The following is a 72,089-nucleotide window of genomic DNA, read 5'->3' on the forward strand; positions in this document are numbered from 1 at the left end:
CTTTGTACGAATTTTTCATTTTTTAACGTGAAGTTTTCTCCTGTTGGGTTGATTGAAGAGATTATCGGCTGGAGAAACCAGTTGGAGGCAGTAAGATGCATGTTTGCCGTGTACACAATGAAGTGATGTGTTCCTAGAATTTTTCAGATAATGGTTATGTTGCTACAGAGTGTTTACTAGTGGTATAGACCTAGTGACAACTTTAATTCTCAGTTACTCTCAGTTACTATTCGTGAGCCATCTTGGTTATTCTGCAAAGTTCACACAAACGTTTGTACAATTTCTGTTGCACTACACGAACGTATTATGGACGCCTTTTCTGACATTTCCAAGTGACCTCTATATGAAGTTTAGAAGGATACGTCACAACCTGCGTAAGAATAACTGCGTAAAAAAAAATAAAAGAAAAATTTAAAAAAATAAAGCGAAACGCATCTGGTGTAATTCTCTTTAATTAAACTGCAGTAAGCTCAAGACGGATAACGAATAGTAACTGATTTTAACCGCTGCTGCGGAAGATGGCCTTACAAACAAACGTACCATGGGCAAACAAATGTAATTTTAATTTTGCCGCTGGGGTCAACGTGCTGGGGGCGTGTGTTATAATTTTGTAGAAGGCCAGAACATTGATTCAAGTCCAACAACAAATGTTTCCGAGTAAATCGGTGGAGCGAAACGGAGTGTAATTTCTGTGTCGATCCATAGCACTACGTGTGCATGCATTCTGGACGAGGCTGCGAATGCTAACAGGAAAGAAGGAGAACAAAGAGACGGAAGCTACAAGAATGAGTTCGAACGTCAGCTAGGATTGAAATCACTGCACGCAACTTCATCTTCGCCTGACTGAGTCATCGACACACGGCTCATCCCATCGGAGCTTTGAACAACTGTTGAACTTGAGTGCTCGCTTTTGTGTCGGTTGATTGCTCTTTACTGCTGCGTGGTGCTGGAAGAAAGGAGAAACAGATATGGGAGTGGAAGAAGGAAAAGGAAAGAGGCGAGCAAGAGGAGGAAAGTAGTCATTAGACAGATAAACGGAACATTAACAGAAAGTAGGTATACTGACGGAACGTGGTGTAGGTACGACAGTCATAATAACAAAGACTTTAATGAGTGGAATAAAAGAAAATAGAAGAAAGTCGGCATCAGAGGGAAGATAGGGATAAGGAAGAGAAGAGATGCAGAATGGTTCAAAATGGTTCAAATGGCCCTCAGCACTATGGGACTTAACATCCATGGTCATCAGTCCCCTAGAACTTAGAACTACTTAAACCTAACTAACCTAAGGACAGCACACAACACCCAGTCATCACGAGGCAGAGAAAATCCCTAACCCGATGCAGAATGAAAAGGCTTAAAAAGGAGTTAACGCAGAGAGGTGAAAGAGAAACGCCAGGAGGCAGAAAACGAAGTGAAATAAGCTGAGGAGACGCAGAAGGAGATCGAAAAGGAAAGAGAGAGAGAGAGAGAGAGAGGGAGAGAGAGAGAGATAGAGAGAGATGAGGGACTGAGACACAACGTTAACGGATAACAGTTGGTAAAATTTTGTCGACCAAGAACAAGAGGAGGAAAAAAAAAGAAATATTGGCCAAGAAGATACATCCTAGCAGTTAAACTTGCTATAGTAAGAACGTAAAAAGGAACAGAGGATTAGTATGATGCGATGTGATACAATTAAAAGAATGAAGTGTAATATCACGAAATTGAAATTTCGAGACTCAATTAAATGTGAAATGAAATTTCAGTTGTATTGTCAGTGTATTGTATCTTCTTCCCTCTGCAGAATTTTTGATCGAGCCTTCGACATTTGATACCTGATTAATTTTGCCCTAATCTTCAATTATCGGAGACTATTGTTCGCGCGCTCCACACACGGAGCCGTATCGTACAAAAATTTTCAATGAAAATACATGTAGATTATGATATAGTGTGGCTTTCTCTGATGATATACTAATGCCTGTCTGTTCGTGATAAATAGGTCCTTGGTTGGTGGAAACTGTGGAACTCAGAAAGCGGAAGTGTACTTTTATGCTAGGGTGATGTGGTGTACTTGCTAAGAGATGTCCGTTGTGACTTACTGCGTGGTTGACTGACTGTATATTTTAATGTTGTCTTCTCAACAAAACTCTGTGTGAATAAAGCAGTACTTCTTATTATCTATGACATGGACTGAAGATAGCGTATCGAAAATATGTCCGCTACAATTCCACAAAAAGTCATGATACGAGGGCGTTTAATAAGCAATGTAACGCCTATATGAAGTCTTCACGGGTTGTCAGCCGAGTACCGTCGTCGTCTCGCAGCAACATTTCGATGGAATGCATCATCTTCAGGCAAAGTGTCAGGAGCCGGCCGGAGTGGCCGAGTGGTTCTAGGCGCTGCAGTCTGGAACAGCGTGACCACTACGGTCGCATGTTAGAATCCTGGATCGGGCATGGATGAGTGTGATGTCCTTAGGTTAGTTAGGTTTAAGTAGTTCTAAGTTCTAGGGGACTGATGAGCTCAGAAGTTAATTTCCGTAGTGCTCAGAGCCATTTGAACCATTTTTTTGTTTTTTTGGTAGTGTCAGTACATGACGCTTACGCTGAAAAGACGAACCTATCCTTGGCTCAAGATGGTGCAGTTTGTACAAAATTTGTCAATACTGCGATTCCTGTGGGAGAGAGAACAAATCTTACCATTCATGTTGATTTGTCCTTGACGGTGGAGCCTGAAAAAGAGAAAGACATACTGTGATGGGGGATTAGTAATACTTAATCCCTCAGCAGGCCAGGCAAACGCGTGGTTGGCCTGTGATAAGGTTGTTGGCCCAGTCCTCAGATGAGCCGGTTACGGGAGTCTCTCGCTTTCTCGTAGAACTTCTTGGCGATGGTGCGAAACCTGTCTCGGAGAGGCAGGATCCCGGTGTCCTCGTATAGTTGGCGCGTCGAGAAGCGCCTCGGAAGATGCATAGCAGTCTTCAGGGCGCGTTTCTGTATCTGCAGCTGAGTCACAATGTGAGCATCTGCGGCTTTCCCCCAGACCACGGCCGCGTACTCTAATAGTGGTCGGACCAATGTTAGGTATGGCGTGATGCCGTGTTGTGGTGGCAATGACGAGTGCGGGTTTAGCAGCGGATACAGGGCGCGAAGGCGTCCTATTGATCTGCCTTTCACATCAGGGATGTGATGCTTCCAGGTGATCCTGCGGTCTAGGGTGACTCCTGGGTATTTCACCGTCCCACTCCATGGGATAGGTTCTCCCAGGATTTTGACTGGCGTAAGCCGTGGCGGCAGAAGTCTTCGGGTGGAGACAAGTGCCTGGCTCTTAGTGGCGTTGAATTTCAGCCGCCATTTTGTTTCCCATAAGCCCAAGGCGTCGCACCCGCGTTGGAGGCGCTTCCTCAGCACTTGGGGGTTCATGCTGCGAGTGAACAGGGCCGTATCATCCGCGTACAGCGCCAGTTTAACTCCTGCCACTTTCGGGATGTCGGCAGTGTACAGGGAGTTCAGCGAGGTGCCGAGTACCGACCCCTGCTGCACTCCTGTACGTATATGCCGGTCTCTGGACGTACCGTCGTCGGCCCTCACGTGAATGGTTCGTTCAGAAAGATACGACTGCAATATCGTCATGTGGGACGTCGGTATCCCTAGTTAAAAAAGTTTGAACTCCAGACCGTCGTGCCACACCGAGCCAAACGCTCGGGAGACATCGAGTAACACTGCCCCAAGGTATTCTCTTGTTTTCAGTGCCCTCATCGCCGGTTCTACCACCCGCAGGAGCTGGTGGGAAGTGGAATGTTCTTCTCGAAACCCGAACTGCTCGTCCGGGAAGGTGCCCTCTTGGGTGACGTGTCGCATCAGTCTTCTCAGGCACAGCCTATCGAAAACCTTCGAGAGGGACGGAAGCAGGCTGATGGATCATGAGCTGGATGCCTGGCGTGGGACTTAGCTGGATTTCAGAATGGCCACAACTTGCGCGTGTTTCCACGCAGAGGGGTAGACATGTGATCGGAGGATCTCGTTGAAAACATCGGCAAGTTGCCGGCGTAGTCCCGGCGGAAGATTCTTCAGCAGGAGGTTTGTGACGCAATCGCTGCCTACAGCCTTCTTGGCGTTCAGCGAGTGAAGCTGCACAGTAACGTCTTCCTCCGCTATCTGTACGATAACGTCGCCTTTCCCCCTTGCGGCGCGGAAGGCTTGTAGTTGCTGGACGCGCCGTATGTGATCAACGTCGATGACTTCGGCCAACGGCGTGAAGTTCGCTGCGAATGCGTCAGCCAGATCGCTGGATTTCGCGTCCGCAGCGCTGGCGAAGGCGTTCCCGCCCTGTGAGGGCGGTATTCGCGGTCGCCGGCGTAGGAAGGATTTTAACGCCCTCCATACACTACCATTCTCAGGATTGAGAGTAGACACAAGGTCTGCCCATTCGTGGTTCCGGTGTTGCTCGACTGCTGCCTTAATTTCCCGTCTCATGCTGTTAAAGCGGCGCCTCGTGCCTGGTTGGCGAGTGAGCTGCCATTCACGAAACAGTCGGTTCTTCTCGGTGATCGCATCTCGTGGACCTTTGGTGATATCTCGGCGTAGCTTCATCTGCTGCTCGGAGTATTCTTCGGGTGAAGATTGCTAGGGCGGCGTTTGCCCCTACCTCAGAGGGGTTTAGCGCGTCCTCGAGCAGTTCGAGGGCTTTCGTCAAAAATCACTGAGCGTCGAGCCTGCTATATCTCTCTGAAAGAAAAGATCCGACCACATCGAGGCCAAAAGTGACCGGTACGTGATCGGAGGAAAGGACGTTACGCGTCTCGGCGGTTGCGAATTGCCCGATGCCCTACAGAAGAGCTATGTGGAGCACGTGATCGCGCCGTTGCGGGGGACAAGCGAGAGAGGCGGCGCCCGCTGCGGCTGACAGTTCGCGAGTTCCATTCCGTGGGTTTCGCGTTGAAATCCCCGGCAATGAAAGCTCGCCCCTGTAGCGACAGCAGGGCGTCGAAGTCGGCTTCGTCTAGCGGTGTGCCAGGCTGCCGGTACACCGCCACGAAAAGAATCTTTCTGGTGGTGGTGTTGACGGCCACTCCTGTGGCCTCCAGAGGTAGTTGAACCCGGTGGTGGCGCAGTGACTTCATCACGTAGATGGCAGTGGGTGTCTCTGTCATCATATCGGTAGCAGTAAAAATTTGTTGCTCGCACGTCGACCGCGGGTTTGAGGAAGGTCTCCTGCACAATACAGATGTCTACTGCCTTTTCCCGTAGGAAGTGGTGAAATTCACTCTGCTGGGGTTGGAGGCCCCTAGCGTTGAATGTGCAAATGGTTAACCCATAAATATAGACGTTATCCATTTTAAGGCTGGCTTCTCCCGGCGGTGGCCTGGAGGGCCGCCGTCACTGCTCCCACGAGCACCGGTAGCTGAGTCATCAGCTGGTTGAGCGACCGCAGAAGCGCGGCCAGCTCGGTGGTGTCTTCCTTCGCTATTTCGGGAAGGTTTGAATCCATCGTGACGTTTCTCGTAGTCGGCAGCGGAGCGGCGTGCTGGAAACGCCCTGCACGTGCGGCAACCCTCCTTACAGCCTAGGGCACCGGCAAGCCGGCATCCCCGACTGCAGGCGATGCCGCCGGCGAAGTCTGCTGTGACAGCTGCGGTGCCGGTGCGGCCTCCCCCGCGAACGGCTCTGGCCTCTGGGAGGGCCGGCCGACTTCCCCTTAGCGACGTCTGCGAAGCTGCGACTCGGGTTTACGCGGCTGGTGCGCTTCCCGTGCTCGAATGCGGCGCATCCTCTGTAACAGGCGACATGGTCCCCGTTGCAGTTGCAGCATTTCGGCCGGTCTTCTTTCTTCTTCGGGCAGTCCCGCGACTGGTGCTCCTCAGTGCACTTGCCGCAGCTCTCTGGCATCCTGCAATATTTTGCCAAATAGTTCATGCGCTGGCAGTTGAAGCACTGGGCTCGTCTGCCTTTTGCATGGAATGGCTCGACTTTTACGTCGATGTTGGCAGTGTTTTCAACCTGACAGATTTTCCGGTTGTCAACGTTGTCAACAAATACCAATAGGAACAAGGGCATGTCCCTGTGGGTCCTGGGCGACCTCATGACGCTGACGTGGCGGGTCTGGAATCCGATTTATCTCCAGCTGCCGCGGCATCTTCAGCGCCAGGTGGCGAAAAACGACCTGCAGCTACTTCAACTGTTCCGTGCTCTGCGTAAAGCAGTTCCACTTCTCTGTTTCGCAGAGCTGCATGAGGTTCACGTGGTCCTCTATGCATTCTGCTCTAACCACTGGATGGTGGTTTCGTCGCCGTAGTCCCCGTCCCCGTCTGTCTCGGCTACTTCCGGCTGATCTGCATACCGATTTGCAGCCTGGACCTGTTCCGGCGTCACCAGTTCGAAGGACCTCACTCTCGCCGTGTGGCGCCAGGAGGGCGCGATGAAGCTTTCTTCATCGGGCTTTCTTGGGGAAGCGGTCATCCTGCGACGTACCCTCCTCTTCTTCCGCCTGGTGCGACCGGAACTCTCCTGGGAGGAGGGAGTGTCCTCTACGGCCGCGGCTGGGCGCTTCCGCGAGGTTTGCTCGACGTCTGCAGGCTCGTCCGGTGTTGCCAGACTGGGCGTTGGTGAGGGCGTGGTGACTTCTGTAGCCGGCGCGGCTGGTGTGACTGCTGGCGCGGCGGCTGTCGTGGCGACTGCGACATGCGCTTGGCTGTCGCGAGCCACGGATACCAAAGACCGGAGTCTCGAAAGCACCTCCTCCCTGTCCACTTCGGTGCCCATAGCAAAACGTTGCATGTAGATGCAGCTCTCCTCGGGGGTCAGCCTGGCAATCCTTTGTCAGGGGGGGGGGGGGGGGGGCGACGGCTCGATGCGTCGTCTCCGTCCTGAGAGTGCCGTACGTACGGAAATTCCCACGTCCATCCAGCGGCCGCGAGCATCTCTCTCGCTCGCCGTCTTCGTCTGTGGGGGGGTCAGACGCTGACTTCGTCCGGGAAACCTCCCTTGGACCGACATCTGCCACAACCTGGGTCACGACGGAGCGATTATCTCGTTTCGGCTCCTCCTCCATGTCGTGGCCCCCAACACGACAACTTTGCTTTTTTAGAAAGCGACGACACTTTTTGCTTTCTTTGATAGGGGGTTCACGCCACGTGGGTTTTTCCATCCGAGTCCCTAAAGGCCCTTGCAGGCTGACGTCGAATCTGAAAGAAAGAACTCTGGGGAGCGAGGACACGCAAGGCAAGTAGCCAACTGCGTGAACCCGCGCAACCGTTCGCTACAAGATCACGAGCAAAGGGTTAGCCTCCGCAGAGTCAGCACAGAGCGTCCTCATATTTAGGCAGCCACAGTGCAAGTGTGAAGTGTCGGGATATCGTCGGTCGCGCTGATATCTCTGCTGGAGCGCTCTCCGCTTTCCGCCCGCGAAATCGCCCGATGCGCCTGGAGTGGCCGGTGGTGGTGGTAGGGGGGAGGGATGCGTGTACGGGGTTTGTGTCCCGGCGTCCGTCTCTGTCTCCTCCGTCCTTGGCTCTTGGTGGAACGGTACGCCCTTCTCTGATTTTCCTGATTGCAGACTCTCTGGTTCTGCTGAGATGGTAGCCACTGTCGCGGTTCTCGCGGTTGTCGTGCAACCGTATTTCTATGGACTCTTTGATAACTGAGTCGCAAAATCCGTTTTTACTGCATATTTACTTTGTGTCCTCGAAATCGAAGGTACGCTTCTCGTCAATACTATGTTCCGCCACAGCAGATTTGTTGGTCTGACCCAAGCGTACAGGCCTAATGTGTTCACTGCGGCGCTGTGAGATGCAACGCTGCGTCTGTCCTACATATTGCATCCCACATTCGCATCCGATCTTGTACACACCAGGTGCCTTCAGACCTAGTGGATCCTTGGATGAACCGAGGAGGTCTTTGATTTTTCCCGCTGCGCGGAAAACGGTTATGTTTCTTGAGAATTGGCCGTTGGAGGACCAGTGTATGGCAAGAATGCAGAGCCCACTGTTTCTTCATCCAGTCTCTCTTGTCTCTTGCTGTGGTCTGTCTTCAGAGCTCTCTCTATTTGTGTGTTACTGTATACATTTTTCTTGAAGGTGTCCTTGAGGTGTTGCAATTCTCCTAGCAAACTTGCCTTATCGCAGATGGACCTGGCACTATGCACTAAGGTGCTGAGCACAGAATTGCGTTACGCAGGGTAGTGGCAGCTGTTGGCATTTAGATACAGGTCGGTGTGTGTTTCCTTTCTGTACACTACGTGTCCCAGCATGCCGTCCATGTTTCTTGTCATCAGGATATCCATAAAGGGTAACTTCTGTTCTCTTCTAACTCCATGGTAAATTTGATATTTCCATGTATTCCATTGAAGTGTTGATGGAACTTAGAAGTTTGTCCCTGCCATGTGACCAAACGACAAAGTATCGTCAACGTAGCTGTAGAAGGCTTTTGGCTTGTGTTTCGTAGTGTCCAGTGCTAGCTTTCTGAACTTCTCCATGTATAGGTCGGCTATGCCTCGTACTAGGGGGGAGCCCATAGCTGCACCATCTATCTGTTCATAGAACTTCCCATCACATTTGAAATAGGTGGTGGTTAGCACATGGCGAAAGAGCTTGATGATACCCTCCTCAAAGTGTTCTCCCTAGTCAAGTCATGCTTACACTGGAGAGTACAGCCCTGTGGCACAGGGGCATCAGATGCTTCTAAATGTGTACGTCAATGCGTCTGCCTTGAAGAAAGGAAGATATAGGAGCTTAAAACAAAGTGCATCCCACATGATGAGGGCAGTAAGATCCACATGGGCATTCAGTCCCCCACGTTCACTACTCCTTTCGCTTCAGCCCTTAAAAAGCCAATTTCAAGAACTGATGCCGCCACACAAGGTACTACCTTCGTTTTTCAATGACCTGCAAAGCTGCAGTTATTTCATATCCCACAGCCCAGCCAACGGTGGCAGAAAAAGCCGCGGTTGCCAACTTTGCCTGGCTTCCAGCGCCTCCAGTGGCAGAGTTTAGTAAAAGGCACTCTTGCTGATGCTGCTGCGGTAGTTACAACAAAGTATTCCTAACCAAACAGTGCAAACAGTAACTTTCAACCACAGGCGAAATCAATTAGCAAACGGTTAGACCGTGTTATGGCTCTAATGAGTCGGTTTTTTAGCTAATGGAATATGAAGTCCGCCAAGGACAACTATCTCGGCCCAACAGTGAACTTCCACGCAGTACAGGCTCCCCATCCCAGTGCAGAGACAGGGGATCAATGCTTTATAGTACAGTGTAAGTTGAATGTGTTCAGGCATCATGCAGAGGAATTGAGGTTCCTAGCAGCATGCAAAACCGCTGTCTTTGTGTTTACAAGATACACATTTTAAAGCAACTGACGCCCCTGTGCTATGGGGCTACACTCTCCACTGTAAGCATGACATGACTCGGGACAGACCTAGGGGAAGTGTTGTGGATTTATCACTAACACACACCAATTCTCTACTCTCTCCTTGGATACTAACTTAAAAGTTGTATTTTAAATATTTTGTGGCTGCGAGCTCAGTAATCGTGTATGCAATTATGTAAAATGTAATAGTCTGCCAATCTGTTGCACAGGATAATTTTTTTTAATTGTGTCCAACGGTTGGCTGAGTATTACATTTTACATAATTACATGTAGTAAAAGTTGTGGGTCAGAAGAACACTACCTGCTCAGTGTGTTTACCTCCCCATGATGTGCTAGTCTGAAGCTGTCACAGATCTTGCAGAACGACTTCTTCGAATATTTCACTTACTAGGTGACTTTAATGCCCGTGATGTATATGGGGCACGAACTTACTTGTCCCACTGGTCGAGTTTTGACGTGACACATTATGACTCATTGTTGCGTATCCTCAACTCAGGCGATCCCACTAATTTGTCTGCTGAACTGTGTCGTCCTAAGCCATCGACCTCTATTTCTACTCTCCAGCTCCAGAAAACACTGCTCAGTGGGTAGCAAATGAAGACCTTCATTCCAGTGACCATCTCCCCTCGTGAATCCACCCACTGGATAGAGCATTACTTGAAAAGAAGCCACCGAAATGGATGATCAGCAGGACTAAATGAATACTCTTTAGTATAGTGGCTGTATTTAAAAACTGTGGAACGCCCAGGACTGGGTGGACCTCATCACATGAGTGAACCACCAAAATACTAACTTGTCGATCCCAAAGTTCTCGTGTCATCTTTGGAGGGAACCTTTACCTAGGAGTAGCAAAGAATGTCGCTAAGGAATCAGGGTCAGGCGTGCGATTCTCCAATGATTTAACTGCCACTCAACAGACAGCATAGTATGCTTTCGAGCTGCGAGTGCCAAGGATCGACGCAAGGAAAAGCCGTTGCAATAATTTCTGGACTCTCTCAACAGTTTCATGTGTTCTACAAAGTGTGGGAAGCCATCAGGGGCATTTCAAGTAATTACAGAAGTTCAACAGTAGCAGTGCTGTTATAGGGGTGTCTTCCAGCAGTGCTTAGAGACATCGCTCAGATGATAGCAGAGCATTTTGCAACGATTACTGCCAGTGCTGTCGGAGTGTTTTGACAAGAATAGAGGTGTTTCTCGGAGCAGGGTTTAAAGTTTTAAGCTCTTTGGCATACCCACAAACAGTGTCACATCTACGGTAAGGACGTATTTGTAGACGCGTTTTCTGTTTTCTGTTTCTTCTCCAGTACTGCAAGAACGACTCTTTAGTTATGTATTAGAATGCGGATGTTAGAGGAGTGGGTTTAAAAGACTGGTTTCTAGGTTTATGTATCTACTTACTTTAAATAGCGCCAGTCCTGATAGCGACCCCCCGCCCCCTTTTTATTTCACCTGACATATGATCATAATACTGTTTCACATATGATTTGTCGGTTCCTCTTACCCCTCTTTCACCTTTTGACAACCAAGCGTCTGCCACGTATAATCATATGTTTTGAAGACAATAGATATGCTGGACTGATGGTTACGTTACTACAACACTACTGTTTTATTAATTTGTCTTTGACGATACTGAAGATTTTACAATATTTATGAAGAACTAAACATATCTAGTAGTTTATATTAGGTGTATTATGGAGTTTTATTAAGACTAGATTCTTTCAATTAAGTAAATTTGCATGTAACACTTGCAGCTTTTAAGCAATACGCTCTGTATTTTAAGGTGATTTATTGCTCTGATATAAGATTCACTGTATTACTCTCATTACTTAAAGTAATGTGCAATGCATGATTCTTTTAGTCAATATGCTCTGTATTTCAATATGTATTTATTACTGTGTTATATCCTCCACAGTTTAGGCCTGAAGACGACGAAACTGGTTGCTTAGAAATAAACCTATATGACGGCGATTGGTATTGTTTATATTGAACATTGAGCAATCATAGTCCCATACTCCACCAGAAGATGGAGTTACACTCAAGACTACGTCTCTGTCTTACAGCCTTTTTAATCCGAGCGCCTCGTACATCGTCTGTCACTCTTAATGTTTCCTCTCTGCTGTTGAACATATTGTACATTGCCCATCCTCACCTATACCGTAACCTTATTTTCCTCAGAAATTCGAACACCTTTCACCATTTCACATTGTCGAAAGCTTTCCAGGACGACACATCCCATGAATGCCTCTTGAATTTTCCTTAGCCTTGCTTCAACTCTCAACCAACAAAACAGCGCATCTGGTGGCTTTGCCTTTCCTTAACTGACCACCAACCAATACTCCTTCAGTTCTCCTTTCCATACTTTAGTCTGTAACTCTTTCAGCAACTTGGATGCGTCAGCTATTAAGCTGACTGTTCGATAATTCTCGCACATGTCAGATCGTCAGATCTTGCAATCTTTGGAATCGTGTGATTGATATGTTTCCGGAAATCAGACGATGTACCGCCGGACTCATATATTCTACACACCAAATTGAATAGTCGCTTTGATGCCACTGCTTCCCCCCCCCCCCCCCCCCCCCCCCCCCATTCTCGCCAGTCCCAATGATGCAATATTACCTGCCTTATACGATTTTAAGACTTCCAAAGCTCTCTTAAATTCTGATTTAACATTGGATTCACTGTGTCTGCCCTAACAACCCTCGTTTTCTCTCCTGTCACATCAGACAATTCTTCCCCATCATAGAGGCCTTCAAGGCCTTCACATACTCTTTCCACCTACCTGTTCTCTCCTCTGCATTTACCAATTGAATTCCCATTGCACTCTTAGTGTCACCACCCTTGCTTTTAAGTTCACAGAAGCTTGTACTGACTTTTCCGTATGTTGGGTCATTCCTTCCGACGATAATTTCTTTTTTGATTCGTTCACATTTTTCCTGCAGGTAGATACTACCGAAATGGAAAAAAAATCTTCTTTATTGCACATACGCTGAGCACATATCATCATGTTATTGATATGGATATGAAGTACCCCGTTACACACTTCTTATGGTTAAATCCAGACTACTCACGAGGTATTAACAAAAACTTACTCATAAACCAGCCAAAGTTATCTTTTCAGCAAAGTTAAAAATCCCGAAATATAAAGACAATCAGAGCGATAGAGAAATACCTGATGGACAGGAAGAAAACCAACCGGTTACAATCAGACAATTAAGACTTCTCAAATTGGAGAAACGGAAGTAAAATTTAAAAAATTCGGCAACGTAAATGTGTGCTTTGGTAGAAATGTAGTCAGTTGCTGCTAGAAATGCCAGAGAATTATAAGATTCTCTGGCATTTCTTGCACCAACTGACTACATTTCTACTAAATAATAGCTCTGAATTTTACATCAACCTATTCTAGGACATGATCAAGTACTGCTTCTTGCCCCACCATGAGGACCCTAGGGTAACGAGGAGGTAACGTCTCCGCCGAAAAGGATATGAGAAATGTAGGACGAAAGGGGATTAGCGTTCCACCAATTAAAAAGTAATGTGAAATGGATGAAAACCTTGGGCTATGATCTTTGCAAAGAAATCATTCCGTCATTTATATTAAATGATTTAGAGGCAACACCTAAAAACTGAATGGATTGACAGGTATTTGAACTGAGCTCGATGCCTCACCACTGAGCAATCTCGTTCGGTCTCTCTGTCGAGAAGACAAAGCTGATGCAAAATGTAGACGTGATGATTACTGTCGTCACACTCGAGGCTGAACGTTGCTCCCCCGTCTGTACAAGTCTCACAGCATTGCGGTGAAGACAGCCAATTCCTTTAGTAGATTGTACGATAGCACGAAATAAGCTAATCTGATCATTCATCGGCAAGAACGACTTCGATTTTGACTGTTAATGTGCTACTCCAGTCTGAAGTTAGATCATTGTTTTGTACATGTACAGCGATTATATTTCAAAGATAACTTGTGATTGAAGGAGTTGGTTTCGATTTTGTTCGTTGCACTCAATTTCGAGTACAGTATGCTGTGATATTATGAGCTTGGGAAGGAGTGACCGAGCGTGGTGGTTAGCACACTGTATTTGTATTCGGGACGACAACTGTTCAATCCCCGTCCGGCCATCCTGATTAATATTTTCCGTGATTTTCTTAAATCGCCTCAGGCAAATTCCAGGATGGTTTCTTTGAAAGGTCAGAGGCCGATTTCTTTTCCCATCGTTCCATAATCCTATGGGACCAATGACCTCGCTGTTTCGTCCCCTCCCCCAAATCAACCAGTCAACCAAACAAAGGAATGAGGAGAAAAATTATAATGGCAACAATCATGGAACTCTTCGTTTTCGTTGGCAAAAATGGCTCTGAGCACTATGGGACTTACCTTCTAAGGTCATCAGTCCCCTAGAACATAGAAATACTTAAACCTAACTAACCTAAGGACATCACATACATCCATGCTCGAGGCAGGATTCGAACCTGTGACCGTAGCGGTCGCGCGGTTCCAGATTGCAGCGCCTAGAACCGCTCGGCCACCCCAGCCGGCTTCGTTTTGGTACAAACGTGTCTTTCAGAAAGTATAAGTAATCACAACGTAATGACCCCGCGAAGAGGATATACGTTCGTTTGTGGGAATGTACATCAGTGAAGTGTTCCAGAATGTGCTCTGACGAAAGTACGAGCAATTACACTGCGATCAGCACCTGACTCCAGCTTTTCGCTTCATAATTCTCTAGCGTGACTGATGGATGCTGCCATAATTGTCATTTTTATGTGAAATCTGGCAAAGTTTACTGGAAAATGTTTCTTGTTCCTCTTGATTTTGGGTATAAATTCATGAATGAACATGTTCACCGCCGTTGTAAATTTCTCTTATAGTGGAAGTTAATGAGAATGAATGAGGTAATAATATAAAGAAAAATATTTTATTTAATCATAAACAGAGGTAGGGAGTGCGATATTAGTTCTTGTTGCACACTTGGCTTACACGACGACCTACAAATGTGGCAGAAAGTAATGCTATGAACCCACTACAGAACGGAGATACATCGTAACTCACAGCGAATTCGTGGTTGTTATAGCGATGTAGCATTGCTGCAGGGGAATGAGACTTAGATACAAATATGAATAACTTATCAGTAATAGTAAACTGCCGTAGTTGTGTTGGAAAAGAATCAAAACTCTAAGCGCCAATGGAAAGTACTGAATCTCAAATAGTTATAGTGTATGGAAAGGTGACTAAAGCTGGAAAAAAATCAGCTGAAAATTTTACAACGGACAGAAGGGATTGATGAAACACCGTTGGTGGTGAAGTGTTTATTGTTCTCATAAGTAACTGACTTGTAGTGAAATAGAAGAAGATAGTTCCTCTTAGTAAGTATGGATAGATATTATAATAGGGGTTATACTAGACAATCGGGATAAATTTATAATTGGTTCTCTTTTTCCGACCCCTCCGACTCAGATGACGGTTCAAAGAAAACTTAAGTTGCATTTCTGATTGATAGCCCGCTCATACAATTGTAGCTGGTGGTGAACTCATTTCAACCTCGATAAGTTGGTGAATATGCGTGTGTACGTCTGTGGTAGACATCAAACGTCGTCGGAAATAGTACAGAATGCCTTCTCAGAAACTTATTGCTAACAAGTAGTTTAGGAGCCTACTCGAAGTGTAAATGGGTGCGAAACGAACTTGGTCTCATAGCAACAAATAATGCTGACAAAATAGGGATTATCGTGAGACTTAAAGGGATTACCGCCGGTTGGGTGGCCGAGCGGTTCTAGGCGCCTCAGACCGGAACCACGCGACTGCTTCGGTCGCAGGTTCGAATCCTGCCTCGGGCATGGATGTGTATGATGTCCTTAGGTTAGTTAGGTTTAAGTAGTTCTAAGTTGTAGGGGACTGATGACCTCAGAAGTTAAGTCCCATAGTGCTCAGAGCCATTTGAACCATTTGAAAGGGATTACCACAAGGCTGTTGAACCTACTGAATACCGTAACATCCAGACCATTCAAAAATAAACCCCAGATACGTGTATGTAAAATTGCAGCTAAAACTTCGCTGGACACCTTCCTAACGGACAGTCTTCTTCCAGTCTGATTATATAAGCGTAGACCAGATATGGTTTGAATTCAAAGAAATCGCATCGACGGCTATTGAGAGGTGTAAAAGTTAATAAGAGATCTTACTGATTCCACATGGTAGACACAATAGAACACCATCTCAGAAGCAACGAAAAGAGCATGCCAAATTAAATGAACGTGAAGTCCGCAAGCTTGGAGGAGTTTTGTAAAACTCAATGCGAGACGATTTTAATAGTTTCTACAATGAAACTCTGGAAATCCACCAGAAAACCGAAAGATACTGTGGCAATATGTAAAATACACCAATTACAATACGCAATCAGTACCTTCACTGCACGATAACAGTCGTGATGTTATTGATGACAATGCCGATAAAGCAGAGTTAGTAAACACGATTTACCGAAGTTCCCTCACAAACGAAGACGAAAAAAAATTTCCAGAATGCGAATAAAGATCATCTGCCAACATTACTAACTAAGAAGTAGATATCTTGTTGTAGTGAAACAGCTTCAGACATTTACGAAAGACAAGGGTTCCTGTCCATATTGTATACCAGTCAGATTCATTCCAAAGTATACTGTCACGATAGGTCTACACTCAGCAATCATATACAACCGCTCGCTCATAGAAAGATCTGTACACAAAGTCACACCAATAGCCAAGAAAGGAAGTAGGAGTAATCCGCTGAATTACAGACCCATATCACTAATGTTTATTTGCAGAATAGGACATATAGTATGCTTGAACATTATGAATCACCTCGACGAAAACGATTTATAGAAAAATAGCCAACAGGGATTCAGGAAATATCGTTCTTGTTCAACACAATTAGCTCTTTATTCCTATGAAGTAATGACTGCTGCCGACAGGGACTTCAAATTGATCCCATAATTTGATTTTAACACTCACGAAGTATTGAGTGCTATCGACGGGGGAAGTCAAATTGATTCCATGCTTTTAGATTTCCAGAAAACTTTTACACCGTGCCTCAGAAGCGACTTCTAATTATGTTTTGGGGCGTACAGAGTATTGCCTCGGTAATGTGAGTGGATTCGTGATTTCCTACCACAAAGGTCACATTTCATAATAACTGACAAAACTTTTCGAGTAAAACAAAGATAATACCTGGCTTTTCCCAAGGAACATAAACGATTTGGGGGACAATCATAGCAGACCACTTACATTTTTCCCAGATAAAACTTCCATTTACCGTAATGTAAAGTCATCAGGTGATCAAAACGAGTTGCAAAATAATTTAGGCAAAATACCTGTGAGGTGTAAAAAGCACCAATGTACTCTAAATCATCCAAAAGATGAAGTCATCCATATGAGGACTAGGAAGGATCCTCCAAGTTTTAGCTACAGGATAAATCACACAAATCTAAAGGATGTAAACTCAACTAAATACTTGCGTATTACAACTACCAGTGACTTAAATTCGAATAATCACATAGATAATGTGGTGGGGAAAGCCTACCAAAGACTGCGATGTATTGACAGAACACCTACAAAATGTAACAGGTCTACTCAGTTGACTGCTAACACTACGCTTTCTGCGCTCTTGCGAAGTACTGCTGTGCAGTGTGCGATCCGCATCAAGTAGGACTGACGGTGGTCATCTAAAAGTTAAAAGAAGGGCAGCTCGATTTGTATATTGCGAAATAAGGGTAAGAGTGCAACAGATATGAAGCACAAATTGGGGTAACAGTCACTAAAACAATGGCCTTTTTCTACAACGGTAGGAGTTTCTCATGAAAACTGAATCACAAAATTTCTCCTCAGAATGTGAAAATACTTTGTTGGCGCTCACATGCATAGGAAGAAGTTTACATCATCTACATCTACATATATATTCCACTATCCACCAAGCGGTGTGTGGCGGAGGGCACAATTCACGCCAAAGCCACATTTCGCCCCCCCCTCCCCCCAATCCCTCTGTTCCACTCGTGGATCGCATGAGGGAAAGTCGACTGTCTGAACGCCTCAGTACGAGCTCTAATTTCCGTTATCTTTGAATGGTGATCATTGCACGATTTGAAAGTGGGTGGTAATAATATATGATCTACATCCTCGGCGAAGATCGGATTTCGGAATTTAGTGAGCAGCCCCTTCCGTTTAGACCGTCGTCTATCTGCAGGTATATCCCACTTCAAACTTTCTATGAGATTTGTAACGCTCTCGCGATAGCTAAATGTACCAGTCACTAATCTTGCTGCTCTTCTTTGGACCTTTCTAGTCTCTTGAATGAGACCCAACTGGTAAGGGTCCCATACAGAAGAACAGTACCCTAAGACTGGACGAACTAACGTATTGTAAGCAATTTCCTTTGTTGAAGGACTGCATCGCATGACCGCTGTTTCCTAAAACCTTGCTGGTTTCTGCAGATGAGCTTCTTAGAGTCTAGACAGGTCATTATGTCTGAACACAAAATATGTTCAACGATTTTACAACAAATCGACATCAATGAAATTAGCCGGTAATTATGTGCATCCGATTTTCTACCCTTTTTATAGACTGCTGTGACCTGGTCCTTTTACCAGTTCCGTAGAACTTTCGTTTGTTCCAATGATCTCTGATAGATGATTGATAAGAATGGTTCTATATTTGTAGCATAGCCAACATATAATCTTACGGGGATACCGTCTGCGCCAGAGTCTTAACTCTGGATCTTAACTGTTTTATAATCCCAGATACACTAAACACTATGGTAGCCATCCTTGCGTTTGTTCGAAGGTTGAAAGATGGAATGGTGCTGCAATCGTCTACCGTAAACCAGTTTTTGAAAGCTAGGTAAAAATTTCGGTCTTTTGTTTAACATCATCCGTTAGATTACCCGTAATGTCAGCAAGAGAAGGTATTAAATTATTTGTAGCATTCATAGATTTTACGTACGACCAAAATTTTTTGTGTTATTTTTAGAATCTGGAGATAACATATTGCTTTCAAATGTGTGAAAAGAATCTCTCATTGACCTTTTGACAGCTGCTTTCATTTCGCATACTTTCTGTTTGTCAGCGGGACAGTGAGTACGTTTAAAACGACTGTGCAAAATTCTCTGCTTTCTCAGCAACTTCCTAATTTGTTTGCTGTACCAAGGCGGATCCTTCCCCCCCCCCCTCCCCTCTATATTTTTCCTAGGCACATACTTCTCTAGCACGTGGTGGGCAACACGTATAACTTCCAACCAAAGATGCTGAATGTCTTTGTGTCCCGCGGTGAATTCTTGAAGGTATGAAGATATTAATTAATGACACTTTTATTAGCTTTCCCAAACAAGAAAACTCTACTCTCTTTCTTTGGTTGTTTTGCAACTTCCCATGACATAGAAGCCACAACGACATTATGGTTGCTAATACCTTCTTCTAGATTAACTTCCTCAAAAAGATCAGGTCTGTTTGTCGCCAAGATATTTAATATATTCGAATCTCCAGTTGTTTTTCCAACCACTTGCTCCAGGTTGCACGTTGAGAGCGCTCCGCGAATAACGTCACGCGAGTCGTTGCTTCTGCCCCCTGTGATATACGTGTAATTTTCTTAGTCAATGTATCCCATATTAAAGTCTCCACCTATAACCAATGGATAATTTCGATATTTATTTTCTATGTACTCAAGACTTTTCCTGAAACGTTCTACGACATTTGTTGCGGACGCTGGTGGTCTATAAAAACATCCTAATACAATGGTCAATCCTTTTCTGATTGACTGCTTTATCCAGATTATTTCACAGTCAGACCCAGTATCAATCGCGGCTGCGTTTGAGCAGCTTTTAACTGCAATGAACACACCACATCCCATAGTATCAGTCCTATCTTTCCTAAACATTGTCCAATCCGAGTTCAAAATTTCACTGCTGTTTGTGCGTGGTTTCAACCAGCTTTCGGTACATGTAGAATATTAGCAATCATAATAAAATAGAGAAATCAGAGCTCGCACGTGGATATTCCAGTGTTCGTTTTTCCGCGCGCTGCTCAGGAGAGGAACGGTAGAGAAGCAGCTTAAAGCTGGTTCGATGAACCCTCGGCCGGGAACGTAACTGTGAATTGCAGAGTAATCACGCAGATGAAAATGTAGTTCGGAACAGGAGAAATAAGCCTCACAGGTGCAGCAAGAAGTGTTATAACTGAGAATGCACAAAAAATTCCCTATAACAAAAATTATGTACTTATAAAAACCAAAGGAGCAAAAAGTTAAGAAAAAGATAAAAACATTATACTGAAAAATAAGCCAAATGTTAAGTATTTTCAAGAAGAAACATCGGTGGGGATTCCAAATAGAAGGTGGTTTCTGTAACAAGAATATACCAAACTCCGTAATTCATAAATGAAATTATAAATACTGGCGTTCTTACCTCTAGAACCGAGATAGGCACGAAGTTAATACGAATAGAACCTACTTTATTCTCAGGTTTACTTTCAAAATATTGTTAAGTATATCGAAACTGGTTCGAAGATTACTTGTAAATTTTCAATCCATATAAACGTCTCAAATTCAGCCCAAAATCGACCCTTGAATTAAAGTGTAATGCTTGCGAGATGAATGGTTGTTCAACGCTAAATCGAAAGTGTATAGATTACATTGTTTAAACGGGATTCGGGGATGAGACAGAACGGTAAGCCTTTTGTGTGAATTATTCATAAACCAGATCTCTAAATTCAAACATAACACGCTCGAATCATACTTGAAGGGAAAGTGAGATGAGTAAATCTGCATGAAACATAAAGTTTCACAAACCACCTAACAATATAAGGAAGATGGTACACTACTGGCCATTAAAATTGCTACACCACGACGATGACGTGCTACAGATGCGAAATTTAACCGACAGGAACAATATGCTGTGATATGCAAATGATTAGCTTTTCAGAGCATTCATACAAGGTTGGCGCCGGTGGCGAAACGTACAACGTGCTGACATGAGGAAATTTTCCAACCGATTTCTCATACACAAACAGCAGTTGACCGGTTTTGCCTAGTGAAACGTTGTTGTGATGCCTCGTTTAAGGAGAAGTAGTGCGTACCATCACGTTTTTGACTTTGATAAAGGTCGGATTATAGCCTATCGCGATTGCGGTTTATCGTATTGCGACATTGCTGCTCGCGTTGGTCAAGATCCAATGACTGTTAGCAGAATATAGAATCGGTGGGTTCAGAAGGGTAATACGGAAAGCCATGCTCGATCCCAACGCCCTTGTATCACCAGCACTTGAGATTACAGGCATCTTATCCGCATGGCTGTAACGGATCGTGCAGCCACGTCTCGATCCCTGAGTCAGCAGATGGGGACGTTTGCAAGACAACAACCATCTGCACGAACAGTTCGACGACGTTTGCAGCAACATGGACTATCAGTTTGGAGACCATAGCTGCGGTTACCCTTGATGCTGCATCACAGACAGGAGCGCCTGCGATGGTGTACTCAACGACGAACCTGGGTACGCGAATGGCAAAACGTCATTTTTTCGGATGAATCCAGGTTCTGTTTACAGCAGCATCATGGTCGCATCCGTGTTTGGCGACATCGCAGTGAAAGCACATTGGAAGTATGTATTCGTCATCGCCATAATGGCATATCACCCGGCGTGTTGGTAAGGGGTGCCATTGGTTACACGTCTGGGTCACCTCTTGTTCGCATTGACCGCACTTTGAACAGTGGACGTTACATTTCAGATGTGTTACGACCCGTGCCTCTACCCTTCATTCGATCCCTGCGAAGCCCTACATTTCAGCAGGATAAAGCACGACCGCATGCTGCAGGTCCTGTACAGGCCTCTCTGGATACAGAAAATGTTCGACTGCTGCCCTGGCCAGCACAATCTCCAGATCTCTTACCAATTGAAAACGTCTGGTCAATGGTGACCGAGCAACTGGCTCGTCACAATACGCCAGTCACTACTCTTGATGAATTGTTGTATCGCGTTGAAGCTGCGTGGGCAGCTGTACCTGTACACGCCATCCAAACTCTGTTTGACTCAATGCCCAGGCGTATGAAGGCCGTTATTACGGCCAGAGGTGGTTGTTCTTGATACTGATTTCTCAGGATCTAAGAACCCAAATTGCGTGAAAATGTAACCACATGTCAGTTCTAGTATAATATATTTGTTCAGTGAATACCCGTTTATCATCTGAATTACTAGGTGCAGCAGTTTTAATGGCCAGTTGTGTATATAATGTTCTCGGTCTCAACTTCCTTTATTACCATTTACTGATGTGGACGGACTCCACCATATGTTTTTTCGAAACATGGCATATTAGAAAATGAAAGTTAATTCCATATACAACCCACCATGTACTTTATATATACGTTAACGCTTATGGTATTTCATTTATTATTTGAATATTATATAAGGCGCAGTGAGAATAAGGGAGCAAGATTGAGTTTTAACGTCTCATCGGCATTGAGGTTATTAGAGTTGGTGGCGCAATGCTGTATATCTGAGAACGACCACAGAAGTTAAATATTAGTTTCATTCTTTCTAACTGAAAGATCACCACATGTTGTTTCTTCCCGGGCATCGATTGTTTTAAGAAGCTGTGGATCGCATTAGCTTAAGACTTTACTGTTTCATGCACACCTCCTGTGTTTGTGTACATGCTAACGTTTTCTAATTAAGAGAAGGCATTAAGAATATATATGATTAGAGCCTTTAGAACTGGGTCATACATTTAATATAAAGCTACGGATTCGTCGAAAAGTCAGCTTCGAAGGGCAAATACTAAGTGACCAGCAGCCAATTGAAATATATCGTATTATAACGCAGTTATCTAAGTCACTGTTGATTACTTCTTAATTTGAATGTCTCTTCTATTTGTCAGTCAATTATACAACGGAGATGACAAGAAAATTAAGTAATTTCAGAAAAATTTGAAACGAAGTTCGGGATCAAAATTACTGTCCATGCGTTACTGGCAGAAGATAACATTTTAGTATGAGACGACGGATTTTAGTATTAGACTATAGTACACCGTCTCTTTCATACGGTACTTTTCATGTACGATTTTCTCCATTTTCCGAGTGGCAAAGCTTTTCTAGAGAGGCAGTAACAAGCAAAAGATCTTCGCACGCAAACCAACAGCAACAGCAGAACTATAAACCTACGGTATTCATCGGGAAAATTTGTCTCGTTTTTATGCTATCAACGACGAGAATGGTTACTACAGACACAAACTTCTATAGAGAGCGTTTGTGCGTACATTTTTCGTATGTAAAAGGAGCATATCATTTTTGAGAATGCGGAAGGTTAAAAAGTTCCAAGATAATTAACTTCCTTCAGTCCAGGAGGGAAAGCCAACCTCTTTCTCTTCGGTTTTTGACTAATTACCTTTCATCCAAGAACAAATACGGAACTTCAAGGAAAAGAGGGAAAGATTAGCAAATACTACTCGATGAAAGTCTGTAACAACGCTGGGCGATGAAGCTGCCAAGCGTCCTCCGCTGGGCAGTACTAAGAATTTTGAAGTCGAAGGATTTAAGAGCAACTGGTTGGTTAAGGAAGGAAAAAGTAATCCAAGCAGACAACGGCACGCAGACGTCGAACACTTGAAGTTGTTGGTTTGAGTGAAGAGATAAAATCAGAAAGTGGGTATGTTTACGCTCTGTCCATTATCAAATGACACTGAAAGGTTACTACTGTCCACAGGGACTTTTTCTTGTACAAGCTCGTAAAAATTACGTACATTATAAAGTAAACGTATATTATGCATCTTGATGTGTGGCAGTCATTTCTTAAATTAAGAAGAACAATAATTTTTTTTGGGAGCAGGTATCGACACTTGTTACGAGCATATGGTGACGATTAAACTTAAATGAAACAATGTTTTATACAAATCTGTGTAGATCTGTAGTTAATCTGGCTAGGTCTCGTAATGAGTCGTACAGTGGGTGAAGAATGACTTTATTGAACACATTGAATGCATGACACGTTTCGGAATTACATCTTCAGAAATCCAATTACAAATGTGGCACAAGGACAAGAGCGTCACCAGTTGTAATCTAGAGGCAGTTTGTCATCTTTCCTACCAGAAAGTAGCACTGTAGAATATGATATATGTAACTTTGGTTCCTCTTTACAAATATTAGTAGGTGTCAAAACAAATGTTGAGAGAATGGAAGGAAACTTGACCAACCACAATATATGTTGAGTGTTCTGCCTGGCCCTGCATATGCCATCTTCTATAACTTTAATCTGAGCGGGAACCTTCATCAAACTGATGATACGACGGTGGAAGTAGAGCTGTTCATGAAATGGTCTATAAAAGTCTAGGACTGGTCGAGACCATATTTGGCAAATTTTAAAGTGGTTGGTGGAATGATAGTATTGCAGCAAAGGTAAAGCAGAAAAACGAGGCCTCTAACAGACTTTAGAGCAATAATACTGATGACACAAGCAGATATCTAAGACTGGTGGGAGGAGTATCGGAGGTTTTAAGTCTGCACGTTGGGCTGTTGTCTGTACTGCTAGCAGATGACCCATGATTCCACAACTGGTTCGACAAAGTACATTTATTGCAACCTCACCTCGGAAAAGCAAAGTTCCACAGAAAACAGATGTAACAGAAGTTACCGTCCTATACCTAGTATGAATGTAATCTTCCGTGAGTTAGGTTGTGACGCAGAAATGACCTAGGTCGAGATGTAATCGTAGTTACACAGCTACACTGGGTTACAGGAACAGTACTGGTGGCTTCTGGGCGGCATAATGGGGCGATGCAACTTGGTGCAGAGCCGGCTATAGCTCCAGCAAATGGGACGAGGTACGAGACAGGCGCGAGTGGCCTGAGGAGAAGCTGCGAGGGTGCAGCTGGACGCTGGTGGCTGCGCTGCGGCTTAAGTGCACAGTGGCTGTGGACAATGGTGCTGCTTGCTAGCGTTGAACCTGTAAACAGAATATCTGTAATCAATACCTAATGGATGCACGCGAAATATTGGCAAGATGTGTGCCTGTTTCTGAAAGAGGAGCGCCTACAGCTCACAGTGAGGCAACCCACATGTCGCAGACGTTCTGCCAGAAGAAGGACTTGCCGAGAATGCAGGAGCCCATCTCGGCGTATATTCCAGAAACCAACTCTAAGCTCCGTCCGAACGGGTCTCTAAAGGCCCAATGGGACCGACGAACCGTCGTGTCATTTTCAGGGCACCTAGGGAAATATTAGCTGTGTTATGCTATCTGATCGTGATACTTTTTGTGTCCATTATGTTTTCTGGTTTTTCTTAATTTTATATACACTCCTGAAAATGGAAAAAAGAACACATTGACACCGGTGTGTCAGACCCACCATACTTGCTCCGGACACTGCGAGAGGGCTGTACAAGCAATGATCACACGCACAGCACAGCGGACACACCAGGAACCGCGGTGTTCGCCGTCGAATGGCGCCAGCTGCGCAGCATTTGTGCACCGCCGCCGTCAGTGTCAGCCAGTTTGCCGTGGCATACGGAGCTCCATCGCAGTCTTTAACACTGGTAGCATGCCGCGACAGCGTGGACGTGAACTGTATGTGCAGTTGACGGACATTGAGCGAGGGCGTATAGTGGGCAAGCGGGAGGCCGGGTGGACGTACCGCCGAATTGCTCAACACGTGGGGCGTGAGGTCTCCACAGTACATCGATGTTGTCGCCAGTGGTCGGCGGAAGGTGCACGTGCCCGTCGACCTGGGACCGGACCGCAGCGACGCACGGATGCACGCCAAGACCGTAGAATCCTACGCAGTGCCGTAGGGGACCGCACCGCCACTTCCCGGCAAATTAGGGACACTGTTGCTCCTGGGGTATCGGCGAGGACCATTCGCAACCGTCTCCATGAAGCTGGGCTACGGTCCCGCACACCGTTAGGCCGTCTTCCGCTCACGCCCCAACATTGTGCAGCCCGCCTCCAGTGGTGTCGCGACAGGCGTGAATGGAGGGACGAATGGAGACGTGTCGTCTTCAGCGGTGAGAGTCGCTTCTGCCTTGGTGCCAATGATGGTCGTATGCGTGTTTGGCGCCGTGCAGGTGAGCGCCACAATCAGGACTGCATACGACCGAGGCACACAGGGCCAACACCCGGCATCATGGTGTGGGGAGCGATCTCCTACACTGGCCGTACACCACAGGTGATCGTCGAGGGGACACCGAATAGTGCACGGTACATCCAAACCGTCATCGAACCCATAGTTCTACCATTCCTAGACCGGCAAGGGAACTTGCTGTTCCAACAGGACAATGCACGTCCGCATGTATCCCGTGCCACCCAACGTGCTCTAGAAGGTGTAAGTCAACTACCCTGGCCAGCAAGATCTCCGGATCTGTCCCCCATTGAGCATGTTTGGGACTGGATGAAGCGTCGTCTCACGCGGTCTGCACGTCCAGCACGAACGCTGGTCCAACTGAGGCGCCAGGTGGAAATGGCATGGCAAGCCGTTCCACAGGACTACATCCAGCATCTCTACGATCGTCTCCATGGGAGAATAGCAGCCTGCATTGCTGCGAAAGGTGGATATACACTGTACTAGTGCCGACATTGTGCATGCTCTGTTGCCTGTGTCTATGTGCCTGTGGTTCTGTCAGTGTGATCATGTGATGTATCTGACCCCAGGAATGTGTCAATAAAGTTTCCCCTTCCTGGGACAATGAATTCACGGTGTTCTTATTTCAATTTCCAGGAGTGTATTTCCTGTGACCAGAATTTCATTTACTGTATTTGCAGTTTGCTTCTGTGGCACTACATAACGGAATACTCAGCAATACGTGAAGTCAGAATGTTTTAAAGTTTTCTGATTTAAATTTTATGACAATGCTTATATGACGATTTGTATTCTGACTATGCTTTTCTTTTTTTTAATGTCCAGAGACAGTGGTGATGTGCCTTGAAGTCTCAGCTAGTCACTTATACAGTTTTCTGTTGAAGAGCAAAAGAGTTCCGCTTTCACAGCCTCTTCCTCTTTCGATAGCCGATGGGTTCACCCCAACATTGTAACTCATGCTTCAAGAGTACTGCCAGGATGGTTCCTTGCTAGTCGCATCTGGGGCACTAAAGTGGCTTTGGGCGTCTAAGCGGATGGCACGTCCAGCTGTTGATGCACCTTTAGAAAAGAGACAGAAAAGGGAAAAGAAAATTTAAAATAGAAGATCTATGTCAACCCTGAACATCCTTAGTATCAAACACCTAGGCCTTCACTCATCCTTTCTGCACTCTCTGCATGTTTCCGTGATAGCAGAGCGCGGCTGTGGTTGTGGGAGACTGGGAATCCTAGGCTGATGGATTGTGTAGTAGTTAATTTTAGAGTCGTTCTTGAAGTTTCAGCTGGTGTTCCCGACCTGTAAATTTCATGTGCTGAAACGAATGCTGTGACTGGTGTTTGAGTTGCTTATCTTCGGCACCAGTAGGCATGGTATCATATCATAGCATAATGTAAGCTCATTTCTTCCTGGGAAGATCTGTTGTAAGTAAGCCTCACTTTAATCTTAAAATTGGACTACCAGTGGTATGGAGGGGATGAGGGAGATTGTGACATGCGGCCCCGCCGTGTGCAAATTTGAAAAATCCCAGCGCAGGGCGCTGTCTGTCAATCTGACACACGCTGGTGGCTGTTTTCGCCACCTCACGCATGCAGCGATTTGGGGGGAGGATATTGTATTATGAAAAGAGCTTCAGTGCGGAACCAACTGGTAGTCTTTGCCGCATCATACGGTCGCGATCAAGTTTACCTCTTTGTGCTGCCAAGACAGTAGTGATGTATTTTGGTGTTCAGATGACAAGCTTGATGGGTGTTATGTCTTCCTTCGTAAACACTAAGGAGAGGGGCTACAGAATGGTGCAGCAGCTGTCCCCGTAGAGAAGCTGGAATGGAGCAGAAATGATTGGTGAACACGTAAACACACTAAACATAAATTTTACTTCACTTCAAACTTTATCCAAGTGTTGCAATAAATCTTTACAAAAGATCAAAGTGCAATAAATTCCAGGAGGCAAAAGAGTGCAGTGTGTCTCCTACTATTAATGTAAGCTGAAGAGGCAAAGAAACTGGTACATATGTGTAACATCTTGTAGGGTCTCCGCTACCACGCAGAACTGCCATAACACGCCGTGGCATGGACTAGACCAATGTCTGAAGTAGTGCTGGGCGGAACTCAGACTATGAATCCTGCAGGGCTGTCCATAAATCCCGAGTACTAGAGGATGGAGATCTCTTCCGAACAGCACGCCGCAAGGCATCCCAGATAAATCAATAACGTTCATGTCTAGCGAGTTTGGTGGCCAGCGGAAGTGTTTAAACTCAGAAGAGTGTTCCTGGAACAACTATGTAGCAATTCTGGAAGAGTGGGGTGTTGCATTGTCCTACTGGAATTGACCAATTCCGTCGGAATGCACAGTGAACATGAATGACATGAATGAATGCAGGTGATTAGACTGAGAGATCCCAACTGCACACGCCCCGCACCATTACAGAGCCGCCACCAGCTTCAGCGGTCACCTGATGGCGTGCCAGCTCCATGGATTCATGAGGTTGTCTCCATACCAGTATACCTCTAGCAGCTCGATAAAATTTGAAACGATCTCGCCCGACCATGTTTCCAGTCATCAACAGTCCAATGCTGGTGTTGATGAGGCGTAAAGATTTGTGCCGTGAAGTTATCAAGGGTACACGGGTGGGCCTTCGGCTTCGAAAGCCGATTACGATGAAGTTTCGGTGAATGGTTCACACACTGACACTTGTTCATGGCCCGGCATTGAAATCTGCGGTAATTTGCGGAATGGTTGCACGTGTGTCACGTTAAACGGTTCTCTTCAGTCGTCGTTGGTTCCGTTCTTGCAGTATCATTTCCCGGTGGCAGTGATGTTGGAGATTTGATGTTTTACAGGATTCCTGATATTCACGGTACACTCGTGAAAAGGTCGTACCGGAACATAACTTACTGATCGCTACCTCGGATATGCGGGACCAGACACTTGTTGTCTTATATAGACTTTGCCGACCGCATCTCCGTACTCCGCCTGTTAACATACCTCTGTATTTCAATACGCATGCCTCTACGAGTTCCTTTGGCACTTTAGTGTATTTATCTGGTTGTATTTCAGTTTGATACGATCTTGTTGCTCTTGCTTATGCGTACATCAGTATGATTAATGGTGTCACGTCGTGTTTCCTTGTGTTGGTTTCGTGTAGTTTCTGATTTACTTGTTTCACTGACGTAGTCTCAGAATCGCTGTTATCCATTTTGAATTCTTTTAAAAATGCAAGGTTGTATGAACTCTTGTTATACTTGTCAATACTGTTTATTTTATGTGAATCTCTGTTGTTATTTAATTGACCTCATATAGTGGTAGCGGAACAACGGCCGTGTGTTTGTTGTCGAGGTCATCTACTTCTTAAGGCCTGTACTTAAGTTTCTTTGGCAAAGGCCTCCACCAAGAATGGTTTTCAATTAGTGGTGATTGATAAGTCTAAGGCGCTCCTTACTAGTATATCGTGTTTGACTTTAAGTCACGGCTTGTGCCTGCTTTGTTTTAAAGGGGTTAGGGCCCTCCCGCTTGAACTGAATGCTAGTTTACGTTATGCCTAATGAATGGTTAGTTATAAAAGGGCTAGGTGTTATCTTCAACTAAATTCCTGTTTCAGTCAAATGTAGTGCTTGTAAAGGGCACTTATAATTTGTTATAAGTGTCTACTGCCATAGTCCTCAGTGGCGTCGAGCTAAATAAAGTAGAAATTGTGAGTTCACTACTTTGGGCAACGTTGGGTGTGGCTTACAGTGGTCGCTGTTTCTTCTATGTGTACTCACTTGGGTTACTAACTGGCCACGTAGAGAAACGTTAGGTACGTTGTGTTGTTTGTGTTCATTCTGTGTGTTTTTTAATGTTCAAATATTAGTATGACCAGATTTTCATTAACGCGTTCCAGTCTTACTTTTATGGGAATGCGTAACGAAATGCACAATAATAAATATGAAGAAGTCAAAACTTGTCAAGTTTTTCCGTTTAAATTTTGTGGCAGTTGTTAAGTGACGTTTTGCTCTTTTACTGTGGTCTTTAAATGTTCTCAGATAGTAGTGTTGTACCTTGTAGTGTGATCTAGTCACGTACTCATTTCTCTATTGCAGAACAGGAAAGTTCCATTTTCCACGAGTCTTGTTTTTTCCGCAGCCGATGGAGCGTACGTCGTCGTCGCCTCCCATGCCGTGCCGATACTGCCGGTATGGGTCGTTGCTTCCGGCACCTGGGTCACTAAAGGGACATCAGGCGCCTAAATGGGCGCTGCATCCACACAACTGTTGATGCAGTTTTAAAGAAGTGAAAAGAAATAAAAACGAGACGTTAAAAAGGATTGTGTCACCCCTGGACATCCTCAGTTGTAAACAGCCAGCACTCCAAAGTCCCCCTATAACACTCTCCTTCTACTTATTCTTCCCCTCCTTCTACCATCATCTGCTGCCACCATGTGCGATAGCTGTATAACACTTTTGTTACAGGTCTTCAAGAGTCAGAGAGGGTCTGTTTGCATTTCAACTATCCCACTTTCAACAGTCATAGTTCGTGATAAATAACTTTCAGCGCCTTTCTTACTTTACGATTTGTCGGCATTCAGACGCATACTGATCATATATCGAGGTAGTACACGTCTTATTTAATCTGATATACTTTTTCTGAAGCTTGTTAACGTTTCCTTTATTACATTTAGTAACCTGGTAACGGTGTCATTGCCCCTTTCCTGAACTTAACTTTCCATTATATTTAAAGGATGGGAATCTTTCTAATCTCCTCTAATTTTTTTTGAACCTTTACAGTCACTGTGAGAGCCTCACTGATATATGGGTTTGTCATATTGATATATGATTCTATACAATTATCCAAAATCAGCAACCGAGATTCACCTTGGGAAGATGTTTCCATCATAACACTATGCAATTCCGTTAACCTTGTGTTGATTGCTAACTTATTTCGCAAGATTCAGCTGCTACTCACTTTTGAAGCAGAAATCAACTTCCTTTGGTTGTCCCAATTTTCCTGTAGATGTATAAATGTATGTCATACTTGCAGATTTATCCATAGCCTACAATATATTGGCATAGTTTTAATATACTGCCTATTATGCAGCGCCTCATCAAAGTTTCATCTACGTTACCCTTCATTCAATTTCCTGTTTATATAAAAAATGAGGCAGGTATTTTGTGGGTTATTCCAGCAAGCCCCACATAGAGCGATGAGTTCATTTATTCGTTCATGAGAGTTTTAAATATGCCTTAAATGCAGATTGTCTCGTTTGAAGGCGATAATAAGTTTTGCCTTATCCCAGACCAACTGCATTGTGATCCTTGAGTACGTCTTGGTAAGAGTAAATATATTCATTTCCAAATGGCAGCCAGAGCAAGAATATTTCCGGATTTATCCACGTTTTGAACTATGATGCCATCAAATATGAATATGCTGCTTGGCTTTTGGTCATCATCTGGTAGGTTACACACTCAAAGCCATGCAATATATTCCAATGGAATCCTCAGTAGTACCTAGCTAGAACAAGATCAGTTCTCCTACAATCTGAAGATTCTGTAATTAAAGTACATGTGTTACCCAAAAGTAAGGTTCAATTGTTCTTCTGGCTTCTCGTATCTTCATAGTGGACACGTCGGCTACAACACTCTAATGATGGGAGTGTTTTGTTCACTCAGTCATAATGATCACAACATGCTCACATTTCAGACAGAGAATTTTGTATAGATCAAATGTAACTCCAAAACCTTTTCATGGATGAACACTTACATACTGCAGGGTGTATGAACCGATTTACATACGATTGCCGTTCTTTGTCTACATCTGGCACATTTGGATCATACATTTCTACTTCCACACTGACATGACATGAATCGTACAGCTGAACAAAAGTTTCTTTCTATGAGTGCAGAGTTTGGAGAACAGACTCCAATAATTCACTCCATAATGTGCCGTAGAATTGGTGGACACTCGATTCCCATCTTAGTCGACTGTCTACAGCACGCCTTGTATGCTGACTTCTGTACACCAAATTCTTAAACGTCTGTTCACTGCTGTCCTAATCTACATTTGATAATGAGATACACTGATTATTTTATCTGCAAATGGTTCAGATGGCACTGAGCACTATGAGACTTAACATCTGAGGTCATCAGTCCTCTAGACTTAGAACTACTTAAACGTAACTAACCTAAGGAAATCACACACATCCATGCCCGAGTTAAGCTTCGATCATGCGACCGTAGCGGTTGCGTGGTTCAAGACTGAAACGCCTAGAACCGCTAGGCCACGCCGGCCGGCTTTTATCTACTAGTTTCATTGTATATTGACATCCCAAAATTTTGAAAATATCTGCCGTATGTATGCATTAAGAAATTCGGTCTATATTGCATTCAGGCCAGTAGTAAACATTACTCAGGTAGGAGATCTTTCAGTGAACTCACCGTTCACAGACTTGACTGTTTCTACACCTACACAGTTTGGTACAGGAGGTATGCGGTAACTGGTACACTGTTCCACTTGGTTGAGTAACACTATTTTTGCTCAGATAGTCTGCAAACTCACTGTAAGTAGTTCTTACATACAGTCTGCAGCAGCACTGTCTTCCCTTGCGATCGACACTGCACGGTACATACCTTCTACATTCACAACATTTGTATGTTGTAAGTATATAATTGTATCATATGAAGTTAATTCTGGCATTGTCTCACTGTACACATCAACTACTCGGACTTTATCACCATAAATATAAACTTCTATTGGTGTATATTCATCTCTCATGTTGTTCTTTAGATACGTCATTACACTGCACAGATATTCCCACTAGTACCATGAATACTGAACTCTGGTACGGACATTTTGCATTACTTCAATTCAGTCATCATGTCAAGGCATTACTTGGTTCGAGGTGTAGTTTTATGCTTTTTACCAACCGGCAGTCACGTTATGAGTGCCAACGACAGTAGTACACTTAAATAGAATTTCGTCTGTTGTTCCATGAGTAGCAGCTGCTGCAGTGGTACAGTATATTCGAATGATGCCAGATCTAATAAATGAGGAAGACCTCCTGTAGGTTGTTGTGGCAGTGCAGCCAATAGCATGTGAGTGTCCTCGTCGAGCCATTCCTCCACTAACGGTGTTTCACTGCTGGGACTGTAAGAAACTGCAAATATATTCGAATATGGATTTATTAACAACAATATTAATAACAATTGTAATACTATTAATATTTACTTTCAAACTTTTTGGAAAGGTGAAAGCGATAGAGAGACAGTTCTGATATTGCAGCTGATAATGGAAGCAAGAGTATAGGAAATCAGGACACGTTCATAAGATTTGTTGAGCTGAAAAAGCGTTCGAGAATGTTCAAAATTCTGTGAAAAATATGTAGAGGAACCGACCGGGAACAATAAGAGTGGAAGGCCAAGAATGAATTGCTCTGAATGGAAAGGGGTAAGACAGAAATACAGTCTCTCGCTCCTACTGCTTAATCTGTACATCGAACAAGCAATGACGGAAGTAACGGAAAGGTTCAAAAGTAGTATTAAAAGACAAGGATATCAATGCCAAGATTCGATTATGACATTGTCGCTATATTCAGTGAAAAGGAAGAAGAACAACAGGGTCTCTTGAATGAAATGATCTAAGGAATACAGATATGCCACGAGAGAAAATAATAAAAAAAAAGACAGCAGTAATGAGAAGAAGTAGAAATAAGAACAACGAGAAACTGAATATCGGAGTTGGGGATCACAAAGTAAATCAAGTTAGGAAATTCTGCTACCTAAACCAAACGTTCGTTTGGAGCACAGTACTGTATGGTAGTGAAACATGGGCTGTTGGAATCCCGGAACAGAAGACAATCGAAGCATTTGGAGACGTTACAGACGAATGTTGAAAATCCGGTCAATTGAAAGACAAGTAATGAGGAGGTTCTCCACAGAATCAGCGAGTATGACAACAAGAATGGACGGGATAGTAAGACAAGTGTTAAGATATTCGTAAATAATTTTCATACACTATGTGATCAAAAGTATCCGAATACCTGGCTGAAAATTACTTACAAGTTCGTGGTGCCCTCCATCGGTAATGCTGGAATTCAGTATGGTGTTGGCCCACCCTTAGCCTTGATGACAGTTTCCACTCTCGCAGGCATACGTTCAGTCAGGTGCTGGAAGGTTTCTTGGGGAATGGCATCCCATTTTTCACGGAGTGCTGCACTGAGGAGAAGTAACGATGTCGGTCGGCGAGACCTGCCACGAAGTCAGCGTTCCAAAACATCCCACAGTTGTTCTATAGGATTCAGGTCAGGACTCTGTGCAGGCCAGTTCACTACAGGGACGTTATTGACGCGTAACCGCTCCGCCACAGCCCGTGCTTTATGAGCAGGTGCTCGATCGTGTTGAAAGATGCAATGACCATTCCCGAATTGATATTCAACAGTAGGAAGCAAGAAGGTGCTTAAAACATCAATGTAGGCTTGTGCTTTTATAGTATCACGCAAAAAACAAGAGGTGCAAGCAACCTTAATGAAAAACACGACCACACCATAACACCACCGCCTCCGAATCTCACTTTTGGCACTACACACGCTGGCAGATGACGTTCACCGGGCATTCTTCATACCCAAACACTGCCATCGGACCGCCACATTGTGTACCGTGATTCGTCACTCCACACATCATTTTTTCATTGTTCAGTTGTGCAATATTTTACACTCCTTACACCAAGCGAGGCGTCGTTTGGCACTTACCGGCGTGATATGTGGCTTATGAGCAGCCGCTCGGGCATGAAATCCAAGTTTTCTCACCTTCCGCCTAACTGTCATAGTACTTGCAGAGGATCCTGATGCTGTTTGGAATTCCTGTCTGATGGTCTGGGTAGATGTCTGCCTATTACACATTACGACACTCTTCAACTGTTGGCGGTCTCTGTCAGTCAACAGACGAGGTCGACCTGTACCTTTTGGTGCTGTACGTATCCCTTAAAGGTTCCACTTAACTATCACTTCGGAAACAGTGGACCTAGGGATTATTAGAGTGTGGAAATCTAGAGTACAGACATATGACACAAGTGACACCCAGTGACCAGACCACGTTTGAAGACTGAGTTCCGCGGAGCGCTCCATTGTGCTCTCTCGCGATGTCTAATGCCTACTGAGGTCGCTGGTATGGAGTACCTGGAAGAAGAAGGCAGCACAATGCACCTAATATGAAAAATGTATATTTTTGGGTGTTCGGATACTTTTGATCACACGGTGTAGTAATCGATGGAGCTGTAGAAAGTAAAAATTTTAGAGGAAGACACAGATTTTAATAAATCCGGCAAATTATTGAATACGTAGGTTGCAATCGCTGCTCTGTGATGAGGTGAGAAAAATTCGTGGGGGCCGCGTCAAACCAATTGAAGGGCTCATGACCAAAAAGTGCTTTCTGATCTAATAGTCCTATTCCTCACATGCCTGACAGACCTTGAATATGGAGGTTCAAATGGCTCTAAGCACTATGGGACTTTACATCTGAGGTCATCAGTTCCCTAGACTTAGATCTACTTAAAGCTAACTAACCTAAGGACGTCACACACATTCATGATCGAGGCGGGATTCGAACCTACGACCGAAGCAGCAGCGTGGTTCCAGACTGAAGCGCTTAGAACCGGTCGGTCACAGCGGCCGGCTGAATATGGATGGCTCAGGCAGTTTGATTCATAATATAATGAGCATGCGAGGTTCTTATTGGTCCAGTGGTAAGGGGCGAGAGGGGGAGAGAACGAGGAGACGGGCTGGGAGTGACCTTGATCATTTGCCAGTGATTCCCTGTGGAGAGAAGAGGGGGCGGGAGGATTACTATAAGTCGCCCAGTGCGTACATGCCATCAGAATTTTGTGTTAGTGACTCTGAAATACGATTGTTATCTCTTCTCATACCTGCACTGACGACCATCTCCTTATCTATGCCAGTGTGTAAAGAAATGGTAAAGGTTTTAGTTGCTTAAGAAGCTACTGAAATTTAAGAAATTCCTTTCCGTGCTGACGCAGTTCATATCTCAGTTCGACGAGACCACCGATACTGGCGGTTACACACAGCTTCCATCCTACATTGGGAACGCTGATGGGTTTGTAAGTGCAAATAATTTCTTTTTTAGCGTAAGACTACCCGAAAGACCATCTGACGATTTGTGCATATTTGGTCCGTAATGAATTACCGTGGAGAACTGCGTCAATGTTTGTACACACGGCGTCCATTCTATGACAGGCCAAGTGGAAGGACTTGTTGTTGAAGCGTGCGAAGTAAACCCTAACTTACGAACAGACCGTTGTCTCATTCGCCGTGAAGCCATTGTTGCTTATTGATTGCCATATTGTATAAAGATTGTGGTGGACGCTACATTTCTGCTATGTATAGCGGTACTATGCTTATCCACAGATAAAGTGTCAGCGTGAATATTCGGAGATGAGGTACTTGCATTTTTTACTACTGAGGTGCGTGTAGACATGGACTTATTAGCAGACCAGTTGAGAAATCCGGCGTTGCCTGACTATTTATTTACAGTTGCGACAGAGGCTTCATTCTCATGGAATTTATATTTGATTTATAATTCTTACTTGTACACCACATTTGAAGAGTGTGTTTGGGGACTTGAATAAAGAGTTGTTTGCTTTTCTAACGTGGGAGAGGACCGCACAGTGCTGGCCGTGTGAAAAGCAGCTGACACTAAGGTCAGCGCCTGCAACACGCTAAGTCTGACCTTGTGCTTTGTTTATGGTCATGGCATAATGTAAGATCCCCAGGATTTGAACACGTTTAAAGCGAAATGGTAAGTTATGAAGAATAAGTGGAATTCGGGATGTCAAAGCTCAGTCGCATGTACTACTTCCTATCAAAATTTCCGCTTCTACGATGTTACGTTCGAGAGAAGTAACTTGAAGGCTCTGTGGGTGAAAGGTTCTGACATGGGAGATAACACAGGATGCTCTGTAACAGAGTTACGTCGTTTCTCGCTTTCAGAAGAAATTTGAGAACAGTAAGTAAAAGCCTGATGTTCTCGAGTCGCAGCAAATGTCGCCTCGCAATCTTCATTGGATTCTTGACTCTATATATTCCCCAGTTTCTTAGTCGCTCAGAAAGAGTCCACCATTTTTAGGTATTAAAATTCAGAAAAATAAAAACACATTAAACTGTAATGATTAGGCATTTAAACCACAAACGGAACGTAATAAATTCGTTTTTCGTAGCAAAGAAGAAAGAAGCGAGGAAGAAAAAAGCAAATCAGTGACGTTAAGATTTTAATACACAGAGCGAAATTAGTGAAACCTTATATCCTAGCCAAGTAAATTCAATGTTAATTTGTGTTCGTAAAGAAAAGCTTGTGGCTCTCAGTTCTGTCACTGACGTAGACTTCCGAAAATTGTCACCGTCTAAATTAACATCACCATCTATTGCTTCTTTGGTGTGCTACGAAACTAACAACGCCATATATTTGTTTTTTATGTACTACGAGGTGATGATTTAACAACAAAACTACTATGCTGAGCAGACGATTTCAGACAAATCTTTGAGCAGGAGATTTTAGACAGAATTGTAAACTACAGTATCATTCCTTTCCGTGTTCCGATTTTGATGAAATAAAGCGTATATGTTATCTAAAGCTATACTCAAGTTATATGTGAAAACGCCATGAAATGCCGTGTACCAGTTTTGGAGATTAGAGTGTTCAGAGAAACCGACAGACACCATGCCTGAGACGAAAATATAAATTAGGGCAGTTTTTCTGTTATTCGACTTTGATGAAGTAAAGCCAGTACTCTCGTGCTACCCGTGAAACCCATATGAAAACTTTTGTAGTAATTTGAGAAATATCTTGTTCAGATAGACAAACAGACGGACACTACAGTTTCATGGCTTTATTATTAGTATAGACATACGAGGTGCGGCTAGAAAAAACCGGACTGATGCTGGAAAAAACATTTATTTACAATTATTTACAGTTTCATGTTATCTCCTTCAATGTACTCTCCTCCTCGGTCTCTACACCGCCCTATACGAATTTTCCACTGTTCATAGCAATGCTGAAGATCATTTTCGGTAAGTCCATACATTACTTCCGTCGCTTTTCCTTTTACTGCTTCAACAGTCTCAAATCTAGTTCCTTTCAATGCTGATTTGACTTTAGGGAAAAGAAAAAAGTCACAGGGGGCCAAATCAGGTGAGTAGGGTGGATTATCTAAGATGGGAATGTTGTGTTTTGCCAAAAACGTCTTCACTGATAACGCACTGCGAGCTGGGGCATTGTCTTGGTGAAGGATCCATGACTTTTTTCTCCACAAATCGTTCCGTTTTCTCCGTACTCGCTCACGTAGGGTAGCCAGGACGCTAGTGTAGTAAGGCTGATTCACTGTTTGTCCCTCTGGTACCCAATCAATGTGCACAATCCCTTTGATGTCAAAAAAAAAAAAAAAACAATCATCATTCCCTTGAATTTCGATTTTGACATTCGTGCTTTTTTTTGTCGTGGAGAACCAGGAGTTTTCCAATGCATCGATTGGCGTTTACTCGTAGTTTCGGGATCGTAAGTAAAAAACCACGATTCATCGCAAGTAATAACATTTTTAAGAAGGTGGGATCACTTTCAATGTTTTCCAGGATGTCAGAACAAATCATTCTTCGGCGTTCCTTCTGTTCAATTGTGAGACACTTTGGAACCATTTTTGAACACACTTTGTTCATGTTGAAACTTTCATGAAGAATCTGCCTAACACTTTCCTTGTCAACTCCTGTTAACTCAGACACTGCTCTGATTGTTAAACGGCGATCCTGTCGAACAAGTTTACTGATTTTTTCAATGTTTGCATCAGTTTTTGCTGACAATGGTCTGCCAGTGCGAGTGTCGTCACTGGTGTCTTCGCGGCCATCTTTAAATCGTTTAAACCACTCAAACACTTGTGTTCGCGATAAACAATCATCGCCGTACACTTGTTGTAACATTACAAACGTTTCACTTGCAGATTTTCCTACTTTGAAACAAAATTTGATGTTAACACGCTGTTCTTTCTGCACACTCAACATTTTCCGACGCACAGACAAAACGTCAACTACTTAAAACAGACGCCACGGGCAGACTGAGTACAGGAGGCAGATGAAACTCGAGCAGTAGGCGGAGCGAGAGTCACGTGACAGGCCACGCGACTTTAAGCCTGCATTCGTTTTATTGTTTCACCAATACTAGTCCGGTTTTTTTCTAGCCACACCTCGTATATGTGAATGAGCATCTAAGCTGGCGTATCTTTCCATTAATTTCGTACACTTAAATGAACTAAACAGAAAAATGCAAGGTAGAATGGAAAATATACTGACTGGTATTGATAATATTCGAGGATCATATGAGATGTTCCTGACTGTATGACTCCTTACTGACAATTAAGAGGTGTTGATGAACTTAGTGGAAAGAACATTTAGTATTCTAGCAGCTAAATTTTAAAAATTTATTTTGGAGGTATTTTTGAAGATTTTGACTCGGTTCGTGATCCAGTAGTGGGTTCGAAACATGCTGCAAAAAGTGTAGGTTTAAACTGGCATATTTGAAATCACACAGACCGTAGAACTCAACATCTATCGAAGTGCCTTCGGATAAATTTTGGTAGTCAATATGCAGTAAATAGCTGGCTATCTCCGATATGTCAAATGTTCCTTCTAAATTAACAGTTTAAATGTAGAGAATAGGTGGCTTGAATTCAAAGATATAGTAATGACAGCGATTGAGAGATTTATGGCAAATAAATTAACAAACGGTGGAGTTGATCCCCTTGCTACACAAACACACAAAACAGGTCAGAACACTTATGCAGAAACTACGAAAAAGCATGCCAAAAACAAACGAAAGCCAAAACCCCAAGATTGGTGGTATTTTACGAAGCTTTGAAATTTAGCACTGACCCTCAGAGCGAGATGCTTATAATAGCTTCCACAACGAACTTTGTCTCGAAACCTGTCAGAAAATCCAGAGAGATTCTTGTCGTACGTAAAGGGTGCTAGCTGCAAGACACGATCAGTGACTTCTCTGCGTGACAGTAATGGAGATACTACCGATGATAGAGCTGTTAAAGGAGAGTTACTAAACAGAGGATTCCGAAGTTCCTTCACCAAAGAAGATATAGTAAATATTTTAGGATTAAAATCAAGAACAGCTACTAACGTGAATAACTTATAAGTAGATATTCTCGGACTAGTGAAGCAATTTCAGTCACTTATTAAAAGCAAGTCTTCCGGTCCAGACTGTATACCAATTAGATTCTCTTCAGAATATGATGATGCAATAGAGTCATGCTAAACAATCACACAACCGCTCGTCGAAAGATCCGTACCCAATGCCTGGAAAGTAGCACTGGTCACTCCAATATCCAAGAAAGGAAGTAGGTATAAAACGCTAAATCATAGGAGGCCCGCATGATTACAGTCGATATGCAGCATGATTTAGGAACTTATATTGTGCTGCAACATTGTGAATTACCTTGAAGAGAAGGGTTTATTGACACACAGTCAACACCGATTCAGAAAACTTCGTTCTTGTGAAGCACAACTAGCACTTTCCTCACACGAAGTGCTGAGTACTATCGACAACGGAATTCAAAATGACCCAGTATTTCCAGATTTCCTAAAGGCTTTTGACACTGCACCTTACAAGCGGCTTGTAATCAAGTTGCGTGCTTATGGAATATCGTCTCAGTTACGCGACTGGTTTCGTGATTTCCTGTCAGAGGCCACAGTTAGTAAAACTGAAGTTATTTATGGCGTTCCCCGAGGTCGTGTTATAGGCCCTCTGCTGTTCCTTTTCTGTACAAACGATTTAGGAAACAATTTGAGCAGCCGTCTTAGGTACCTTGCAGATGAACCTGTCGTTTATCGTATAGTAACATCAGAAGATCAAAACAAATTTCAAAACGATTTAGAAAAGATTCGGGTATGGGGTGAAATTCGGAAAATGATGCCAAATAATAAAAAGTGTGAGGTAATCCACATGAGTGCTAAAAAGAATCCGTTAAACGTTGGTTACACGATAAATCAATCAAATCTAAATGCTATAATTCAGTTAAATACCTGAGAATAACAATTACGAACAATTTAAATTGGGAAGAACACACAGAAAATGTTGTGTGGAAGGAAATACCAGACAGTAATCTATTGGCACAAGAGAGAAGATGCAGCAGAATTACTAAAGACGGTGCCTGCACTACTCTTGTCCGTCCTCTTCTTAAGTTCTGTTGTTCTGTGTAAGATCCTTACCAGATATGATTAACGGAGTACATGGAGAAAGTTCAGAGATGAGCAGCACTTTCTGAATTAACGAGAAATATGGGAGAGAATGTCACGGACATAATACAGGGCTTGGAGTGGACATCATTAAAACAAAGATGTTTCTAGTTGCGGCGGGGTCTGATCGTTAAAAATTTCAATCACCAAAATTCTCCCCCGAATGCGAAAATATTTTGCTGGTGGCGAGCTACGTAGGGAGAAACGATCACAATAATAAAATCAGGGAAATCAGAGCTCGCAGCGAAAGATATAGGTGTTTCTTTATTCTGCGAGCTGTTCGAGATTTGAATAATAGACAATTATTGTGAAGGTTCCAGAATGAGATTTTCACTCTGCAGCGGAGTGTGCGCTAATATGAAACTTCCTGGCAGAGTAAAACTGTGTGCCGGACCGAGACTCGAATTCTGGACCTTTGCCTTTCGCGGGCATGTGCTCTACCAACTGAGCTACCCAAGCACGACTCACACCCCGTCCTCACAGCTACTGCTGGAAGAAAAGCTGTGAGGACGGGGCGTGACTCGTGCTTCGGTATTTCAGTTGATAGGACACTTGCCTGAAAGGCAAAGGTCCCGACATCGAGTCTCGGTCCAGCACACAGTTTTAATCTGCCAGGAAGTTTCATTGTGAAAGATCCTCGATGAACTTTCTGCAATCACTTAATTCTGATCTTCAGAGTATCCATGTAGATGTAGATGTACAGGTTTATTGTTACTATTTTTAAGTATATATTTGTGTGAGCTGGATCCGTCACGTCGACTGAAATTAAAATATGAAAGAAAGAGAGAGAGTCTCAGATCCATTGATGAAGCAAATGGGTCTTCCTTTGTCAACGATCCCGCCACGAATCAGCTGTCTGTGTGTAGCCAAGTAGGCACAAGTGTCATACTGAACGCAGCAGACTTTAAAGTCGGATAAGGCACAGCTTAGATACATCATTTTGGAGAGATAAGACTGCTTTAGCCGTAATTCCTTTATTTATAGACACAACAGATTTCGCAGCATTTTAGCTGCATTATCAGATGTAGTCTGCATATATAGAATACATATAAGACAAGAAAATGTAACTAAAAGAAAGTGTACACAGGATGAACATACTCACAAAATTTAGTCATGTACCGATCGAGGAAGGAGAATGGGATGACGCAGCGTTCATCGTCAGCAAAAGTTCGCTAAGTAGCGGGCGTGAAACATAAAATAACGTAGAACAGCCCCTTGGTACCTAGAAAGATCGAAAGCTAATAAGAAGAAATTCCTAATAAAAGACTACCAGATAGGTAAAATACTAGTAAAATTTCATTCACCATAAGTAACAGTGTCTACTGAAGTGACAGGATCCCCATATATCGAAACAGTGATGAAAGCACAGACAGTATGCGATCTTGTAGAGGATAACCTGAAATGTGAAAACCAAAGCGATCCCTCATTTGCCTAAAGTGGATTTAAAGCATACTGGTAAAGACTCAGTTATTCATCCTTAAACTGCTGTTACGCCCCAAGAAATCCAGTATAAAGCTGTTTTAAAGCTTAGCATGAAACGAGGCTGAATATTAAGTCGTATTTAAATAGCTCAATCGGCGGAAAGCAAAGCATTGCGAAGGCATATTCAGAAAGGCTGATCATACACACAGCGAGCGCGCTCACTGGATTGTCTGCTAACAGGCGGCGTGTCAAAACTCAAATTCGGAAGCGCCAAGTAGCGGCATGGAGAAGGGGTCATAGGGAGCGCGCAAGCGCATCCACGGATAACTAGACAAATATAATGAAGGCTGGGTAGTCCCTTACGATGTGTTAAGTCTAACGTAAACACGTAAAAACTATAATAATTGTCAATGTTGTCCATGGAAAAGCAGCACGTAAAGATGTGTTATTCACACGGTTTATTAACAGCTGAAACTATCTCACGTACCATAGCAGCTTTCGATTGTGTAATATTATCCACGACAAATCGCAACGAAGTGGAGATTGGTGTGAATAAGATCATATTTCCATCAACATTACATTCATGCTACGCAGTCCTGCTTACGTAGTAGGGAACATTTAATCGAAAGACTCACGAAATTATCAGTCCAATTAAGCACCTATTTGGCCACGATGGATATTCGGAGCACGAATACGATTATACCTGTTGGTCAGGTACAGGAAACAAACGATCACAACCTCAGGACGATTAGCGGCCTTCCGACGGTTTTAGATTAACGATTTGCTGATATATTTGAGTTAGTTTTGAGGATTAATTATTTTAAATTTGGGGAGTACTCATACTTACATAAACAAGGAATAGCTGTGTGTTCTCCGTTTGCCTTGTATCTCGCTAACACCTTCATGGCCACTTTCGAGCATGATGTCACGAACCATTTCTCCACGTCTGCTTTCAAAATCTATGCCTGCATAGATAGGTGGATGACATTATCTTCTTTTACTAAAGTACACCAGAAGAGCGTGACCGATTCCTGGCTGAACTCAGTTAGTTACTCCAAGACATTCAGTTCATGTTCAGCATAGCGTTCCTGACATTATTTAGATCTCTTTATCACTCTGAAGGATTTTAAGCTGGAATATGATATTTATCGGAAATCCACGACTATAGATGTTGTCAGTCTGGAACCGCGCGACCATTACGGTCGCAGCTTCGAATCCTGCCTCGTGCATGGATGTGTGTGATGACCTTAGGTTGTTTATGTTCCAGTATTTCTAAGTTCTATGGGACTGATGACCTCAGATGTTAAGTCCCATAGTGCTCAGAGGCATTTGAACCATTTTTGTACAGATGTTGTCACACATCGTTCCTCTGATCACCCACCATGCTCGTATAGAGAGACAGCCTTCAAATCACTTCTGGGTAGGATGATGAACGTCCTCTTTCATAAACAACCGCTGTCCGCGAATACCAAACCATCCAGTATAATGCCTATTCGAATCGCTATAATGACAAGATGGTCATTTCGATATGTACCGACATCCTCTGAAAAATCACACTAGGTTTCCAAAAATACATCGCAGTGCGATGTACAACACGTTCTTAGAAATCAGGATAGGTTTGGCAAGATGTCTATCCTTGACATAATTTCTGAAGAACTCAGTAGATGAATGCCCTCAAAAAACATTCAAGATGCTAACCTTACTCCGAAAAGGGTGGGTCAGATTCATAGGCATAAAGAATGGATATCTCGGACAAATTTAAAACTACTATCGTATATTGTGTCTCATGCGATGAGTGTCCAATGTCAAATGGATACAAGTTTTGTAGCTATATTAAAACAGCACTTTAACCTGGGGAATTCTAAATAGGGCTTAAGTTCGTATCTGACAGAATATTGCCTGTTCAGCAATCTTCAGAATTTACAAAGGAAAAATAAGGGCAGCAATTTAAATATTCATGAGGAAGCAGAGCTCACGCGTTCCCTGAAATAGTCCCATGAATATTCCCTCAGTGGGCAAGCTGCGTTCAGACATCGTGGTTTATTTACTAACCAGTTTCGACTGCAAGAGTGCTTACACCATTGGCTAATTGGATCCTGCTTCTATTTGTTGTATCATGTTTTTTTATTGCCTGGCGTCATCCGGTTCTGGTTCAAAAATGGTTCGAATGGCTCTGAGCACTACGGGACTCAACTTCGAGGTCATCAGTCCCCTAGACCATAGGGCTACTTAAATCTAACTAACCTAAGAATATCACACACATCCATGCCAGAAGCAGGATTCGAACCTGCGACCGTAGCGGTCGCGCTGTTCCAGACTGTAGCGCCTAGAACCGCTCGGCCAACTCGGCCGGTCCTGTTTTGGTGATTTGGTACTTTATGTTAAAATTTATTTATATATCTTCATACGACCCGTATATGGCCTTGGCTCGGTCAGTTTGTATATAATAACCAGTTTTTCCCGGTTTCATTTTGGTACTATGTTATAAAAAAAATTAAATTACTTTATCTTGATATGGAGTTTTCCATCTTTTTACTAAATTTTAAGTCAATCACTTGTCCCGTAAAGCATATCACGCTAGTATAGACGCTATTCTATTATTTCTTTTTATAAGTGATCGTTCCATGTCATAGATTAAAATTTTTTACAGCTGCTGGCTCGAATCAACTTTGCAATCATCAACGAGCTGCTTTTCCATGGACAACGCTGACACTAATAATAGTTTTTTTATTAATTTATGTTGGTTTTAATACATAGTAAGTAATTACCCACCCTTCCCATCAGCTCAGCTATTATTGTGTCTAATTATCCGTTTATACGCAGTCGCGCTACTTATGACCCGCCTCTCCATGTCACCGCCTGGCGCTTCCGCATTTCCGTTTCGATGCGCCGCCTGTAGGTACACAATCCAGAATCCAGTGTGCGCGCTTGCTGTGGATACGTTCAGGATCTTGCCACCTGGCTTCACAATGTTTTGCTTTCTGCTGACTGAGCTGTTTAGGTAAGACATGATATTCAGCCCCGTTTCATTTCATGTCAGTTGCGTCTTAAGCCTTAAAATAATTTTATATAGGATTTATTCGAGACTAAGGTTGAATGACGATCTTCACCAATATGTTTTTCAATTCATTTTAGCAAAATGAGGGACCAATAGTCGCGCTAATATCATACTATCTTGTGGAGATTCGCATACAGTCTGAGCTTTGATCACTATTTCGGTAACGGGGACCCCGCTACATCACCAGGTCCTGTTACTCATGATGAATGAATTTTTACTAGTATTTTTATTAGGCATTTCTTCTAGTTGGCTTCCGTTCTTTCTAGATATCCCGGAAGCGTTCTATGCTATTTTTGTGTGATCTCCGCTACTTAGCGAAAATTGGCTGACTATGATCGCTGAATCATTCCAGTCTATTTCCTCGTACGGAACATGACTAAATTTTGCAATTAAGTATGTTCATCCCGTATCCACCTTTCATTTCAGTTACGTTTCCCTGCCGTACATAAATTTTGTCTATCTATTTGTGCCGATTTCAACTCATGAAGGAGCTAAAATGCTGGTAAATCGGTCGCACTAATAAATGAAGGAATTACAGCTAAAACACTCTTATCTTTTCAAGGTGAAATATCACACTGAAGGTATGGATAGAGTTGTTTGTTTTTAAAACTCGCATGAGAAGCTCTTTATGATGATAATATTAATAATGATAATAATAAAAACTGATTAAGTAATGACGTAATAATTCTTAATTACTTTAAGATTCATACCTTTTTGAGAAGACAAATATCTTGGTGTGCCATGATGAGTCCAGGCCCAAATGCATCGGCGATTAATGAAAGGATGCGGAACACTACCATAGAGATACAGGTACCCCCGACCTATCGTAGGTGCCTGAGCCTCTTCTAACAATATGTAGTATACTGATTAAATCTGTCAGGTTTTATGACAGATGTTTTTAAGTCGTGAGATCTATGACTGATTCATTTTCGAGTGAATCTTCGGTATTAGTACGAGAGACGCGAAATTCTTCCACTGAACCTAAAATCCAAAATTCTATTTTGCACATCCGTGACAACTTCAAATTCCCTGCTATTAGCATTAGTGAAATATAGGGTGAGCACAAAGTCTTGCCCTGATTATAACAATTTATTACAGAATAACCGTTTGACATAATAATTTACATTTGATGCCGTTACGTAGCATAATGTTACTAGTGTTGTTCTTTTTTTTTTTTTTTTTTTTTTTTTAAAGACCACTTACGTTAGTGAACCTCAACATGTGCTCCCTTGGTAGCTAGGAGAATGTCAAGGCGGTATTACCATTCCCGCCAGGTGTTTCGTGACTTGTGTTCTGTCACAGTACCACAGTACCCACAGCAGCATGTATCCTAGCCTTCAGTTTGTCGACGTCAGTAACTGGTGTGACGAAAACTGTCCTCGACATAGCCACAGCAAAAAAGTCAAGGGGCGTAATGTCTGGAGAGCGAGGGTGGCCAAGGTGTTGTACCGTTCCTTCTAATCCACCGATCCGGAAATGTTTCATCCAGGAAATCACGCACTGTCAAAGCCCAGTTGCGGAGGGGGGGAGCGGGGTGCTCCATCTTGCTGGAAAATTATCCATGGCTGATATTCTTCTAACCGTGGCGCTTTGATAGCGTGTGATTTCTTGGATTTACATTTAAATAACTTGAAATTATATGAATATTCCTATGGCTGTACCATAAACACGCTCTAACACACATTATTAGATACATAAACAAATTAAATAAACATGTATCAAAGGAATAGAACAAAAGGTTGGCCAGTATCCTAATGTCCCTGTGTTTTCTGTAACACAGTAAATATTTAACCAATTTCTTCATGAATAGTATATACCGGATAAAAACAAAGACATAGATGAATAAACGTATTTATAAGCATGCTGCTATCGTTTTTCCTTGTAACTGTGGAGTACTTAGGACCTGACGCCATCGATAGTAATCGGCCCCTTTGACCTCCAATAACTCATGTACTATTCAAGTTACATGCCTGTAATTTATACCAATTTTGGTTTACACTAATATATTTCTATAGACACGTTGATAGACGAAATCGGATGAGCTGTTTAGATTTTGGAAATTCGTTGCTGGGTGTTACTTGTATACTTTACCCTCGGATAATAAACTTTAAAATAATAAAGATATTGAAAAATCTGTATACACCATCAGAATCGTCGTGCAAATAATGATAATGCACATGTTTCTTTTCGAGGTATCATGATTCTTCTGGCTACTACTAATTTCTACATGAACTGTGAAATGTCTGCCATTAAGGTTTCACGAAGTCCGCATCCGCCATCCTTGGCACTCCCGGCATAGAAATCTCCTTCGTCGACAGAAAGCACCGTCCTCATCACAGTGTCAACATAGAATTCCCAGCCACGCGGCCACTGGACCACTCTTGCTTCGGCCAACGTCCGGCACCACGTGTTCGGCCTACTGGGCCCTGGCTGGCCGCGTGGCCCGTGCGGCCACTGTTTCCTCCGAACATTGAATATTTCTAGGGCGCCACAACTCACCCGTTGCCTCCCACACTGATGACAGCAATGTCATCAGCGAATCTAATCACTGATATCACTTCACCTTAAATTTCAGTACGACGTTGAACCCTTCTTTAGCTTCCATCATTGCTTCTTCGATGTATCGTTTGAATAATAGGGCTGAAAGGCTGCATCCCTGACTTACATTCTTTTTCATCCGTGAACTTCGTTCCTGTCTCCCATTCCTATTATTGCCTCTTGGCTCTTGCACAAGCGTACATTACTCGCATCTCCTTATAGATTATCCCAATTTTCCTCGAAACTTCGAACATCTTGCATCATTTGACGCTGTCGAACGCTTCTTTCCTGGTCGACAAATCCTAAAGCGTTCCTCTGCTTTTCTTTACTCGAAGCTGCCTCTCTGGTACATTTTTCTTTCCTAAAGCCAAGCTGATCGTCATCTAACTCGTCCACAAATTTCTTTTCCATTGTTCTGTATGATATTCGTGCCAGCAGTTTGAATGCATGAGCTTTTAAGTTTATTGTCCGATATTTCCTCGCACTTGTTGGCTCATGCTGTCTTTTGAACTGTCTGGACCAAGTTATTGAGAAATTCTGATGGTATGTCGTCAGACTCATGTATTGCATACGCCAATGTTACCCATTCCCCGAATGATTTTAGAAAATCTGACACAATATAGGTCACTACTCCGACATAAAATTAGGTCACTCCACACTATAGCACCTGTGGTTCATGCAGCGGGTACCTCACTATCCATACACACACTAAAGAACAGAGTACTGTAGGTTGGCGCATTGTCAGATGCCCGCAGGGTGCGCAGCTTCGCATTGTCTACGACAGTTGCTGCGGTATTGAAGGCGTCATATTCGGCAGATACCGCTGGTAGTAGCTTGCGTCCGTAGGCCACGTGAAACCAGACACCTTCCATGTATTTCTCCATGGGAAAGCCTTTATAGGACGTCACCCAGCAGTTCGCCAGCTAGTGTGACTTCCAGTCTGAGCATCGACATTCCGTTTCCGAAGTATCACGCGTATATTTCTCTGACTGCAGCGTACATCTTCATAACCATGGACGTCATCACTGCAGCCTACACCGACCGTGCTTACTGCAGTTTTTCTTGATCATGACGGGCAGAGTGCTGAGTTTGCACCTCCAAGCACCGTATTGTAAGTGACTTTCTTTCAGTATATCTGGAGGATATTTGTTATCTTCACTAGGGTGGCGTTTCTGTTGCACATGTAACTGTGTATTTCTGTGTAGCAAAGATGATCTGCTATTCTTGCCTATGTGGGCACCTTCCTTTCCTTGTGAAGACATCACCTATAGGGAGATACTTCCGCTGGGGATGATAAGGAGGGGATCATGTGTCATGTGGTTGATGCCTCTTCTGCCTCCTGTCTGGCACTTCATGATCTGACACCATTTACTACAGCACCACCAGGTAGGTGCTTCTGCTCCAGTGCCGCCAATTCCAGTGGCCTGAGCTCCAGCATCTCTCCTCAGACACTTTGTATTCCAGCATCTCTTGGTCCTATCCTCCTCCTCAGTTGTCTCCTCATCTGGCGCCTCTTACTACTGTGCATCCTGCTTTGGCATTTCCTGATCGAATGCCTCCTGCTCCAACACGTCCAGCTTTGTGTATCCAGCTCCAGAACCTCCCACTCCAGCGCCTTCTACTCAGGTACTTCCTGCTGTAGTGTGTCTGCTCCACTTCCTCCTGCTCTGGCGCCTGCTGTTCTGGAACTTGCTGCTCTGGCATCTCCTGATCCAGTACCTCCTACGGTCTTGCCTGCTGCAGCACATCCTCCTTTGATATCTCCCATTCTTGTGCCTTTTACTCTGGTGCCTCCAGCTCTGGCAGCTACTGTTACAGTACCTAATACTCAGGCACCTACTACTCAGGCACCTCCTGCTCCAACACCTCATGCTCTGGTTCTTTGAGCTCAGGCACTTCCACATCCAGTGTCTCTTACTCTGGTACCTCCAGCTCCAGCACCTCTAGCTCCAGTGCATCTCACGTTAGAGCATTTATTTATGTCGTGTCCCAAGCGTGGGTATTGCGAGGGATTGAGCGACACGGTTCTTAAAAGGGATTTAGCCGGTTGACCTTAGTGAGAGGGAGACTTTTTGATCTGGCTAAGATGTATAAATCCCCGGTGTGAAGGTACAAGGCTAGGAAGCGGGTAGAATTAAAGTCTTGCTAACTTTAATAAATTGCAGTTTATTCCGAATGATTACAGCTCACCCTAACTGCGTGGTGATTGCATTCACAGGAAGGCCAAGTCTAATACAGAGACGGTGACTGATTCCACCGTTCTAACTGCCTACTAGAAGCTCTGCAATATTTCCTAGCACCCCACGTTAGAGTCCCGCGGCTACGCCCTAACGCCCTTCAGCGACTATGTCCGGCTGCCTGCCTACAGCCCGTTCCTCAGCCCAAGTCGGCTGCTGCTAACTACTCGACAAGACAAGAAGACCCGCAGAGCTGCGTGCTCTCGAGTTTTGTTAGCGTTCCCCCTTCGAACCCGCCAGCACTTGGCATGACGTAGCGTCGGAGGCAACTTGTCCTTATTTGGTATCGTTAAAGTATTGTCATTGCTATTGTTCTTCAAAGGCTGGGTGGATAGAGGTGCCTCTCCCTATATGGTCAAGCACTGCGTCCTGAGCCCTTCATTGGCTCCTCATGACGTAGCGCTATCCCCACCAAGGCCCCTCTTTCTTTCTCTCTCCACTCCCAGACCTCTTTCTCTAGCCAGGAATGCTTTCTGTTGATACTCTTGATTGCTTATCATGAGTCCCAACACAGAGCTTCGTTTGTATCTGTTGGCTGTTTGCTTTCTTATCAAGCGCCGCTGCCCAACAGTTTGACTTACGCCTCGGCTGACCCTTCAGCCACGCCAGGCATCCAGCGCTACAATTTTAACTACTTCCTACGTACTATTCTCGGCGTACTGCCTGAAACGATTGTAATTAGACTTGACTTGTTCCGGCGTTTACAACAATCCTGCTATGGTGCCTCCTGTGACAGTGCCTTCTGATCCAGTGTGTCCTGCTATGAAATCTCTTACTCCTGCATCTCCTGCTCTGGCACTCCTGATCCAGTGCCTCCTGCTGAGGTACCTCCTATGTGGCTCCTCAAACTCTGGCATATCTTGGTCCAGCTCCTCCTGCTGCTCAGTTCCTGCTCCTGGGTCTTCTTCAGTCTCAATGTGAATATTCTCATTTCCGTTCCTCACCTCCATGGTGAACTTTCCACTTCCTTTGGGGCCCTGCTTTATGCTGCCTCCACCTGGTCAGCCCATTTAATGTCTTGCCTCAGGGTCGTATCCGGAGAGATGCGGCCCACTCCTATTCTTACAGCCTTTGTTGGCGATATCTCCTTTTATGATGGCATTGCATTTTTCTATTCTTCTGGGTCTTCTTCGCACCTCATACTGCATCTTCTCTTCACTGGCCATGCCCAGTACTTGTGCTGGTGTGAGCAAATTCCTCCCATCAGTTGTCTGTGGCCTGCTGCCATTCTCCCAGCCAAGCTATATTGACACAACCTGGCGCTCCTTGCACTGGGTACATGTCATGACATGTTCCAGCACCAACATCTCTCTCCCCACTAGACCCAGTTCCTCCTCAGGTTCCATAGCTACTGGCATCCTTCGAGTCTCTGGCCTTCCTCAGACATCTTCCTCTCTCAGGATGACGCTCATACATGCATGGGGGTTTTCTTTACCTGGCAGCCACCTTTGCAGTGTACCATAAACCTTCATCTTGACCCAGATCTGCACTGTTCCGCCTAGATCATGGGTCCCTGGATGCCTCTGAACATGGTCATCTCCAATGTACTGAACAGTCTTCTCCTCAATGACAAGTACCTCTCTTCTCTTCAGGGCCCATCCTGTGGGCTTTTTGTCTGACTTCAGTGGTGCTCCTGATCTCTGTGCTCCTTCTTCCAGATGGTTCAACTGCTTCCTCCATGCCATATCTTTGGCTGTCATCTTTACTGTTGCTACCATCCACACAGTGAGATGTCTTTGTGATCTCACAAGGGAAGAGGAATTTGGTTATATCCTGGTGTCTCACGATTCAGGCATGTGCCATGCCAAACACCGTTGTTGTTTGCCACCCTGTCAGGTGCATGCAAGTTGCATTTCCTCATTTCCTATAACTGCTGTGTTGTTAGGGTGCAACATTCACAGGATCCAACCAGTATTAGTTACCATCCATGAGCCAAGTAACACTGGACATCTCTACTTTCTCTGTGGGGCCCAGCAACTCGCCATCCAGAGCAGGTTCCAAACCAGACATCAAGGTTCCACGTCAGAAGTCTTTCTTCTATTGGTTTCACAAGAAAGCTGTTTATGTTGCTCATGTTACTGTGTATTTTTCTGAGCTAACAAAGTCCAGTTTTAGGCAACTTAGGAACGTTTCTCTTCTTGTACATGCATCACCAACAACGTAATACTTTAACCTGGACCACCAAAAACATCTTCGATATTGCTGAAATAACCCTAATATGTGTTGGTGGTGCTGGAATTGAGGTATGAGGAAGTTAAGTGTTGCATGAGCTTACTCTCCTCAAAAACTGTGAATACAGTAAAGACTGACCTATGTTCATCTTCTTGGGTTTGCATTCAGCGCTAACTTCAAGTTGGTGGGTGACATTGCAAGATCTCAGTGCAGGTGGAGGAGCTCTTGGGACTAGAAGATATATGGCGAAATGACTGGTCAGACCGTTTCCCGCCTTAAACCCAATCGGGCACTAGTGAGATGGAAGGGGGAGACGTATTGCAGCGTGTGCACGTGCGCTAACGACCACCGAACAGTTGTCAACGGCGATGGTGGAGGAATGGGACGCACAACTATTCCTTTCCAATCTACTGGCTAGCATGGAAGCACGTTGGAGATCATGAGTTTCCATCCTTGGAACCTAGTCCAAGAGTCCATCATAAATGGCGGTGACTCAGTGTCTTCATTGTCTTTGAATGGAATAGACTTTTGTACGTCTAATAGTGTATTTCTTTCAGTTACTTACTGTTCTACAATGTAACACGCGTTTCTGTGTATGGTCCAGGTATCGTCGAGCATTGTTACTTTCATCCATAAGGTTTGCTCACTAGCGTATGTTACCAATTTTCATTAAATAAATATTACATATTTAGAGTGTTGTTATTACATAAAAATTCGGGCTGTAGTCTTTATGTGGGTTTTCTTTCATCCGTTCGCCCCGACAATTCAGTGATCAGCGCGACGGTCTGTCATGCCAAGGGGGCCGGGTTCGATTCCCGGCTGGGTCGAAAATTTTCTCCGCCCAGAGACTGAGTGTTGTGTTGTCCTCATTATCATCATCAGTGGAAGGCAACGGGAAACCACCATTGGAACCAATCTCCTAGACGCTCATTCGGTGGACCTCTCTGACGGGGCTTCCCCCATGAGAAGACGTGTCGTAAGGCAGAACACAAAGTTTTCTTTCATCCTTCATAGTCTTATACGCGTGCGTTTTAGTAACTTTTTTAGTGAAATTTTCGTATATTTGTGTCGCTCTCTATGAGGAACGCGCGAAGTCATTAGAATTCTATACTCTGGCCGATGAGAAGGATGTTTCCAATTCGTGGAAGATTCGGACCTTGTTGGTTTCTTGTACGTGACAGCTAGATGGTGAGGAAAAATTGCGTTTACTTTATGAAACCTGCCATTTAGCAGCTTCCTAAAGTCGTGAATGAATTTATTTCCTCTTTTAGTTATTTCTGGTTGTTATATTGACTCATGTACGGTCGTGTCGTGAAAGTGCTTAAACTGCTTAAGTAATTTATATTTATTTGGATTCTTTTCTGTTCCTAGTAGTGTATGTGACTCACTTCATTGATTGTGACAAAGATACAGGTTTTCCTCGACACTAATGACTTACGTTACTATTACGAATTTGGAAAGAATATTTCGACTCCTTTTTGGAAACATGATCGAAATTTAGTTACGTCATTGGATACAGTATTACAGTGGATTTCATAGTGGGTACAGATCATGAAGAAAACTAGAGTAATCCCATTTCATTACGACCCACCAAAGCATAATATTCGGAATTTGCAGCAATATTTTTACGTGAAACGAAACGAGAGTTTGGAAATCCAGCCGAGTCGAGCATATTGCGAATCTGGTGCGACTCGGCGTGAATTCTCGCTACAGCTGTGGGCGGCTCCAGGGCAGGAGATTTGGCGGGCTTTTTGCCGCCCAGCGGGGATCAGGGCGGCCACCTGGTGTGGTAGCCTTTTTGCGCTCCGCGTAGCGGCGGTTCAAAGCGCAGCCACTTGCTGGCGCTGCTCCGCGCCCCATTGTGCTGCCGCCGCTACCGCTTAATTAAAACTGCGGCCGTCCACCGGCGCCGTCCACGTTGCTCTCTGCTGGAGCGCTGGGCTCACCTCTGAAATCACGATTACCCGTCTCCAGGTTCCCAAAAGCTCCGAAACTGTGGCTTACAGTTACTCAGTGCCATTCAGTACGTACGGAGCAACGACAGGAAACACCAACAAAACAGAAGGGACTACGTACACCTGGTCTTTTTTTTTGGTCATCAGTCTACTGACTGGTTTGATGCGGCCCGCCACGAATTCCTTTCCTGTGCTAACCTCTTCATCTCAGAGTATCACTTGCGACCTACGTCCTCAATTATTTGCTTGACGTATTCCAATCTCTGTCTTCCTCTACAGTTTTTGCCCTCTACAGCTCCCTCTAGTACCATGGAAGCCATTCCCTCATGTCTTAGCAGATGTCCTATCATCCTGTCCCTTCTCCTTATCAGTGTTTTCCACATATTCCTTTCCTCTCCGATTCTGCGTAGAACCTCCTCATTCCTTACCTTATCAGTCCACCTAATTTTCAACATTCGTCTATAGCACCAAATCTCAAATGCTTCGATTCTCTTCTGTTCCGGTTTTCCCACAGTCCATGTTTCACTACCATACAATGCTGCACTCCAGACGCACATCCTCAGAAATTTCTTCCTCAAATTAAGGCCGGTATTTGATATTAGTAGACTTCTCTTGGCCAGAAATGCCTTTTTTGCCATAGCGAGTCTGCTTTTGATGTCCTCCTTGCTCCGTCCGTCATTGGTTAGTTTACTGCCTAGGTAGCAGAATTCCTTAACTTCATTGACTTCGTGACCATCAATCGTGATGTTAAGTTTCTCGCTGTTCTCATTTCTACTACTTCTCATTACCTTCGTCTTTCTCCGATTTACTCTCAAACCATACTGTGTACTCATTAGACTGTTCATTCCGTTCAGCAGATCATTTAATTCTTCTTCACTTTCACTCAGGATAGCAATGTCATCAGTGAATCGTATCATTGATATCCTTTCACCTTGTATTTTAATTCCACTCCTGAACCTTTCTTTTATTTCCATCATTGCTTCCTCGATGTACAGATTGAAGAGTAGGGGCGAAAGGCTACAGCCTTGTCTTACACCCTTCTTAATACGAGCACTTCGTTCTTGATCGTCCACTCTTATTATTCCCTCTTGGTTGTTGTTCATATTGTATGTGACCCGTCTCTCCCTATAGCTTACCCCTACTTTTTTCAGAATCTCGAACAGCTTGCACCATTTAATATTGTCGAACGCTTTTTCCAGGTCGACAAATCCTATGAAAGTGTCCTGATTTTTCTTTAGCCTTGCTTCCATTATTAGCCGTAACGTCAGAATTGCCTCTCTCGTTCCTTTACTTTTCATAAAGCCAAACTGATCGTCACCTAGCGCGTTCTCAATTTTCTTTTCCATTCTTCTGTATATTATTCTTGTAAGCAGCTTCGATGTATGAGCTGTTAAGCTGATTGTGCGATAATTCTCGCACTTGTCAGCTCTTGCCGTCTTCGGAATTGTGTGGATGATGCTTTTCCGCAAGTCAGATGGTATGTCGCCAGACTCATATATTCTACACACCAACGTGAATAGTCGTTTTGTTACCACTTCCCCCAATGATTTCGTCTTAGTGCGATGAAAATCTCTCGAAGGGTAACTTGTCCAAGCGTAAACCATGCAGATTCTATAAGCACATTTGTAAAGTAAATAAGTATTTTTTGTATGCTTTTAATTAATCATTTTACTTTAAGTCAAAGTAGTTTTTAAACCTCTAATGTTATGAAACTGAGTGGGTAATGAGAATTAATACATAGGGTTGCCGATAATCATTCTTCTCATGCACCGGTCATGAATGGCACAGTGGTGAGGAGATCAGTTAGTGGTACCAGAAGTATGCACCACAACACACCGCTAGGTAGCTTGGCAAAGATGATGTAAATGTAGATGCTACGTATTTATGCATCAGGTTGATTCTGAAGCTAAACATTTCCGGCAATATTTTACAGATTTTTATTTATTTGTTTGGTTTTCATTAGAAGGGTTCCACCTGTAGTCGAAGGGTAGCGTCTTTCATTACTAATCAAAACATCCTCTTCAATAAAATTCTTCAGGGTATCAGACCGCATCGTCATAATTTAAAATGCGCCAACGTTTCGGCCAGCGTTGCAGGTAGCCTTCATCAGGGCCTTACGTTAACTGCTAAATGAACACACTTGGTTTCTTAAATAGCTGCACGAGAAAACCGTGTCGTTACTTGATTGCTGTAAAAGGAGGAGGAGGAGGGGTGAAAGGTATGCTTTATTGGTGTTTCCTTTGTTATCTGCCATTGGCTGAAATAGCTGTTTTCTATTGGTCTTTATATTAATCCACCCCATTGGAGGAGACGGACGAATAGCGAACAGGTGATGGCTGTGACGTCACACTGTTTCCACGCTGTCCAGAAGCCGGCTGCGGCCTGCCATTGCTTTGTGTGCTGGCGACCATTACTGCGGCTCTCCGCGTGTCTGCATGGGCCGCCACGGCTCTGCCGCCGCTCCGTAGCCCTGCTATTGCAGGCAGCCAAGACCTCGGAAGCTTGTACCCGTCCTCTCTATTCATGTTGGCGGGTCTTTTGGCTATTTCTATCGCCTCTCTAATCTTTCTTTTGAAAGTGAGAGGCTGTTTCGCCAGGACGCGGGCTTCTTGAAAAAATGTTGGTTTCCCGCACTCGTCTCGGTGTTCCGACACTGCTGACTTAGTGTGTTGTTTCAGGCGGATATATCTTTCATGTTCCGAGAGCCTTGTGCTAATCGGACGTCCCGTCTCACCTATGTAAACTAATCCACACGCACAACCAATTTCATACACACCAGCAGTGTGTAGTTTGTCAACTGCATCCTTGGTAGAACCGAGCATGTCTGATATTTTGTTTCTGCTTCGGAAAATTGGTTTGATGTCGGCTTTTCGTAGAATTTTGCCAATACGTTCGGTGACCCCTTGTACATATGGTAACACAGCAATGCTCTGTGCCTCCTTCTCCTCTTCCCTATTAGTCTTCTCCCTTGTCGACATGGTGCTGTCTATCATCTGCTTCCCATAGCCATTAGTTCCGAAGATGGACCTGAGGCGTTCAAGTTCTGTCTTCAGATGTTCTTCGTCGCTTATCCTGTACGCTCTCTTCGTTAGCGTGAGCGCGGCGGACTTCTTCTGCGTGGGGTGATGGTGGGAGGAGGCGTGAAGGTACCTGTTCGTATTGGTTGGTTTCCTGTACACTTTGTGGCCAAATTTACCATCAGGTTTTCGATAAACTTCCACGTCGAGAAAAGGCAGCACCCCATTCTTCTCTGTTTCCATTGTAAACTGAATTTTCCTATGCTCGTTTCCGTGTTCTTACCCCGCCACCATTTAAATTTTTAGTAAAAATCATCGGCATTGGTGGAAGAAGACTTCAGGTTTAAAAAGACACCCTCATTCAGCAACGTCCTTGTCAAAGACGGCGGAGGAGCGGTCAGAATCAGCAATGATTAATGACATGAGGATGCAGAAGGCAAAGGAAACCACTGCTTTAATAACACGTACTGTGTATCCACAGAAAATGTGGCCCATAATGTAAATGTGTAATAATCATCTCTCCATTGGCAAAAGATTCCGGAACAGTCGCACATTCAGAACTCCAGGAGGGACTGCCAAAGGGAGATGACCTTGAGGCCAACATTGAATAAACAATTATTGCATAATTTTCTACGAGTCGGGGAGTAGAATGTTAAAAGGTTGGACGTTGCAGGGAAACCAGAAGATCAGAAAAGGAAAATGCTAAGGCTCAATCTACGTGTAGTGGGGGGTTCAGTGAAATGAAATACAACGTAGAATAGGATCAGTATAGGGAAATATCAACAGAAGCAGAAAATGGTGTAACGGGAGTAGAATTCGTTATGAATAGCAAGGTAGAGCAGCGAGTGTGTTACTGTCAACAGTTCAGTGACAGGGTTGTACTTATCAGAATCGGCAACAGACACCGACAACAGCATCACGTATACATACCAACATTAAAAGCCGAAGATGAAGAGATAGAGAAAGTATATGAGGATATTGAAAGCGTAATTCAGTAAGTAAAAGGAGACGAAAATCTCATTGTCATGGTGGCCTGGAATGCCGTTGTAGGAGAAGGAAGGGTTACGGAGAAATATATGTTTAGTACTATGCAAGAAAGAGGAGAAAGGCTAATTGAATTCTGCAATAAATTTCAGCTACTTATAAAGGTCACTAGAGCGGGAGCTGTACTTGCAAAACGCCGGGAGGTATAGGAAGACTTAAGTCAGACTGTATAATGTTCAGGTAGGAAATACGAAATCAGATCCCTGATTGTAAGGTATACCCAAGAACAGATATAGACTCAGAACACAAGTTAGTAGTGATGATTAGTAGGCTGAAGATTAGGAGATCAATCAGAAAAATTAGTGCCCAAACAACTGGGTTACGCAGTAGGAATGACAACACACGCCTGAAGTTCTCTGAGGCTATAGATACTGCTGTAAGGAATAACTTAGCAGGCAGTTCTTTTTAAGACGTGTGGACACCCCGAAAACGGGCATTCACAGACATTGGAGAGAATACATAGGTACTCCTAAGAAACTGTGAGTAACACAAGAAATATTTCAGTTGATCGAGGAAAGAAGGAAGTACAAAAATGTTCAGTGAAATTCAGGACTACGGAAATATAAGTCAGAAATGAACTAAATAGAGCGTGCAGGGAAGCTAAGGCGAAATGGCTGCAGGAAAGTGGGAAGAGACCAGAAATGAAAAGATTGTCGTACGGACAAATCAAAACAATCTTTGAGGGAAATTAAAAACAAGGGTGGTCACATTAAAAACGATATGGGAATACAACTGCCAAAAGCAGAGGGACAGCAGATAGGTGGTAGTAGTACATTAAATGCCTCTGTGAGGTGAAGTCATCTCTGATGACGTGATAGGAGAAGAAACAGGAGTTAATATAGAAGGACCTAGGACTAGTATCAGAATTTAAAGGGGTTTGGAAGACTTATGTTCGGATAAGACAAAAGAAATAGACAACATTCCATTAGAATTTCTAAAATGACTGTTGAAATTGGAACAAACCGACTATTCATATTGATGTGTGGAATGAATGAGTCGCAATGTATCACCCGACATTTGGAAAAATATTATCCACACTATTCCGAAGACGGCAACAGCAGACCAGTGCGAGAATTATAGTATAATCATCTCAACAGCTCATGCATGCAGGTTACTAACCAGAATAACATAAATAATAACGGGGAAGAAGAACTGAGAATGTGTTAGATGATTATCAGTTTGGCTTTAGAAACGGTAAAACACAAGAGAGGCAATTGCGGTTGATAATGGAAGAAACACTGAAGAAAAATCAAGAAATGTTGACAGGATTTGTCGTCCTGGAAAAAGCATTCAACGGTGTAAAATGGTTGCAAGATGTTCGAAATTCTAAGAAAAATAGGGTCGAAAGGTTGGATTAAGCTATCGGTAAAGACAGGTACAATACATATACAAAGAACTAAGAGGGAATAATGAGAGGGGAGACGAGGAACGACGTTCTTGGATTAAGATGGGCATACGACCGGGGCGCAGTCTTTTGCCCCTGCTGTTCAGTCTATATACCGAAGAAGAAATTACGGAGATAAAAGATAGGGTCAAGATTTGAATTAAGATTCAAAGTTAAAGGACATCATTGATACGATTTGCTGATGAAATTGTTATCCTGAATGAAAGTTGAGAAGAATTACGCGATATGCTGAGTGGAATGAAAAGTGAAATGAATACAAAATATGGAATAATGGTAAATTGAAGGTAGACGAAAGTAATGAGAAGTAGCAAAATTGAAAACAGTGAAAAACTTAACATCGGAATTGGTGATCATGAAGTAGATGAAGTTAAGTAGTTCTGCTACCAAATGGACAAAATAACCCGTGATGGTTAGAGCAAGGAGGATATGAAAAGAGACTAGCACTGGCAAAACGGGCATTCCTGGGCAAGGAGAAGTGTACTAGTATCAAACGTAGACCTTAATTTGAGGAAGATGTTTCTCAGTATGTGCGCTGGGAGCACAGCATTGTATGGTAGTTAAACATGGCCGTCGGAAACGTAGAAAAGAAGACTTTGAATGCATTTGAGATGTGGTGTTACAGAAGAATGTTGAAAATTAGATGGGCTGATACGGTAACCAATAACGACATTCTACAGAGAATCACCAAGAAAATGAATATATGGAAAACATTAAGAATAAGAAGGGACAGGATGGTAGCACATCTGTTGAGAGATCACGAAATTACTTCCGTAGTACTGGAGGGAGCTGTAGAACGTAAAAACTGTAAAGGAAAACCGAAATTCGAATACACCCAGCAAATAATTGGGGACGTAGGTTGCAATTGCTACTCTGTGATGAAGAGGTTGGCGCAGAGAGGAATTCGTCAGGGCCGCTTCAACCCAGTCAGAATACTGATGACTCAAAAAAAGAAAAAAAAAATTCTGAGACTTTGACATCTTTCACTTCCATACTTTATTTCGATTCTTCTCGTCCTACCTTTTATTTATTTATTTGTTTATTGTTCCGTGGGACCAAATTAAGGAGAAGTCTCCATGGTCATGGAACGAGTCAATACATGAAATTATAACACGATATTAGAAACAGATAAAATGAAATATAAAAAAACATATTCAGGTGGCAAGTCGTAAGTTTAAATAAAGAAAATCAACAATGTAACACTGGAATTTGCTTAATTTTTTAGCTCTTCCAGGAGCTCCTCGACAGAATAGAAGAAGTGAGCCATGAGGAAACTCTTCAGTTTGGACTTAAAAGAGTTTGGGCTACTGCTAAGATTTTTGAGTTCTTGTGGTAGCTTATTGGAAATGGATGCAGCAGAATACTGCACTCATTTCTGCACAAGAGTCTAGGAAGCGCATTCCACATGCAGATTTGATTTCTGCCTAGTATTAACTGAGTGAAAGCTGCTAACTCTTGGGAATAGGCTAATATTGCTAACAACAAACGACATTAAAGAAAATATGTACTGTGAGGGGAATGTCAGAATTCCCAGACTATTGAATAGGGGTCGCCAAGAGGTTCTCGAACTTACACCACATATAGCTGGAACAGCCCGTTTTTGAGCCAAAAATACCCTCTTTGAATCAGAAGAATTACCCCAAAAAATAATACCATACGACATAAGCCTATGAAAATATGCGAAGTAGACCACTTTTCGTGTTGAAGTGTCACTTATTTCAGATACTGTTCTAATGGTAAATAAAGCAGCATTTAGTTTCTGAACAAGATCCTTGACATGGGCTTTCCACAACAGCTTACGATCTATCCGAACGCCTAGGAACTTGAACTGTTCTGTCTCACTTATAATATGCCCATTCTGTCTGATCAAAATATCGGTTCTTGAATTGTGAGTTAGAAACCGTAAAAACTGAGTCTTACTGTGATTTAGCATCAAATTATTTTCCACAAGCGACGAACTTATTTCATGAACTACATTATTTGTTACTGTTTCAATATTACACACAAGATCCTTCAATATCAAGCTGGTGTCATCAGCAAACAGAAATATTTTCGAATCACCTGTAATACTAGAAGGCATATCATTAATATAAATAAGAAACAGCAGTGGCCCCAGCACCGACCCTTGGCAAACGCCCCACTTAACAGTGCCCCATTGGGACTGAACATCACTACCACTCTCAATATTGCGGAGAATTACCTTCTGCTTTCTGTTCTTAAAGTAAGAGGCGAACCAATTGTAAGCTACTTCCCTTACTCCATAATGGTCCAACTTCTGCAATAATATTTTGTGGTCAACTCAGTCAAAAGCCTTCGTTAAAGCAAAGAAAACACCTAGCGTTCGCAACCTTTTGTTTAATCCGTCCAAAACCTCACAGAGAAAAGAGAATATAGCATTTTCAGTTGTTAAAGCATTTCTAAAACCAAATTGAACATTTGACAGCAAATTATGTGAATTTAAATGCTCCAGTAACCTTGTATATGCAACCTTCTCGATAACTTTAGCAAACTTCTTTTTGATTTCTCCTCTCGTAATTGTTGGTGCATACTTGCACTTGATAAATGAGACAGGATAATGAATAAAACTGTTTTTGATTAACTGAAAATAATGTTATAGCTTTCCTTCCAACAGAATATGAGGACTAGCGTAGCCTTCTTCTCATTAATGAAATTGCCTTCAGCAGTGGGTTTACTTTCGTCAGTAAAGAGCACTCCTGCTGCAAAGTTAGAGAAAACTGTCATATTTTTATGGTTAAACTGTTTTAATTGATTCGTTTTTGGCGATAGCTGTTTTTCCTTATACGTAATATTACTCTTATTTTTTTATAATCCCAATTAATTTACAAATTTTACAAATTATTAAAAATGCATTGACTCTTGCTTCGGTCTCGGGATCTTCAAGGAATGTTTATTTGTCACTCTGAGTGAGAATAGATCAATCTCTCATTTATTTTCACATTCAGTGCAATTCTTTAATGTTAATATTACACAACAGGCATCATTTTCTGTGAGACGACATTATCACGATGAGCAGGCGTTCATGGGACCATATACAGTGTTAATTCATGTGCGATCTTTATTGTAGCTCTCCTCCGAATAGTATTTTCTTTAGTTGAATACAAGAAAGTTGTTTGGCTATTTAATAGTAAATCTTCTTAGGCGTTTCCGGCCACTTCACGGACAGGGCGCAGGACAGAAAGTAGGTCGCCACTCCGAGGAGTTCAGAAAGTGACGTAAATGCCCATTGTGTGCAGAGCTATTGTACATAAAACTCGGCGAGTTTCCATGTTCGCCTTGGACTTGGTGCTATAGACGGAGCCCACAGGTAGTGTTCTCCCTCTCCCTTCCTAGTGTTTAGTTAAGCCTTGTGTCTTCAGAATAATTTTAGAACGGAGTGCAATATTTATGACGGATCTGAAATAGTCTATGTTGACACATAAAAGCTCTTCTCCTAGTTTCGATGAGGCTCCTGACCAAAAATACTGCAAAGCTAGCCCCATGAAGATAATGATCTTTGTGATAAATGTTTTGCTTACTTTAGGCCTAAACGAAAACCCTTAAAACACGCTGCCTAAAGCGACCGTGGGAAGCACAGTTAGGGAGCGTAGCGTCGTTCCCTCCCTGCACGGAAATTTACGAGTCAGGGATTGGCTGCTTTTCCAGCAAGGAAATAAATGACTACAAATCGGTCAGTACCAAGAATATCGATAAAAAACCTCGATAATCGATACCGACTCACATGCCACAAGTCTGCCATCTTGTTTTATGTGCATAATGTTTACATGTATGTCGAAGCAATTTGTGAAGTGAATTACGTTGCAAATAAGTGACAAAATACAATGTGCAACTGTGTAATGTTAATCAACAGCTCCGCCATTACACCATTGATGCAAGTGAAGCAGCAAGGTTATGAAATCGTAAGTGATCAACTGTCATATAAAAGCCTTTCACGCTATTTTCGTAACACACAACTGATGCAAAACTATCTGCATCCCATACAGGCTGTGATATCATACATAGCAATCACCAGGAAGAAAACCAGCAGAAGACGACTTCTATTTTCGTCCATCCACTGCCCACCTCCGCCCCCCACAAATGCCACACAAGCCGCTACAGTAAGAAAGAGTTCTAGATTAATCTAGTTTAAGACGGTTTATTTTGAAGTAATATTTCTCTGTATGTATGTATGTATGTATGGATGGATAAACGCCTGAAGATGAACAGAACATAGAAGTTGCATCACCTCGGATGTAAGAATAATGAAAAATCTATAAAGACCAATTTAAGGGCTTTGTCTCACATAAATATGTCTGTTCATTTTCCCGTAGTACATCATGTTCTTTCATATACATTTTACCACGACTTACTTTGAGTGGAATGATGATTGCTATGAGGAGCTTGAAGATGTCGTCACGAATGATACACTTAGTCCAGTGGTGTGCCAGTTCCTTCGTGGAACGTATCCGAAGCACGACATGGCCCTCTGTTAACATACAGTGTGGTGCAGGTGTTTTGACTGGCTTGATTTGGCCCACCACAGTCATCTGACTTGCACCCAACTTTCTCAGTTATTTGTTGCATGTATTCCATTCTCTGACTTCCGTTACAGTTATTTCACTCTATAGATCCCTCTAATATCATGCAAGTATTCCCTTGGTTTCCTACACTATATGCCTTCTTGTTAGTGTTATCCGTATCTTGCTTTCTTCACGAGCTCTGCAGAGAACTTCCTTATTCCCAACATTAACAGACCACATAATTTTCTACATTCTTCTGAAGGACCATATGTCAATCGCTAGGCTTCTCTGCTGTCCATTATTCCCTACCATACAACGCTTTTCTACAAACGAACAATCTTAGAAATTTATTCTTGAAATTAAGGCCTCTAACAACATATTAATAGAGATTTTTAAGCCAGAAAAGCTCTCTTTGCGTTCTGCTTTCTATGTCCTTCTTGCTGCGACCGTTACAAGTTATTTTGCTCCCACGGAGCAGAGTTCCAAACTTGGTCTGCTTCGCCATCAGTTGTTTTGTTCTTAACGCCCTCGCTTTTCTTGTTTCTGCTATTTCTCATTACTTTCTTCTTTCTTTGGTGTAGTCTCAGTATGTATTCTGTGCTCAATAGACTGCACACTCCTTTCATTAGGTTCTGGCATTATTCTTCACCATCGCTGAGGACAGCAGTCTAATAAGCGAGTCTTATCATTGATATCCTTTCACCTTGAATTTTAACGTTCTCCCGAACCTTACTTTTTCGCTCGTATTTCCATCGTGTATCGTTTATACAGTAGTGGGGACGCACTGAATCCCTGACGTCCACCCTTCGTAATCTGAGCACATCACTCTTGGTCTTCCAGTCTTAATGTCCGCCCTTGGTTCTTGCACGTGCATTTTGCATATTTACCGTCTTCCCTTATAACTTACTAAGGTTTTCTCAGGTTTTCGAATATCTTGCACAGTTTTAAATCTTCGATCTTTACTCCAGGTCGAAAAATTTTACGAACGTGTATTTTTATTCGGTCTTGCTTCCACAATTAGGCGCAACCGCGGGCAGGACTGTATTGTGCCTTGAATCTCCTAAACTCAAACTGATCGTTACCGAACAAATCCTCAGTTTTACTTTCCGTTATTCTGCGTGTTACCGCTCTCAGCAATTTGGATGCGCGTGTAAGCTGATTGTGGGATAGTTCTCATACTTACCTCCTCTTGCTCTCTTCGGAATCGAGTGGATGATATTTTTCCGAAATTCTGTTAGTACGTCACCTGTATCTTAGATTTTATACACCAACTTCAATAGTTCGTCGTTGAATTTACCCGAATAACTTATAAGTTCCTATGGTATGTTATCTATCCCTTCTGCCTTTCATGACAGCATGTTTTCCATAGCTTTTTTTAATTTCTGACTCTAACCCTGGATGCCTTATCTTTTCTATATCAGGTCCAATTTCTTCTTCTTTCACGTAACTCCATCGTTTTGACCCTCAACGTATTCTTTCGACTTATTCGCTCTCTCCTCTGTGTTTAACAATAGGGTTACCATAACACTCTTAATGTTGGCACACTTGCTTGTTATTTCACAGGAGGCTGTTTTGACTTATCTATACGCTGAACCAGTCATTCCAAGGATCATTTCTTTTTCCATTCCTTTAGTTTTCCTGGGGCCATTTCGCCTTGGCTTCCCTGGACTTACAATTTCTTTAATTCCTTCTTGATGTATATTTGTGTATTTCTGTATTGCCCTCAAATTTTCTGAAGTTCCTTCTTTCGTCGATAGGACGGAATTCTTTCTCCTGCTACCCAATGTTACTTTTAGTCAGTTGCCTTGTAGCTATGTTTGTAAATCGAATATATGTGATTCCTCTTTATAGAGGTGCCCACACTTCTTAAAATGAACTGCCTACCGTTGTATTCTTCATAGCCGTATCCACATCTTGAGTAACATCTACCCTGCCTCATCATTTCCTCATTATACCGCTCCCTCCCAAACTGATTTTTCCGGACGATTCTCTTAAACTTCACTTTACTCCTCTTCAATTATAAATGGCGATATATGTCTTTATATGCTTTTTGGTATGCCTTGCAATCCGATTTAAGATTTCAGAACCTATGACTGACTGTGATATAATCCAGATGGAATCTTTCAGTTTCTACCGGCCTTTTCTGTGTACACCTCTTCAATTTGTGATCCTTGAACAGTGTATTCGCTAATATCACGTGAAATTTATTACAGAGCTCAATTACTGTTTCTCCTCTCTCATTACTACTATCAAGTCTATATTGTACAGTAACTTTTTTTAAGGACACAAAGGAATTACAGACATTGGATACGATTGGCCATTGATTAAAACCAGTGGGTAAGGCATCTGCCTAGTAAGCAGGAGACCCGATATGGAATCTTGGTACGGCAAAATTTTTTAAGGTTTCCCATTGATTTATATTAATGGCCACTGGTACCCAATGCCTGTAACTTCTTCGTGATCTAATCGATGTTGGCTGCGGGGTCACAGTGGGTTCTGTTCTTTCGGAGTGCTTGCGATCCCGGCATTTAAACTTAACTGTTGTTTGCATTTGTTATTGTCAAATCCGATGAAAGCAACCTTATCACTGGGCTGTACGCAGTAGTTCATTCTCGGCCTCACCTTCCTACTTATAATAAATCCTACTTGAAACTACCCTATATACCTTTGATTGGATATCCTTACCTTCTTCCCATTTCACTTCACTAACCACACTATACGTACTTCAGATATTACTGTTTCTCTTTTCGGATAAGTTTCCTACCGTGTTCAAATCTCTGACATTCTACGCTCATGAAATGTTAATCTTTTGTCGGGTATTTCATCTTTTTCTTAATGTTACTTCCCCCATGGCAGTCCGCTCCCGGAGATCCGAATGGGAGACTAATCGGGAACAGTCTGCTAATGGAGAGATCATCATGACAGTTTTCAGTTGCAGGCCACTTATCCTGTGGATACATCTCACGTGTCCTCAAAGAACTGCTTTCCATGGCCTCCTGCATCCTCGTACCGCTGGTTCTTACCCTTTTTAGAGACAGTACTTCTGTTGGTTTACCGGTCCTCTTTGGAAAGGCCGTTGGCATGACGAGGGCGATTTCTGATGCTAGAAGTGTCCGGGAGACAATGCTGGTGATTTTTACTCAAATTTTCAGGAGTGAGTACTATCTAATCTGGACCCAGGACGCTACCCTTAGACAATGGCTTCTCCGCGGTTGGCTAAGGTGAGCAATGGCTCGATGTTTTTCTAACACCACTGAATAGCCAGCGTAAAGTTTCTTGTGGGGATACGAAATGTATCACGGCTACTCTGTCTAGAAATGTAGGTTGTGAGAAATGGTGATAACTTGGGCCACATCGAAAGCACACACACTCGGACCAATGCTTGAAAAACCAGTCGGATCAGGATGTGAGCAAGAAATCGGGAATGCTTATCTGTCTCGTCATGCACGCAATATGAATATATGATACGAGAGTGGCAACACCTACAATGCGTTCTGAGCAGCAATGCGTACTCCAAAAATTGCACAAGAAGATTCACGAAAGTTAACACTCTGGAAGAAGAAATGGCGGGTACGGCCTTTCGGAAATACATTCCAAGGTTGGCGGATAGAATCGGCTTTATACTGCGCAGACACGGCGCAAAGAAAATCAAAGAACGCCTTAGTTCATGAAAGGACAAAAGGGCCCCAGTCGCAGTGTTCCGAATTTACCGTGTACTGTGTACATGTGGAAACGTCAAGGGTGGAATGACAGGACGATCCGATAGTACTTGGATCACCGAACATAAATTGTATTTTAGATTCAGATATGTGGAGACATAGGGCGTGGCAGAGCACGTGCTATATGAGGCCTACCCACAATAAAATTCGCTGACTCGGAAGTTCACGATGTGCGACGATCTACCACGCCCGCTTTTTAAGGGAAGGCATGGAAATTCAGAGATATGTCAAATAATTTCGACAACAGAGAAAAATTACCTCAAGCTGAAATGATTCTAGATTTCCATGATGCAGTGAAAGACTCTAGAAGGTAACAAGGGGAGACCACGGCGGTTATGACCCCAGGAACTGGAGGAGCAGTTGTCTTCACAGTGACACGACGAACTGTTAAAAATGGGTTGCTTCAAGGATAGCTCCGAGACAGACGCCTTGCAGCGTCGATTGCACTGACCCCAAACCACCGTCATTTGCGACTACGGTGGAGTCAAGAGAGAGATACAGGAGCAGGTTGGAGATCTGTTGAAATTTCTGGTGAAAGCTGGTTCTTCCTTGGTACCAATGATGGTCGTGTGTTGGTTAGGCGGAGGGCAGTAGAGGACCTGCAACCTACCTGCAACATCTCCTTTATAGAGATTAACATGTCGATCACCGAGCTGAGCGCTACGCAGCGACCCAGTACACATCTAACTGCAAGTCTGACTGCGAGTGCGAGTGCGAGTCGAGTGCCTTGTTGCTATTAAAGATGGCGTATTTAAAGGAAGCACGAGCGACGTCCTGACGTCATGCTCGTTTGTAATGACCGCATTCGTTCCACTTATACTGCTGATTCATCTGTCGCACTCGCCCCTTAGGTGTTCTTGTGACAGAGTTACGTGTTGTTGCGACAGACTTACGTGAAATTGTGAAATGCAATACAGCTGACGCTATACCTCAGTCTTGCACTCTACGGAAGTCTCCATCTAACACAAACCCGCGTGCTCAGCAATTCTCTCTCGCCTTTTGTGTGTAACCAGGCCATTGGCCCTGCGTGACGACACATTCCGAAATGTGCAAACCTTTTACCTCTTGGCTAACGTACTGCCTCTGGCTCTCGGCATAGGCAACGAAACTTTGACAATATTCCACGTTTCCAACTCTTTACTATTCCGCGACACTACAGAACTGTTCGTTGCAAGCCGGAGCTATTTATTTTGTGGTGAATGGCTACGCCGAGAACAAAATGGCCCTTATCAGCATGCATTTGTGGCAGTTCTTGTAGTGCTTCCAAGTTCCTGTTTTCTCCAATCGCATATGTCTGGTTTGTCGTAACGAGTACAGAGGCTATTAAAACGAATACATAATGATGCCCCCTCCTCTTCGACTACCATTAATTACTGAATTATCCGTGGTAAATTGGCTTCTATACCTCAACGATACACACATAAGTGTGGGAGATGCATCATATTAGTCTATTTACGGAGAAGTACAAAGTATAGGTAGCAGCCTTTTCAGTAGTTGCAACGACACCAGTCTGTTTAGTTGAAATATCACGCCTACAAATGTTAAGCAATGTTGCCTTACTGCGTTGGAACTGAAACGGCTGGAAGTAAGGAGTTACTGCAGTAGCAATATTTCCCGAGTAACTTTAGTTCTACTGCGTGGTTTAATGTTCACTGAATATTCCGGTGTAAGATATATCAGAGAAAATATTCTCCCATTCGTATTTCTGGGTGGAGACTGTCCACGCGGGTGTTAACGGAGCGAAAAGTTAACGTTCCTTTCTAAGGATCTCAGTTTCTGGTTGGTAGATTCGAGCATTTAAAAATCAAAAAAATTGTGGAAGTTAATTCTAGTGGAAATTTCAGAGGCAGGAGGAACAGGATTTATGATCAACTAATTACAGCGTTATACAATGAAATAGGGGTAATGTGGAAGTAATTCTAATAATGAATAAGAAAATAGGAGAACTGATTACCTGCTAGTAACGTCATAGTGAAAGTATTATTTGTCGTAGTCCAGATACTCTCAGTACCAACGCCTATCACGGTAGTACATCTTGATGCGTCTACTGGCACCTCAGATGGTGGAGAGACTGAAAAAAGGTATTAAGAGGTAAAACAAATCGTTCAAGCCATCTAGTGAGACAAAAATTTAATTGACAGAGAAGTTTTCTGGGTATAGTACCACGTCATACTGTAAAACATACATTGCTGGTGAAACCTTTAATTGTAACGTGGGACTGGTATTCGGCAGTAGGATAAGCAAGACAATGAAAATTACAAACACGGACGGGGGATAGGGGTAAAAGCGAAGCTACCTAATTGAATTTGGCGCAAAGAATAATTTAATGATCTGCAACACTTAATTTAAGAAACATTAAATAAGTTTCTGCACGTGGAAAAGATCTGTAGACAAACGTACGTTTGAAATAAGTTATATAGTAGCTATAAAGGGATTTAGAAAGCAGACTTTCAACTCCAGTATCTCTCCAGAAACAGATGTGCACTTTGACCATTATCTGTTGGCTATGGAATGCGGATTGAAACTGAATAAATTGCAGAAATATGAGAATTTAATGTGATGGGACCTAGATAAATTGAAGGAACCAGAGGTTGTTGACAATTTCACATTTAGCACTAGGTAACTATTGGCTGAAACGTTCATAATGAATGCAGTAGATGAGAAATGGCTATTTTTGAGAAAAGAAATAGTGAAGACAGCTGCGCCTTAAATATGCGGAAAACATGCTTCAGTAGAAGTCATTGGGCGTCGCACCAAATACTGAATTTAATCGACAAAAGAAAAATAATCATAGTGCATAATATGAACCACGTAAAGGCCAGTACTAAGGAAACAAACAACTGCTGAAAGATGAAAACAGTATATAGGACATCCGGTCTCAGCAAGAATATAATGAAGCAAAATCCAAAGACCGCGTGAGCTGATCGGGATGAATATTGCTGAACCATCAATTTAATAAGCCATGATCGCAATATACTGAAAGAATAATTTTCAGAGAAAGAGAAAGACTGGTGAAAACCAACTTCAGAGTTGATCTGTATGGGTTCCAGGAACATGTAGGAACACGCGATGTAATGCTTACCCTAAAACTTATCTTAGACAGACCAAAGAAAGGCAAAATTAAGTTTATATTACCGGTAAATTTATAGAAATATATTTACAGGTATTAATGGATTATATTCTTCGAAATTCCGGAGATAGCGGGAACAGAGCACAGGGCGGTAATCAACAAATTAAACAAAAAACAGGGTGCAGTTTTAAGAATCAGACAACATGAACAGGAGACAGAAGCTGAGAAATGACTGAGACAATACTGTATCCCGTTATTGAATCTGTAGATAGTATACACACTATATAAAGTCAGATAATGATCTAATAATCATCGGACGCATGAACGCTGTAGTACATAAAATAATAGAAGAAATAAGAGTTATAGGAGAATATGGATTCGATGATAGGAATGAGAAAGAAGAAAGACTAACCGAGTTATGTAATAAATTTCAGCTGATAATAGCGAACACACTGTCCAAAAATCACAAGAGGAAAAGGTATACTTGGAAAACGCCCAGAGACTGAGTAGTGTTCCATTTTGCTCACATAATGGAGAGTGAGAGATTCCGGAACCAGATATTGCATTGTGATACGTACTGAGGAGACGATGTACACTTGAATCACACGTCGTCAGTGGTGAATTGAATGTTGAAAATCGTCTGGAGGAATCAATGTGAAAAGAGGAGGGGTACTGAGGTACTGCAAAATAACGAGATATGTTTGAAGCTATCTCACCTTGTGTATATAACGATGATGAATACCACAGTATTTTGTTCAGTTGAGGAGGAATCACATCTCGATAAAGCGCAATTACAAAATTAGACATACAAACATAGGACCTAAGAAAATAATTGCGAAAAACTCTTGGGTAAAAGAAAAACACTTTATTCGACCGATGAGAGATTGTCATACAGAAATATTCAGAGAAAGACAAGACTACTACAACATAAGTTGGTCAGGATTGAAACAAACAGGATCTGATGAAAAGCCTAGACGAAATGATTACAGGAATAAAAGTGAAGAAATATATGGAAAGAGTACATTGAAGGCTTCTATGAGGCAGAAAAGAAATTGTCAGTCAATATGGAAGACATATTGGATCCATTATTAGAGTCACATAGCGCTTTGGAAGTGTTGAGTGGTACTTAAGTAAATAAATTAGTGAAATCAAACTGAACTAGAAATTAGAATATAAATGGAAACCTTGGTTTAGTTTGGAGAGTTACATACTGGCACACAGCGGGCACAACAGTAGAGCAGAAGAGACAA

The sequence above is a fragment of the Schistocerca americana genome, chromosome 5 (assembly GCF_021461395.2).
Source record: "Schistocerca americana isolate TAMUIC-IGC-003095 chromosome 5, iqSchAmer2.1, whole genome shotgun sequence".
Taxonomy (NCBI): domain Eukaryota; kingdom Metazoa; phylum Arthropoda; class Insecta; order Orthoptera; family Acrididae; genus Schistocerca; species Schistocerca americana.